The 72089-nt window shown below is 34.4% G+C and overlaps 2 protein-coding genes and 3 pseudogenes across 2 annotated transcripts; 3 read left to right on the top strand and 2 right to left on the bottom strand.

The window, feature by feature from the left end:
* The first annotated feature begins 4066 nt into the window (after positions 1–4066).
* Positions 4067–4998, top strand: LOC110199551 (olfactory receptor 5W2-like; annotated as a pseudogene).
* A 13603-nt stretch (positions 4999–18601) lies between these two features.
* On the bottom strand, positions 18602–19531 carry LOC110199672 (olfactory receptor 5W2-like). The gene has a single exon (XM_020974552.1). It carries the CDS (start codon positions 19529–19531, stop codon positions 18602–18604), a length of 930 nt encoding a protein of 309 aa, XP_020830211.1.
* An 18004-nt stretch (positions 19532–37535) lies between these two features.
* Positions 37536–38489, top strand: LOC110199550 (olfactory receptor 10AG1-like). The gene has a single exon (XM_020974425.1). The coding sequence runs from the start codon at positions 37545–37547 to the stop codon at positions 38487–38489; it is 945 nt and encodes a 314-aa protein (XP_020830084.1). The 5' UTR covers positions 37536–37544.
* Positions 38490–39614: 1125 nt separating this feature from the next.
* Positions 39615–54453, top strand: LOC110199549 (olfactory receptor 10AG1-like; annotated as a pseudogene).
* Positions 54454–64244: 9791 nt separating this feature from the next.
* Positions 64245–65169, bottom strand: LOC110199548 (olfactory receptor 10AG1-like; annotated as a pseudogene).
* Between the last annotated feature and the right edge of the window lie 6920 nt (positions 65170–72089).

Below are 72089 nucleotides of genomic sequence, written 5' to 3'. Positions count from 1 at the left end.
GCTTACTAAATTTTTGACCTTGAGAAAATCACTGAACTTCATTGGACTTCAGTTTCTTCCTCTGTAAAGTGACAATCTTGGTCTAGATATTTTTTCATAATCCCCTCCAATCCAAATCTGTGATCACATGACTCTATGATTTAACCTCTCTGAAACTCAATTTCTTCATCTGAAACTTATCTTCCTCATAGGATTGTTTTTAGAATTAAAGAAAATGTTATTTTCTAATAAATTTTAAAGCAGGTTACAAATATAAATTTCTTTTTCTTCTTTCTTCTTTTCCTTCTCCTCCTCTTCCTCCTCCTAGTCTTCCTCCTCCTCCTCCTTCTTTTCCTCTCCCTTTTTTCTTCTTATTTTCCACAATACAATGCCTTAATAAATATATATGAAGATCAACTCAGTTTTTGTATATGAAAATGCAAGTTTGGGGACACAATGGTTCAGAAGTAATTGAAGTATTTGGGGCCCTCATCACCATTCATCTTCTTTCTATGAATCCTTTTCTTGACACCTTCCATCACCAACACACAAAGACAATATAAACTGAGATTTCCATCCAGACGTTCACCCAATGTGAGGGAAAAAAAAACAACACTAGAGGATTAAAAGTTTAACTGTGTCCCCAGTTGTACTTCTTACTTTGGTCTGAGGTAATGTGTCATTCAAGGAAGAGAAGACAAATGGGTTTTCCCTTTGGGTTAATTAGTTAAGTGTTTACACGAGAATGTAGTGATAAATTAGAATGTTCTAAGCTTTAAGTTCCAAATTACCCTAAATAAAAACAAAATGATTTCCCTCCACTTGTGTCCATCAGATAAGACCCATGGCTGTTCTCTGGCCAGGTAGGTTTTAGAAACTTCAACAGTTGTTATTGTAGGACAGTGGTTTTAGAGGACAATCCCACTAGGGGACACATAGAAGAGAGCAGGGATTTGTGACTAATGTGCTTTGACTGAAGCCCTCTCTAAATGAAGAATGAACACACCTTCTTAGCTGTTGCTGGTTGAAGTGGGTTTTACCGAGGAATTTTCCTCTTTTGACATAATAAATATTAACTTTCTTATTATATCCAAAAGTAGTTGAGGAAACACCTTTAAAACTTAACACAAGTATAAGTTGACTTACATTTCACACATTTTTCTTCTCAGGTTAAAAATAAAAATTAAAAAATTACTTCTCCCCCTTCTCTATCTTTTACACACCTTCACACACTCACAAGTTTCCTGAGTGATTACATTTCCACTATATTTTCCTTTCCCCACACACTCTGTAAGTATATCCCCCATACATAAACAGCTCCAAATAGAGATTGGTACTCAATGACAACTATTATTCTTTTCAGTAGGTTACACAGGTTCCAATATATGTTATAGGGTGTTGCCCTATGAAAATTACATTTAAAAAATTGAAATGTTCTTAGGAGTTGTCATAGAAAAATAAAATTTAAGGAGTCTTCTGTACTTCTCTGAAAATACCATAGAAGCTGAAGAATTAAGGATCAATGAATTGCCACTAGAATTTTTGGGATTTCTGTGTTTATGGACAAGACTTGTGTGTAATTGTAGAAGGAATTTTCAGTGAGGAAACTCCCTGTATCATTGCAGATCAGAAGTTACCCTCCAAATTATTACGTAATGCAGATGTCTGAGATTTGTGAGCGAGTAAGTGATTTGCTCAGGATCACATCAACTAGTATGAACAACAGGTAGGACTTGACACCAGGTTTATTTAGCTCTGAGACCAGCAAAATATCCATTATGAAATGAAGGCATCTTGCCATGCACATACTAGCCTTTTGTAAATATTTATCAAATTGGATGAGTAGTAACAGATCTTACTAAAATTTGCAAAATACTTAACATGGATATTTTCTCTTGAGCCCAATGACAAGTCTCTGCTTAAAATATATATGTACTATTTTTCCCTTTTATGGTTGAGCGACTGAACCTCAGAAAGGTTCCTTAGATTATCGTTCATCATAGTCATTGTGAGGCAGAAGGAAGACTTAATGAAACTAAGGGTAGTTCTCTACGGCAGTTCTAAAGGTAGTTGTCTACCCATTATTGAACTGAGACTGACACTTTTGAGGCACTTGCACAAAACTGAAAGTAAATTAATCACTCCTGAGACTAGGAACAGGATTTTGTTGGGGAAATATTTTACATGTGCCTTGCTCTAGACTTCTGATCCTGCCATCTTTACTTTTGAGGGTACCACCATCTTTCCAGACATCAAGATTTGTGAGCAAGGGTGTCATCTTCATTCCTTCCCCTCTCTCTCTGTCTCTCTCTCTTTCTGTCTCTCTCTCCCTCTGTCTCTCTCTCACACACAAACACACAAACACACACACACACACACACACACACACACACACACACGCAATGTCCATTCACTTGCCGTGTTCTATCAATTTTACGTTTGCGACATATCTTCTTTACAACCCCTGGTCTCATTTGCAATTGTGAAAGCTATGGTGCAAGCACTCAGTAGCTCTAACCAGGATTTTTGCAATTGCCTCATTCAATCACTTCCAAATATAGTCCATCATTTGATCAGTTATCAGTTTATGCTTCCTAAAGAGTAGGTCTGACCATGTCACCAAACCACTTCTACTCAATAAATTCCAATGGCTTCTTATTACAACAATGGTCAAATGTAAAATCCCCTGCATAGTTTTAAAACCCTCCATGTCCTCATTCTTTTTTTTTTGACCTTTCCAGCCTATTTATACCACAGTCCTCTTTATTTGCTTAGAAACAGCTAGGTGGAAGAATGGGTACAGTAATGGACCTAGAGTCATGAAATCTGAGTTTTCATTTCACTTTAGACACTTAAAAGCTGTGTTATCTTGAGTAAATCACTTAACCTCTATCTGCCTCAGTAACTTCATATAAAAAGAGAGCCAAAAATAGCACACCTGTCTCTTAGACATTTTGAGAATAAAATAATAAAACATATTCAAAGCACTTTGCAAACCTGTAAAAATATAAATTTTAGTTATTCTTATTCTCATTATTAACTGTAAGTCCTAATTTATTTCCTTGCTGTTACTTACACAAGATTCAATATTTCTGATTGAATTTTTTGGCTTTCTCTCAACCCTGGATTTCTTTTTCTTCTCAACTTTGTCTCCCAAATTCTTGTCTTAAGTATAATCTTAGCTAATATCCCACATTATACAACAAGAACCAATCATTCCTCCTTAATTCATGTATTGCCCTTGAGAATATCATACATAAGCATATATATATATATATACATATATATATATATGCTAATATATGTTTGTTTGCATGTTGCCTCATTTGACTGTAATCTCCTTCAGAGCAGCAATTATTTATACCTTTATTTGTATCTCCAGGGATTATCACATTGCCTGGCATGCAGTAAGTCCTTACTACATTTATATTAAGACCCCCATTTTACCTTTGAGGAAACTGAAGCTCAGGAGTGTTAGGATATTTGAACATGTTCAACATCATTAATATTTGTCAGAAGAAGGATTCCAGTTCAAATCTTCCTGGATCCAAGTTTAATGATGTTTAAACATACATTAGTTCTATTATTTGGAGACTGCAATATCTGAGGTCATTTAGTTTTGGGAAGGAATGTTATGAAATAATACTGCTGATATTTCTCAGAATTACTATCAGGAGAACTTGTATGAAGATTTCCATCTAATACTCATTAATTTTGTGATCAAAGGAAAATTATCCAATAACCAGAAACTTTTTTCACAGAGGAAAATTGGAAATACCAATATTTGCAGTTCACATGTCATCAGTTTGTGCTAAGGAATTTTTTAAGCCTTAAAGCACTGTAAAATTGTGAGGCATCTTTGTGTGCTCAGATCTTTCTTTCTCTGTTTTGTGAATACCTTGTCTGCATAAGATGAAATTGTATAACTGCCTTTGGCATTAGTAAGTAATTTATAAGAACTATCTGTCTCCTTCTTACAGATGAGAAGCAATCCAAAAGTCCTGTGTTCATTATTTTCCAAAAGAGCAAAAACATAATTCCTCCATTTGCCTTTTTCCTGTTAACAGAAACAGAGAACAAAGTAGAAATGATGGAGAAGAATTACTCCATCCCAACTGAGTTCATCCTCTTGGGAATCACCAGTGCTCCAGAGCTAAAAGTCGTCCTTTTGTTCTCTTTCTCGTCATTTATTTGGTTACTCTTGTAGCAAATCTTGGGATGATCATCTTAATCAGGATAGACCCCCAACTCCATTTGCCCATGTACTTCTTCCTTAGTCACATGTCCTTCTGTGATCTCTGCTACTCCACAGCCATTGGCCCCAAAATGTTGGTAGACTTCTTTGCCAAAGACAAGTCCATTTCCTTCATTGGCTGTGCTCTACAATTCTATTTCTTCTGTAACTTTACAGATGCTGAGACTTTGTTGCTAGCAGTAATGGCCTTTGATCGCTACATGGCAATCAGTAACCCTTTGCTTTATACAGTAAACATGTCTAGCCGGGTCTGCTACTTATTGATTGCTAGTGTATATGTGGTGGGGGTGGTGGATGCTCTGATCCATACTATTTTCACTTTCACACTGAGTTTCTGCAGGTCCAATGAGATTAATCATTTCTTCTGTGACGTTCCTCCTCTTTTATTAATCTCTTGTTCTGATACCCATGTCAATGAGCTGATGATCTTCACTGTCTTTGGCTTTATTGAAATGCTCACCATTTCAGCAGTCCTTATCTCTTATTGTTACATAATCTTGTCTGTGCTTAGGATCCACTCCACTGAGGGCAGATACAAAACATTTTCAACCTGTATTTCTCACTTAACTGCTGTCACAATCTTCCAGGGTACCATGCTTTTTATGTACTTCAGGCCTAGTTCTGCCTATTCACTAGACCAAGACAAAATGACCTCCTTGTTTTATACTCTTATCATTCCCATGTTAAATCCCTTGATCTACAGTTTGAGAAACAAAGATGTGAAAGGGGCTCTGGGAAAACTGAAAAATAAAATGTGTTCTTAATATTAGTCAATTTCATCTCAATGAATTGGAACCTATTGTGGGAGATTGGGGACCTGTAAGCCAAATTCAATTCATTAAAGGTCTGCTAAGCATCTTGAGCTTGAAATGACAGCATTAACATGTCAATACACAAACACTGAATTTAAAGATGTGAAACACTGAATTTAAAGATGTGAAAGGAACCTCAGAGTTCACCTCATCCAATCTATACTTAAACTTGAATCCATTCTAAAACATTTCTGATAATTGTGTATATGTCAAATATTCATTAGAAAGTTAAATTTTCCAAATGATCTGTTTATATACATACAAATATATACATACATGCATATACTAATATATAAACACATGGCTATATGTACATATACACATAGGCATGGGAGTATTACTTTTGTTAGTTTTTATATATGAAAGAATATGAGTAATTTAGATTTTGGGAAAATATAAATATGAATAACAGATTTTTACCCGAGTGAGTTATCCATATAATGATGACCAATTTAAAAGGACAAAAGGTTTTACATTTGTCATTATCTCACATATCAACTTATCACTCTTTGCCATGCAGCATGTAACAAAATAACTGTGACTTTATTTTCTATATCATAGAACTACTGTTACTTGGGTGAGATGTCTGAGTTCATTTGTGTAAAAAGATCTTGGCAAGGAATTATGCCTTTTAGTAATTCAGATGACAGAGGAATTTCCCAGGGTCATACAGCCAAGTATGTGGCAAAGATGGTACTTCTACCCAGGTCTTCATCACCTAAAGGCCTGCCGTATATCCACTACATTTCTGTGTTTTGATTTTCAAATGATCTAATATATGTAGAGGGTTTTGCAAACTTTAAAGCTTCATTATAGCTTTCTATGATTATATTGTTTATCTGAATCATCCAAAATCTACCTTGGAGCTGCTAAAACAAATGAACATGAGTTAGAGGCATGCATTCTCTATCTCTGCCATCAACTCTTTCTATGATTATTAATTACATAATTATTAATAATGATATATTCAAAGAGAATGAGGACTGAATGAAGATAATTGTATTTGTCAGCAAAGAGATAACTAGTAACTTGGGTGGGAGCAGTGTCAGTGAAATGATGAGATCAGAAACGAGATTATAAGGAATCCAAAATATATGTTGGTAATAACTACGGTGTACATATAATACAATAAGATCAAATGCAGTGTCATAGATACTTCACACATGATGGGATTTTGACAAATGCAGTTCAATATATAAGATGAAACTAAATTTTAGTGAGATCATATTTTTAGCAGGGAAACAGGCAAGGTCATCTAGTCCAACCTTCTCTTTTTAAGACATGAGAAAATCAAAGAGATTGAGGCAAAGGTTTTGGAGCAACAAAATCAGGAGTATACTGTCACATTTAGTCAATATAGTGATTTTTTGGATAAATTATTTTACATCATTGATGTCCTCTCTTTGAATGTATTGCTACAAGACATGACATTATCCTTTGGGGGGATGGAAGAGGAGAGATTTATCTGGTAATAAATTAATAAGAAATAATGTATGGAAATATTTTGTAGGCATTAGGAAGTACAGTGGACTTAAAAATGAATGCTACATACAAAGGTACATATGTAGGAAATCAACAATAACTTCATCTAACCAGATGTATTGGAAATGACTGAGGTGTGTATTTGATGAAATTAGACCTTTGATATCAAGTCTTAAACCTATACAAATCATGACTCTATTCAGGCTCATAATTGGTTTCACATTTCTACAGTTAACAGAGTTGATCAAGTTTTAAAACGACTTCTTTGATTATAAATCTAGGTTTGTTTGCGTCTAGGGCCTTGTGACTCAAATATGCATGTATACATGCTTACACACATGCATAAATATGCATATACAGGGATAACAGGCATATATTTGTATGCATATGTGTGTAGTATACACAAGTGTGCATGTGTTCATATTATGATGAATTATATGATTAAGTTTAGGATTGAAAATGGAAAGTTAATGCATACTTGTACTATAAATTTTATTTGTACCTACATGAACAGCTTGTATTACATATATGTACTGATATGTTCATTATCTATGAATTATTTGCATATGGACATATATATTCACATATGCATATGTGAATATAATACACATATATTGAAATATACAATATAATAATACATGTGTAATTTTGTATACAGATATATGTATTATTCGTAATTTGGGAGTGTGTGTGTGTGTGTGTGTATGTTTATGTGATAAGAAGAAGAATTAAAGAAATTTGAAATTTGCCATTTGGGAAATTATCTTATCTAATTGCTATGAGTCTCTTTTGAAGGTACACAAAGCAGGAAACAAAGTGGAGGAGGCGTATGATTGGCTCTTCCTGAAGATCATAAACTTGGTGGAATAGAATGTTGATGGACATGAATATCTATGCAAATCACTGTTCAAAACAACTTTACTCTTTCTTATCCCATCTCCCCTCCTGTGTCTTCCACACATGCTTTCTGATAAAAAGTGGTCATACTTTGTAACTTCTTGATTTCATTAGTCTATTGTAAGACAGATTAGAAAGGTGGTTGGTGAAAAGGGAGATGCCATCTTTAGCCAAATTAGGATTTCATTGAGCTGACTCTCACGTATTGGTAGCAAATATACAATATGAATCAGGGGACACACCATAACACAGCACCTCCATCATACTTTGATATTTCCAACAGTGTTTTCCTCATTAAGAAACATGAGGCTATATTATCTTCCCTACTTTACAGATAAGGCAACAGAATCTCAGATATCTTAGCTGAAATAATGACAGGTAAAGAACTACTAATGATAGATCTAGAATCACAATCCATGTCTTTGGAAGGCAAACCAAACACTCTTTCCACTGCACTGCCCTGTCTCTCAATTGACATCAGATGCCAAAGACATGCTGTTCACTAAATTATCCATTCCAAATGAAGGGTCAATGTCTTCCTTTTTCTCTTCCTCTTAAGTTCCCTTCTTTTGTTCCCCCATTTGAGAGTGAAATAGTTTTAATTCCAAAATGAAATATGGTAAAAATCTTGGTATCATGTAAAAACTTGTTTAGCCTTTGTGTTCCAATCCCATCACCATTCCAAAGCTATCAAAACAGAAGATAATTCAATTGAAATGGAGTATTTTCATATTTGAATTTCCATGCTAATACTAGCAAGGTAACCCCATTTAATAAAGCAAGATAAAATTTATTCCAAGGTTATGACTTTTGTCACCATAGAAACCAATTATTTGTGCTATATTTTTGGTCCACAAATTTAGTACTATCCTTCAATCATCCATTTCACAACTCCTAGCCATTAAAGGTCAAGTGGTCAGTCTGGAAATACAGATGGCTCAGTATAAAGTATTTCTACTCCATAAAATATGATTCAAAGAACATATCCTAAAGATGTTGTCAGTCCACTGACTCTTGTATATAAAAAAATTATTTCTATACATCAATTGAACATCTTTCATAGGAGATAAGAAATTATTTTCATGGAATTAATAACACAACCTAGAATTCTTGGTAAGAGAGGGTTAGCTTGTATACCCTCCAAGGTCCCATCCAACATTGAATGTCTATTATTCCATGTACTTTGTATGAAGTACACATGGATAATCTGTCCATTAAAATTTGAATAAAATACAGCATTTTCTATATAGAAATTTCATTGTTGGAACACTAAATAAATAAGTGGGCTATTCATTAGTATTGGTGAATAGCCAAGGAGATAGACATACATGTTATTGTTTCCTTGGTGTGTCATTCACATATAAGATCACTAGTCAGTGTAAGAAATTTCAATACAGAGTGTAATTTTGGGTGGGACCCCAAGGAGTTGTTACTAACTTATCTGTGTTCTTGATTTTGAAATTAGATGATAATAGTAAGAAGTCAATTAAGCACAAAGCAAATAAACACTTATTCTGGCCAGGAAAAAAAAAACACCAGGAATGGATGGTATCTACTGATCCTGGTATAAGAATGACATTACATACAAATTTTTAGGTAAGCATTCATGAGCTAAATGATATTAAATACATATTTCATAAAACAAAGAAAAACAAGATGGCTATTCATAAAATAGATGTTTATACAAAAAAGATTACATACTTGGAGGAAAAATGTATACATATATACATATACATACATAAATACATGTATGCACACATATGTGTATGTGTGTATGTATGTTCTTAGTTATAGGGGATGGATAAGGAAGTTTTCAACTGAGTATAGCTGGTCTCATAATCAAAGAAATCTTCCCATTTCTCCAGACAGGGAGAAGTTTCCCAGAATACTAGAATTCTCCACCTTTAGCAGGAAAGAGGCAGAAGGGAGCTACTGAAAGACAGTAGCTATTGCAATCGTTATTTAAGTCAATAGTGATCATTTATAGCAAAAGGGTTGAAACAGAACAAAATGTACTCAGTTTGCCTTGAAGCAGGGCTATTTCTAAAGACAGGAGGGTTCATATGTAATATAAACACGTCAGGAAAATTCCTGGTGCAATACCACAGGGTTTGTTAAGAGTGATTAAGACAAAACATGTGAACAGGCTAACTGGAAGTTTCCAAACTCAAGAAACTTGCATAAGTCAGTCTATGGATTTTATGTAGGCAAGGAAATTTTGTTCAGTTTTCCACAGTGAAGACATGGTATGAAAGGAGCACATATATCCAGCAAGGGACATGACCTAGGCATGAAAGAAATCAAATACTTCCTCATCCAAATCCACCTTGCCCACTAGTTTTTCACCAATTCTCACTCTAGGTCAGGCCCAGCACTGTTCATTCAACACTAGTTCTGTTATTGACTCTGTCTCCTATTTCCACCACTTACCAACAAAAAGCGCGCACTGAATCATTCTTTATCCACCTTTTTGTTGTGGTGGTAGTTGTGTCCGACTCTTCATAACCATATTTAGGGTTTTCTTGGCAAAGATAATGGAGGTGTTTGATATTTCCTTCTTCATCTCATTTGGCAGATAAGAAATTTGAGGCAAACAGGGTTAAGTGACTTGCGCAGCATCACACAGCTAGTAAACATCTGAGGCAATATTTGAACTCAAGAAAATAAATCTTCCTGACTCCAAATATTTAAAAAATCTGGCATGTATAATACAAACAATAAAAATCAAACATTTAACTTTTGTTATAAATCAATTTCTCCAAGTTTTTTTTCAAATATTAAGAGCTCTTCATCCTTTTATATAAAAAATCACTTTATGCACCATTCTGTCTAGGGATTCCTCACTAATCAGAGGGAAGAAGGAGGGATTAGATGACAGAGGACAAAAGAGAAGAAGAAAAGTACAATGAAAGGGAATTTGGTAGCATGATAAAATAGTGGCATTCACATGAACACTTTAAGGTTAATCTCATTTGAGTTAAAACTCATCCCATTTGAGTCTTATGACTGAAGACAACCGTAGTAAATAAGAATTTTAAGCTAGATCTCTCTTTTCCAGAGGAGGAAGTTAATGTCTGGAAATGTTAAGCCTTGAGTTACACAGATAAATATCAGAGACATAATTTGAATTCATGCTTTCTCATCTCCAAATCAAACACGTAGAATGTATACCATGGTGAATCATAAAGGCATTCTTTTCTTCAGAGCTTTGCTTCTGGTAATGTAATGTGATCATTTGACAAAACTAAAACGATTAAATGATCATAGATCGGAACTTGGAAGGGACCTTGAAGGTCCTCATATCCAATACCTATGTTTTATTTTTTAAATATATTTTTTTCAAATTATATGCACAAACCATTTTTAAACTTCATTTTTAAAATTTTTAAGTTCCAAATTTTCTCCAAACTTTTCTCATCCCACACCTTTTTGAGAAGGAAGAAATTTGATATAGGTTATAATATGCAATCATGCTAAACATATTTCCATATTAGTCACAGTATAAAGAAAACACGCAGATAGGAAAAATAACACAACTTCAAAAGGTATGCTTCAATAAGCATTAAGATTCCATCAGGTTTTTGTTTTGTTTCGTTTTGTTTTGTTTTTTTTCCCTCAGTAGGTAGATAGCATTTTTCATCATAAGTCCTTCAGGATTGTCCTGTATCATTGTGTTGTTTACACAGTTTACAGTTGTGCACTACTGCTGTTACTGTGCATACTGGTTTCCTCTGCTTGCTCACTTCACTCTGCATCATTTCATGTGAGTGTTTCTAAGGGTTTTTTTTCCTCTTTTTTATTTATTTACTATTTTATTTTCCCCCAGTTATATGTAAAAACAGTTTTTAATGTTTGTTTTAAAAACTTTCAGTTCCAAATTCTCTCCTTTCCTCTTGCCTTAGTCCTCCTCATCGAGAAGGCATGCAATACAATATCAATTACACACATATAGTTCTGAAAAACAATTCTATATTAGTTATGTTGTGAAAGAAGATGTAGACCAAAAAAGAAAATCTCAAGAAAAATAAAGATTTTTTTTAAAAGTATGCTTCAATCTGTATTCAGATAGAATCAGTTCTTTGCCTGGGGATAATTAGCATTCTTCATCACAATTCCTTGAGAGATGTGTTGCATCATTGTGTTGCTGAAAATAGCTAAGGTATTCATAGCTGGTCATCTTACAATGTTGCAGTTACTTTGTATACAGTATATTTCACTTTGCATCAGCTCATCTAAGTCTCTCCAGGTTTTTCTATAAGCATCCTGCTTCTAATTTCTTAAAATTCCAGTACAATTACATTCCACAGCTTGTTCAGCCATTACTCTGTTGATGTTCATCCACTCAATTTCCAATTCTTTACCACCAGAAAAGAGATACTTTAAATATTTTTGTACACATAGGTCCTTTTCCTTTTTTTTAAATCTCTTTTGGGATACAGACGTAGTAGTGGTATTGTTCGGTAAAAGGGTATGCAGGTTTTTATAATCTTTTTGACATAGTTCCAAATTATTCTACAGAATGGTTGGATCAGTTCACTGCTACACTAACAGTGTATTAATATGTTATTTTCCCCACATGCCCTCCAACAATTCTCATTTACCTTTTCTGTCTTATTTGTTAATCTAATAGGTATGAGGTAATACCTAAGAATTGTTTTAATTTGTATTTCTGCAATGAATAGGAAGTTAAAGCATTTTTATTTTCATATGGCTACAGGTAGCTTTGATTTCTTCTTCTGAAAACTGCTCATATCTTTTGATCATTTATCAGCTGGGAAATGGCTATTATTTTTATAAATTTGAATTAGGACTCAAACTCCATACGTTTGAGAAATGAGGCCTTTGTCAGAGAAACTTGCTTCAAAATTTTTTCACAGTTATTGTTAACTATATTACCCTCCCTCCTATCCCACCGTTTGATTTGTTCTCCCTCTCCTTTCACTCTGTTGCTCTTCAAAAGTGCTTTAATTCTGACTGCTCCCCCCTCCAATCTGCTCTATCTTCTATCACGCCCCCTTCTCTTATCCCTTCCCCTTCCACTTTTCTGTAGGGTGCCGTGGATTTCTATACCAAATTGACTGTGCACATTATTCCCTCTTGAAACCAGTTCTGAAAAGAGTAAGGTTCATTCACTTCCTCTTACTTCCCCCCTCTTCCTCTGTACTGTAAAAGCTTTTTTCTTGCCTCGTTTATGTGAGATAGTTTACTGCATTCTATCTCACTTTCCCTTTCTCCCAGTACATTTTTCTATCACTGTTTAATTTTATTTCTAGATATCATCCATTCATATTTAACTAACTCCAGTACCCTCTGTCTGTATATTCTCCTTCTAACTACCCTAATAATGAGAAAGGTCTTATGAGTTATAAATATTATCTTCCCATGTGGGAATGTAAATAGTTAACTTTATTAAGCCTCTTATGATTTCCCTTTCCTGTTTATCTTTTTTATGGTTCTCTTGAGTCTTGTATTTGACAGTCAAATTTTCTATTCAGCTCTGTTGTTTTTTTTTCATCAAGAGTGTTTGAAAGCCCTCTATTTCACTGAATATATACTTTTTTCCTTTGAAGGATTATACTCACTTTTACTGAGCTGTAATGTTTTGGTTATAACCCTAGGTCTTTTGCCCTATAGAATATCATATTCCAAGCCCTCCAATTTGTAAATGTAGAAGATACTAAATCTCATGTTTTCTAATAGTTTTTTCTAATGTTTTCTATATTTTCTAGTGTTGTCTAATGTTGTCATGTTTTCTAATATAAGCCACTTTCAGGCTCACTGTCACCCAGTGGGGAAGCTATCTGCATAATCATTCGGATGAACATTTCCAGGATCCAAAGTGTTTAAGCACTGACATCAAAGATAAAACTTTAGTAACAATTTCCCAACTATTCTTAAGTTCAGGAAATAACAAAAAGTACCATTTTAAGATTTCAAGAAGGTCTATAGTACCACCATTAGATTTGGGCAAGATGTGTGTGTTTTCATGAGGGGAGAGATCATACATCATTTGTAAGTACTGCCCAAATCCTGTGACAGCCCCTCACATCCTAACCATTCAGAAGCTCTGTCCAACTGCTAAGATAAACTGCCAATTATTTTTGCTTCAGGACACTATTCACTAGCTGCAGCTTCTTCGAGCACCTATGACCCCAATCTGAAACTGACCATCTTCCCATCTGGTATTCATTTAGTAAAAATGAATTTTAGAACATGTTAAGTTGGATAAAGACAGTTTCACTGCCTTCTTTTTGATGAGAAGAGACAGTCTTAGAACCAGTGCAAAACACACAGAACTGGGCTTTGCCTAGAGCAGAAAGCAGTGGGGAATTTGTGTGGGAGATATGAGTGGTTAGAGGGAGGACATGTGCTAATTCTTCAGTTCCAGGTCCATGTTCCAAAAAGTCTCCTTTCATGATTTCCATCCTCTTGATATTGTAGCTTCTTGGAAAGTGCCCATTTAATTTAACCAAGATACTAGTCCACATTTTGTAGCTGCATATTGATGTTCATTACACCAGCCAGTCTTCTTATAAGTTTATTATCACCATTATTACCACAGGTAGGGAGCAATAGGATGTGGCTATATTCGACACTATTTGTGACCATTTAAGACCAACAAAATAATTATATATTTTGGGTCAACAATGTATTTTCTAGAAAAAAACAACTATTCAGAATGTTGAAAAGCACTTTGTCAATTTTTCTTCTTAAAACAAATATAGAATCAGAGAAATTCAATGCTGAGATTATGGATAATCCAGACCAACCATCTGTTTATCAAGAAGGCCATAATTCATGATGAATCATTAACTCCTAATGGTATATATTTCTTGTCCAAAATATGGGAGGAATATTGAATATTAAAGATCACTGGAATAAACCATCATCAACAAAGCATTCTAAATCATATTTTGAAGAATGGAGATTGATTCCACTGAACATTATATACATTCAGGAGTTGGCCCCAGTGCCATTCATGGTATAGAAGTAGGAAATGGATAATTTAATGAGAGAGGTGAATTTGTGACTAGAATATATTGGAAATCTGTCTACTTACAATGGAAATGAAAGCCATAATACTGGAATAAATTTTACCTTGGTGTAATACAATGGTCCAACCAGCAAGGGGAAGAATGGAAATAAAAAACTTTTTAATGACTGAAGCATAATAGCAGCACACACACAAGAAAATTAATATGAAAACACTACACTGTCAGTGAATTTTTCTGCTTAGACAGCTCTGGAATACTGATGGGGTTGGAGCACAAAGGCTACAGTCTTCACATATGATACCCAATCATTTTCCTGATCTCACTTTGGAATTAAAATTGTTTTGCTCTTTATTGGGGAAAGAAGGTATGGGAATATGAAGGAAATGTTGAAAGGAAAAAATGGACCATTTATTTGGAATAGTCAATTTAGAGAATACTGTGATTTCTCGAGGATTTGGCATTGTTTGAGAGGAAGTACTGGGAATCAGAAAGAATACAATGCTTTCGATTCAAGAGAGATGGATTTGAATTCTGGTCCCAATATCATTAGCTCTTTAAACACCTTTTTTCAATGAAGATCTCTGAACACTTTTTTCATTATTTGTAAAATGAAGCTGGTACTACACTGTAAATTTCTTAATGAGAAAAGTGCTTCCTGAAATATCAAAGAACTCTTTAAGTGCTCCCATGAGGTAATGTCTCCTCTGCTGAATCTCATTCCATCTTCTCCACCTCTATTTGAGAAGCACTTCACCGAAATAGCCTATTTGCATGACCTGATATTTACCTTGCCAACAACCTCCTTTTTAACTTGTGTTAAAATGGAAATAAATTGATTAGTTGCATAATAAGATCAATTGTTATCAGAAAGTATATGGGGAAGATATACTGGAAGGGATAAGGTAGGAAATCTACATTTCATGATGAGACACATACACACATTCAGATATATTCACACCGTATTCTTCCCAGTTTAGAATCTTTAGAGAGAACCGGTCTCCTCCCCAATACACACACACGCACACACACGCACACACTCCTAGCATGCTTAGTAGAGCCCCACAACAATTAGATGAGATAATATCCCAAATGGCAATTTTATATACATATAGTATTAGAAAACATGAGATTTAGTATCTTCTACATTTACAAATTGGAGGGCTTGGAATATGATATTCCGTAGGGCAAAAGACCTAGGGTTATAACCATGTGTGTATATACACACACACACACACACACACACATATATATATACATATATATATACACACACATATATGTATATATGTATATAATGTTGATGTATATATGTACACATATTTATTCTATTTCTAGCATCCCTTTGAGGAATGATTTCCCAGATCTGACTCATTTGGTCCCCAGTCTATCATCAATACTGATATTATTATTATTAGAGTCACTGTTGAATGTTTGTTCAAGCTCAGCTCCGAATTTTACTTTGAGGTTCTAGCTAGGCAGCTGGAATGGTGTTTGTTTCTCAATGCCATTTGTGTCAGACTGGAGAAGTAGTAGCAATCCATTGCAGATTAATGCATTCAGTCTTCAGTTCTTCCAGTGTAGGAGTCAGGGTAGTGAGTTGTAAATTTATAAGAAGAATTTTTCAAGAGAGTTAGCTGGGCAACAGGAGGAATGACTAGTATCAGTGTAGTGTCTGAAGATCTTTATTGCTATGTGTTAAGTTCTCTACCATCTTTTAAATAGGGTAGTACATCCTTTTTTCTCACTGAACTAAGTGTGTCCCATAGGTTTGGATATGGACATAAACAGCTGTTGAAACACACAGGTAGATTAAGAAACTTGTTCAAGACTATACAGACAGAATGATACAGAATTTAAACTAAAACTTAAGTTCTCAGAATCCAAAATAGTGCTGCTTAGCACCTTTTATACCATAATGTTAAATACTATCCTATAAGGTTCTAGAAACTTCTACCGCTCCCATACTATAAGAAACGAGTATTGGCAACAGAGGAGGAAGGCTTTAAAGCTTGGTTCTTCCACTTGCTATCTTCACAAACCTGAGTAGGTCATTTGACTTCTCTTGGTTTTGGTTTCCTTATATATAAAACAGAATCCCCCTGCTAAAATATGATCTCACTATATTTGGCAGCATTCCACATACCCTTTTAAATTTATCTCCTAATATTCATCCATGTGAGAAATATCTGATTCAGCCTATCTAATCTATCAAATATATCTCAAAGTCACTGCCAACACATCTATTCAAATTATTGTTGTTTTCCCAAATATACAACCAATGTAGGTGATAGTCCCTTTACCTCTACTACCTTTAATACTTTGATTATACAATATTTTATTTTCTATACATTATTTTGTTTTAATTAGAATTCAATATTTTATATTTCTATCACTTTCAATTTCACATAAAACCATACACTCTCCTCTCCTCAAAGATTCATTCCCTGAATCAATGTATTAAAAAAGAGAGAAAATTACAGCAATAAAAAGGTTAGCAAAACCAATCAGTACAAAGATTGAATGTGATCGCATAGTATTCCACACCCACAGTCTCTAAACTCTTCACAAAAAAAAAGAAAATGGTGCGTTTGCTCAAATATCCATTGAAGCAAAACTTGCACCCACACAAATCTTCACTCCTTTCTACCTCATAGCAAGGTTCATGTACTCTATGAAGCATTCTCTGAACTTCTCAGGTCACAATATCTGTCTGTCTGTCTGTCTGTCTCTCTCTCTCCTCTCTCTCTCTCTCTCTCTATATATATATATATATATATATATATATATATATATATATATATATATATATATGTACACACATATATACACACATATGTATATGAATGTATACATATACATACATTATGTATGTTATATATGTATATGTATATATGTGTATATGTGTGTGTTTTGTGTGTGTGTGTGTGTGTGTATATATATGTTTCTTCCCATGTTGAATCTCAATCCTTTCCTTTTTTAATCCATGTGCACAAACCTGGATCATGCTTTATTTTCCTAAAAAATATGGTATAACTAATTCTTGATCTCAGGAAAAATCTTGTTTTACATAATAACCAATTTTAATGTTCTTCGTCATAAAAGAGGAACAGACATTAAGCTAATGTCAGAATTGCTAACCATTTATACTACAAATGAAAGATGGTGAAAGAGTTGGAATGCTACAAATAAAAAAAAAGTATATCTGTTAGTGCTTTTTGATTTTGAAACTCTAAGGGAGGAGAGCTTTTAGATAACTAGAAATTATAAGAATAAAATTATTTCTCAAACTTCATTTCTTGCTCACAATTACTAAAGAAAATGTATTATAAAACAGTCCCACTTTATCTCTAATAAGTGATTTGACAATGAGGATTTAAATAGAGTTTTAATGTTTTCAAAATGTAGACGTTTAAGAATTTGAGCATTAAAATAAATTGAAAATTGGGTGGAGAATTGATCTCTAGGTGATGTGTTCAATTCCACCTTTGAAACATAAATGACTGTTACTCCGGGTGAATTAGAATTTCTCATCTAAATCAGCAGAGGGAATAATTCATTAACTGAATCTTCCTGCATACAAGAAATCATAGGTCTGTTCAAAACAATAGCCCCATGGCATGAATATTATAGGGACAATTATGCTGATTTTATAACCTCGGAAAATGGAATTTAGAAAAGTTAAGGGTCGTTTCCTTAGTCATACAGTTAGTGTCAGTGACGACTTTTGTATCCATATCAGCTTGTTTCCAATATCTTCCACAGGATGATGGGTCATTATGAATTATGAGCAAAATGTTTTCTCACGACAGAATGCGCACTATCACATAGATAAGTCACAGAGGAAAAGATACAATCTAGAAATCATCATTTGCCTTTCCTAATTGTTAATTATCTGCATTATCTTTTAATAAATTGATTCCCTTAGAAAAAATCACTCTTTAAATAATATTTGTTGATAGAGGCAACTGACAGAATAGTTGCAGAGAGGATTCCTGTTCAGGTAGATGTTGGAAAAGGTAAATCCTGAGGTCATTTTACCTCTCTGAAGCTCTGTGACCACGTGTATGTTACACAACATTTGAAGGGACTCAATACCTCAGTACTTTTGATGATTTCATTAGATCCTCAGATTCCCAGTCTTACCTCATGGTCTCCAAGCCAGTGAGGTAAAAACATTAAATTTACAAACATATTTTGTTTCTCAGCTTTCCCAGGGCCTTCTTCACATCTTTGTTTCTCAAACTGTAAATCAAGGGGTTTAACATGGGTATGACAAGAGTATAAAACAAGGATGCCATTTTGTCTTGGTCTAGTGAATAGGCAGAGCTAGGCCTGAAATACATAAAAAGGAGAGTACCCTGAAAGACAGCAACAGTTGTTAAGTGGGAGACACAAGTTGAAAAGGCTTTGTATCTGCCTTCAGCTGAGTGGATCTTCAACACAGACAAGATAATGTAACAGTAAGAGATGAGGACTCCTGAAATGGTGAGCATTTCAATGAAGCCAAAAACGGTGAAGAGCACCAGCTCATTGACATTAGTATCAGAACAAGAGATTGATAAAAGAGGAGGCATATCACAGAAGAAATGATTAATCTCATTAGACCTGCAGAAATCCAATGTGAAGGTTAAAGTAGTATGGATCAGAGCATCCATCAAACCCACCATGTAGACACCAGCTATTAATAAGGAGCACACCTGGCTAGACATATTTATTGTATAAAGCAAAGGGTTGCTTATTGCCATGTAACGATCAAAAGCCATTACTGCTAGGAGTAGGCACTCAGAATCTGCAAAGGAACAGAAAAAATAGAATTGCAGAGCACAACCAGTGAAGGAAATAGATTTCTCTTTTGCGTAGAAGTCCACCAGCATCTTGGGGCCAATGGCTGTGGAGTTGCAGAGATCACAGAAGGACATGTGGCTAAGGAAGAAATACATGGGCAAATGGAGTTGGGGGTCTATCCTGATTAAAATGATCATCCCAAGATTTGATACAAGAATAATCAAATAAATGATGAGAAAGAGAACAAAAATGACCATTTTTACCTCTGGAGCACTGGTGATTCCCAAGAGGATGAACTCAGTTGGGATGGAGTAATTCATCTCCATGATCCCTGCTTTTTTCTCTTCTTTGTTGTTTTGAAAATGAATCCAGACAAAGGAAGAACTGGGTGTTTACTCTTCTGTAAAGCTGATGGGCATAGAACTTTCAGAAGGCTTCTCATCTGCAACATGGCAAAAGACAGTTCCTGTCCATTAGCTACTGAATGTCAAATAAAGATATAAAATTTTACCTTCTCTAGACAAAGATTCTCAAAAGAGGGTGAAAGAACAGAAGGCATATTGAAAATTTCCAATTGAATAGTGCTTTTAGCTTTTAAAATGTACTTTAATTTGTATCATCCCCATGAGTTGTGTACTTCAAAGAATATTTTTTTAATAGCTTAGAACACTGAAGCTCATGGAGGTTGGATGATTTGTCTCTGGTTACAAAGTTAGTAAGTATTATAAACACATCTTAAACCAAGGTTTTTTGGAAATAATTCTGGGATATTTCTGCAATGTCATTTCAATAACAATAGTAATGATGAAAGTGTTAATTATAATAATCCATTGAAGAAAAGAGATTACAGGTTCTGAAGTCTCCAATCTAAAACACTAAGTTCAGTATTATTGTTATTTTATTCTACTTTAGTCAGATGATCTGATGATTCTATCTCCAAAATAAAGAGATCAAGTCAATTTAATTCTTCTTTATTGGATAAGTTGCAGGATGTGAATGGAAAAATGTGTCTGAGGTGACAAGCTTCCCTAGAGTATTATTAGCTGTTACCTTGGTCAAATCTACAAACATTACTGATTATAAATACATGTATATACGCATATATACACACATGTCTGTATACATACAATCACATACATACAGGTACACACACGTAGTACATGACTAGCTTACCCATTAGAACTTGAATTCCTGGAACATGGACTATTTTGTACTTTTCTTTTTATCCCCAGTGCTATTCATACATATAATCATATTATTGATATGATAATGTTGAAATATCATCTTTCTTAATCTTATACTATATAATATTGATATAATAATATATAAGATGTATCATATTATTATATCCAAATATATCACATACACTATCTAAAATAATATATAAATATCACAAATATATGTGTATGAGTGTGTGTATGTGCATGTTAAATTGGAGATAATTAAGAGAAACAAGGTATAGAAATTAAAGAGAATTTTGAAAAGTTTCTTTGGAGAATATAGGGTATAGCTGAGACTCCAAGGGTGCCTGAGAAGACAGGAGGTAGAGATGAAGGGGTAGATTATTCCAGGGATAGGAAGATGCCAATGAAATTGCCCATAATATGGAGATGGAGTTTCTTGTTTGAGGAAGAGCATTAGGACAGTGGTATTGGACAATAGTATAACAACAACAATAGCATTTATATAATATTTTAAGGTTTGCAAAATGTTCATTTCATCCTCATAATCATGCTGGGAGATGTGTGTTATTTTTATCTCAATTTTACCTATGGAGTAACTGGAGCAGGCAGAAATTTTGTGATTTAAACAAGGTTATATAACTTGTAAGTGTATGAGGTTAAATTTGAACTCAAGTCTTCCTAAGTTAACATCCAACATACAGTCTTCTATGCCACTCAGCTGCCTGTGAGCAAGCAAATGGAAGTGAGGTATGAAAAGACCCTGAATGATAGGCATGAATGAGGTTGTAAAGGACTTTAAAAGCCCAGGAGATAATTTTATATTTGATCTTTAGGTTACTGGGTGAGGGGAGAAGGTGACATGATCAAAAATTCTCTTTAGGGAGAGCAATTTGACAGCTTATTGAAAGATAGACTGGATTGCCTAGTGCCTTGAAGCAAACAGAACAGTAGAAAACAAGTTGCCAGAGTTCAGCACAAAGGTGCCAAGGACTCCTAACAAAGTGATGGCAGTTTCAGAGAAGAGAAATGAGAGTGGAGGAGAGATGCACCAAAGGTATAATCAGTAGGACTTTGCAAGTGAATAGACATGGGGGTATGAAGGAGAGTAGGGATTTGAGGATGATATTCTAGGGAAGACACTGATATCTCACAAGTAATAAAATAGGGGGCAGATAGGTGGCTCAGTGGATAGAGCACTGCCCTTGAAATTAGGAGGACCTGAGTTCAAATCCAGACTCAGACCAAATACTTGACACTGATTAGCTGTGTGACCCTGGGCAAGTCATTTAGCCCCAATTGCCTAACCAAAAAAAAAAAGTAATAAGGTACGAGGCACACAGTACTTGGAGAGAGAAAATGCATTTAGACTCTTCCAAAATAGCTTATTATCAGTCTTAAAAGAGATTATTCAGTTTCAACTTTGTGAAAGTGCTGAACAAGTCTCAGTTAACAGCACTTCAACTTCATAACGTTCTCTTAAATGTTTGCTATGCATACAGTAAGTGACCATATCTTATATTGGGTAGAAAAGTGCTCTCAGTCACGAACTTTCCTGCAATACATTGGCTCTATGGAAATGTACAATACAAGGAAATCTTCTGAGTCTCATTTTGTTCAATCTTAAAAAAAATTGGCAGGGTAATGATGAGATGATTCATGTTAAGCTTTGGGAACATATTAATGAGCTATCTGTTACATTCAATCAATTTAAAAAATATTTCTAAAACGCCTAACATATGTTTGACAAGAAGCCTTAGTTTCTTAGTGAATGTGGCACTGGTCTGAGAATTGCATAAATCTGGGAACAAATCCAGCCTTTGGAATATACTGGCTGTATCTTACTGAGCATATCACTTACCCATTCAGAAACCCCAAGCAATTCCATGATATAATAAATTGCAAAGCAGAATCTAATATGAAGTAGTAAGAATTTTCTCAGCGAAAGTTCTCTCCACTCTTACAGCAAATGTGGTAGTGGCCATTTTCAAGAATTATGTCAATTTGTTCATCTTTTACTCTTCATTTTCCTTAATGCTTTCAGATAATTCTAGAACATAACTCATATTATTTTAGTTTCTCTAACAATTCATGACTACTTTTCCATCTTTTTTTGTTAATTCTCCATGGTGTGTGATTCTAATCATAAGGTTTCTCAGTTCTGAGATGTGGATATGAAGGAGTATATGTGAGTGGACTTTTAATAACCAAGCAAAGGAAACCTAGGAAATATATGAAAAAAGTATAACCCATACAATGGAAGAAGAGGCATTCACTGAGTCCTAGCATTTATATTTGGGTCTGTTTATGTTTAGAGAAACTTTATTTGGGGGTGGGAGATAGAAGAAAGCATAGAGAAAATAGCACACATTTTCAGGAAGGGGTGTGTGTGTGTGTGTGTGTGGTGTGTGTGTGTGTGTGTGTGTATTATTGCTAGAACTGAAATTGGGGATGTGAATTGCTTACAGTGAATAGACAAATATGGGAGAGAAGCAACCTGTTCTTATCTTTTATATGAACAAAATATGTGATATATAAAAGGGGCTTTGAAGGTGGAACACATTAAAACATATTTTCTCAATATCTTTTGGGACAAGTAGGATGTACATGTAAAACCAATAAAACTAACTAACATTTTTAAATCAAAAAGGTTTCATGAGATCCTACTAAAGATGAAGTAAGAAGTTATATTCACTCCTCATTTAGAGTGACTAAATTCTGACTCTTAGGTACAAACGCCCTCCCTATTCTTTGTCATCTGTTTCTCTCAGTCACAATTATCAAGCTTCAGTCAAAAAACCTTATTCATAACCCTCTAGAACTCACATCCATAGGTCCCTTTGTGTCATTGTCCTTTAATACTGCTGTCTTGCAAACATCTCTGAAAAATGTTTGAACTTACCTGACAAAAGATTATGTATTCTTCACAGAACTCAGGTGGAAGGATGTCATTTTTATTTAGTGACATTTGGGACCTAACACAGGAAGCCGCTACACTATCACACGTGACTAATTTGCCAAAGTTACTCCAAAATGGAAATCACTTTTGTCTTCTACTCTTTGGATGATGCAATGACTCTAATTAAGGTAGGGAGTGCAATTGGGAATATCTTTTAGCTTTTAATTTATTTCCTTAAATTGGATTAATGTTTGAATAGAACATGTTGGCATTTTGTGTCATTGATGAAAGATATTAATCAAAGATTTCAAAAAAGTGAGAGAGGTGGTGGTGATAGCCAACATTCTTTCAACTTGTAATATCTGATGAAATAATTCAATTGAATTTAAGACAGACTTTTTTTAAGCAGTCACTATGCGCAATGCATTCAGTATAGTTGCTGACATATCATTCTTTAAGGTTAATCTAGCACTTCATAATTATGATCATCATCATCATCATCATCATCATTTTGATTTCATATAATAATCCTGAGAGGGAGATAAGAAAGATTTTATTATTATTTCCATTTTACAGATGAGGAAACTGACTCTCAAAAACAGTGAATCAAAGAATCATATATCACAGATCTAGAGTTGAATGGACCTCAGAATGCACTTGGTCCAACCTTTTCATCTTCCAGATGATCTGAGTTCAGATACTACCTCAGATACTTACCTGCATGATCTTAGGCAAGACCTTCTCTTTTCCAGTGCCTACTTTTCTGGGTTGTGATGAGGATGAAATAGGAATGCATATGTAAAACATTTTCAAACACAAAGCAATACATGAAAGACAGTATTATAAATATTATGACTTATGTTTTATAATTATCCTAGTATGAAGTCTTTCTATTTGTATAAATGACATAAAGCCTAGCACTGCTTAATAGAAAAAGGACAAGACAGTGTTCTGGCCTGAAAATCCTTTTGTAAAGGCCAATCCAGTTTTGAAGTCAAAGATCAGGGAAGCACTCTGATTAAGACAGAATTGACAAGATGACCAGGTAAGTGCAGAAGCCACTTGCAATAAATACTTTAACTGTGGTTCTTTTTCCCTGAGCACATGTCAGATTGAATGGTTCAGAAGAAAACAGCATTTTAAGTTATTGTTTCTTTAAATAGATCAATGGTCATTAAATCCTCAACCCTTTCTTAATCTTGACTAGGGGATTTTGTCTTTGTTTCCAAATACTCTAAAGTAATATGAAGACCTTTCTTAGGAAGAGATATAAACATTTTTTATTTTAAAATTTTAATTAAAAAAATAAAAAAAGATTTAAATAAAAAGAGTACTCCACTCTTTGACCTTTTCCAAACATCACTTTATAAACATGAAATAACTCAGATAGATAACACTAATAACATAGAGCATTATTTTTCCCTCCTGTGCAGCTATGAGAGATTTGATTTACCCCTCACTTCTCTAACTCCAGAGCTAGGAATCTTTCTAATGCCCTCTGATACATTAATAGTAATACAATAGGGAATGCATGTGTATGTACGTGTAAGTCTCAAGATGAAATTTGCCTTAGACACTTATTAGGTGTGTAATCCTAGGCAAGTCACTTAAGCTCTCTTAGTGTCATTTTCCTTTAATATAAAGTTGGAATAATAATAGCACTTATATGATATAATAATTTTACAGAAATATGAAATAACATATTTAATACTTTGTAAATGTTAACGTGCCATATACATGCTACCTCTTACGTTCATATGTACCTGTTCCTACCTCCTAACACCATTTTCTCCCTTCTACTCTACTAAAAGAGAGTCAGAATTTAATTGACTGATCAATCATGATTTAATTGATTAATTGTTGGGTAGTGGTGAATATAAACCGAACCTTATGATTCATACCTCTTGGGGTGGCCGTCAATAAGTCAAAGGAAATTATGAAGAAAAAACTTGTAGATTGAGTTTGAGGATCCTCATGTATGACCATGCATTTTGACGCTGCATTGTAATATTTTCTAGGACTTACCTCCTTCACTAATTCTATAGATTTTAGACTCCTGTTCATGGACATTTACCTGCTGATGTCATGGTACCCTAAACCTTGTCATCTCTCCTAATGTTAATTTTTATGAGTTTTTTCCCAATTAGAGCATGAACTGATGAGCAAGGGCTGTAATTTGTTATTGTTGTTTTTGTTGGTGCTGTTGTGGTTGTTCGGGTGAGTAGCACAATTTTTAGAACATTGCAAATACCTGACATTATTGTTTTCTTCACTATCTAATTCAATTGTCCAGCTCTCAGTTACATTGATAAACCCAGCAGTCTTTTTTTCCCCCTAAACTAAAGTCATGGCAACTGGTTCCATCAGTTCCTGGCAAACAGAGGAAGAAAAAATGGAAGGATTGTCACATTGAATACTCATAGGCTCAAAGATCACTGCAGATAGTGATTGCAGCCATGGAATTAAAAGATGCTTGCTCCTTAGAAGGAGAGCTATGGAAAATCTAAACAGCATACTAAAATCAGAGACATGAAGTTACCAACAAATTTCACTCATCAAAGCTGTATTCCCACTGCCCCCAATTAAAAGCAATGTATGGCTGTGAGAGTCAGACTGGAAGGAAAACTGAGGGCCATGAAATCAGCACTTTTGAATTGTGGTGCTGGCAAAGTCTTTTGAGTATTCCTTGGACATTAAGGAAATCAAATCAATCAATACTTGAATAAATTAAGTAAGACTATTCATTAGAAAGAAAATTACTGAAGCTGATACTTAACACTTTGGATACATAATGAGAAGGCAGGACTATATTTCTCAACTATATTTTGTCAATTAATATTAATATTTTTAAGCATGTAGCATATGTTTACCTCTGTGGTAGGTGCTAGAATAGAAAAAAAAGGAAGCAAAATATTACCAGATGTCTCATGTGGGAAGACAGCATGTGCATATCCATGAATATTTGTAATGAATGTGTTTATTTCTGCCACTGTGAAGTAGAACTTAATAGTTATTTTAATTTGTATTTTTTTATTTTTAGAAAAGTTGAACATGTTTTCATATGATTATAAAAATGTGTTTTCTATATTTAAAATTAAATATGCTTATAAATAAACACATACCAATGTGCATAGATAGGCACATATGTGCATATATAAAACATGTGTACATATAAAATATATTATATATGTGCATACATAATATTATATATGTACACATATATAATATATGCCCACACATACATACATATACACATATCCTTTTTTCACTTCTATGATACGGACTGAATGACACCACTACTATTTTAAGCAATTTCATAAGAATTTTATGAAGTATTTACATGTAACATAGTATATAGATATTATATTTTTTTTCTTAATTTGTATATAAATTTATTTTAATTGGGAAGTGTTATTTTTGTTCCATTGTAATCAAAACAAATATTGTATCCATAATTATTGCTTCTATTTAAACATAAAAATAAAATTGTCTACATCTATCCATTTAAGAGTAGTCTGTCATTAACTACAATCATTTCTTAAGTGCCTACTCTGTGACAGTCACTGTACTAAGCTCTGGGGAGTCAAATATAAATATGAAAAAGAAAGAGTCCCTGGCCTTAAGGAATTTACAATATGAGGTGGGAGAGAAGAAATATACAAAGATGCTGAAAAGCAGTGTGGGAAGTGCGAAGGAAGGAACTACCTGGTAAGAGGGAAGGACAGAGAATCCTAAATAAATTTAAGTGTAGCCACATGTGAAATGAAGAGATGAGTCTCCTGGGCCTCATTCCTTAAATAAAGGCTTTGAAGTTAATGGTTACCACCTTCAGATTACCAGGGAACAAGGGATTGATGAGATATGAATACCATGGTTGATTGGATCTTGCTGGATAATAAGATCTCCCAAAGGTGAGGCTGATGGGATGTGTGATGGAAAAGCTTATTCTATTATCTTATGCCATTTATAGTCTGGTTTGTTTATATATCACTTAATAAATTAAGTGACTAATAGATCTCACATTCCAGATTCCTATGCAAAATGTGAAATTGATCTTTAAGGTCAGACTTTCCTTTTGTCACCAAATACATCCATAGCTGACCTTCCTTTTTTCTGTGTCACAGTTGCTTCATTAGTACTGGACCTACTTGTAGTTATTCTCTGTTCTTCCCCAACAGCTTGTTGTATTCCTCCCAACCGAGAGGTTGATTTTCCAGTGTCTTAGCTTTTATCATTTCAATAGTGCTCATAGTGCTTTCTTGCAAAATATATGAGAGTGATTTGCCATTTCATTCTCCAATGAATCACCTTTTGTCAAAACTCTCCACTATGGCCTGTCTGTCTTAGATAACGCCACATGGCATAGCTCATAAATTCACTGAACTACACAAGCCCTTCCACCACAACAAGGAAGTGATTCAGGAAGAGTTTCTTTTTCTCAATTACATGGAGACAAAAAATTTTTACCATTCATTTTTTTTAAATTTTAAGCTCTGAATTCTCTCTCACCCTCACACCTCAGTCCTTAAAAAGGCAAGCAATGTGATATAGATTACCTAAGTGCAGTGATGCAAAACATATCCATATTGGCCATGTTGCAAAAGAAAATGCAAACAGGGGGAAAAAAAAGAATAAAGAAAGTTTAAAAAAGTATGCTTCAATCAGAATTCAGATTCCATCAGTTCTTCCTTTGCAGGTAGATAGAATTTTTGAACATAAATTCTTCACAATGATCTTCGATCATTGTACTGTTGAGATTAGCTAAGTTATTCACATTTTATCATTGTACAACATTGTTGTTACTGTGTATGTTTTCCTGCTTTTGATGATTTCTCTCTTTCCTTTCACACTATCCCTCTTCAAAAGTACTTTGTTTCTGACCACCCACAATCTGCTCTCCCTTATATCAGCTATTCTTTCTCTTATACCTCTCCGTCAACCTATACATTAAGATAAATGTCTATACCCGACTGGGTTTGCATGTTATTTCTTCTTTGATCTAATTCTGATGAGAGTAAGGTTCAAGCTTTGCCCATCATCCCCAAATTTCACCATCCAATGCAAAACCTTTTTTGCAACTCTTTTATGTGAGATAATTTACCTCGTTCTAACTCTCCCTTCCTCCTTCTCCCAGTGCATTCCTCTTTATCACTCTTTAATTTTATTTTTTAATGTCATCCCAACACGGTCAACTCATAGTCACGTATGTATGTATTATATATTCCTTCTATCTGACCTAATGATAATAAAGCTCTTAGGAGTTGCAAATATAATTTTTACATGTAGGAAAGCAAATAGGTAAAAATTTTGAATCTCTTCTAATTTCTCTTTCCTATTTGTCATTTTATGCTTCTCTTGATTTTTATACTTGAAAGTCAGATTTTCTATTCAGCACTGCTCTTTTCATCTGGAATGCCTGAACATCTTCAGTTTCATTAAATTTCAATTTTCCCCCTGCAGCATTATATTTGGTTTTATTGGGTATGTTATTCTTGGTTGTAATCCCAGCTCTTTTACCTTCCGTAGTATAATATTCTGAGCCCTCCACTACTTTAATGTGGTAACCAATAAATCTTGTGTTATCCTGACCATGGCTTCATTATATTTGAGTGATTTCTTTCTGGCTGCTTTCAGTGTTTTTCTCCTCTACCTGGGAGCTCTGGAATTTGACTATAAGATTCCTGGTAGTTTTTATATTGGAATCTCTTTCAGGGGATGATAAGTGGATTCTTTCTATTTCTATTTTCCCATGTGGCTCTAAGATATCTGGGCAGTTTTCCTCGATAATTTCTTGAAATGTGATGTCTAAGCTCTTTTCTGACAATGGCTTTTAGGTAGTCTATTAATTCATAAATTATATCTCCTCCAACTATTCTCAAGATCTGTTGATTATTTTTTTCCAGCGGGCTATTTCATATTTCCAATTTTTTCTTTGACTTCTTATTGTTTCTTGTTGCCCCATGATATCATTAGCTTCCACTTATCAATCACAATTTTTAAGGAATTATTTGCTCCAGTGAGTTTTTGTACCTTCTTTTCCATATGCTCAATTCTGGTTTTTAATAATAATTATCTTCAGTAGTTTTTGTGCCTCTTTTACCATTTGGCCTATTTTGTTTTTTAAAGTGTTATTTTCTTCAGTAATTTTTATACCTCCTGTACCAAAATGTCAATATTTGTGTGTGTGTGTGTGTGTGTGTGTGATTTTCTTGCATCACTCTAGTTTTTTTTTTCCTAATGTTTCTTCTATCTCTTCTGTTAGGCTTTTAAAATACATTTAAACTCTTCTGGAATTTATTTTTGGTCCTGGGACCTATTTATATTTTTCTTTGAGGTTCAATATGTAGCTGCTTTGATTTCAGTTTCTTCTTCTGAGTTTGTGCTTTGATCTTTCCTGTCACCATAGTAATGTTCTATGTTTAAGTACTTTTGTTGTTTGCTTATGTTTTTAACCAATTCTTAAATTTTAACTCTATTTTAAATTAGGCTCTTATCCCAGTGTTTAGAGGGCACTGTTCTAAGTTTCAGATTTTCCACACTGTTGCTTTCAGAACTAAATCTAAAGGTATCTATAAGTTTTCAGTTCCTCTAAGGTGATATGATCTAACAAAGTGTGGTTAGTACTCTCCTAGCCTGTGTGCCGATCTGTGAGCAATGATAAGCCCTCTTTTCTGCCCTGGAACTGTGACATAGTCCTGCTTCCTGGTAGCTTCAAATGAACCTACACCCAGCAGCAGCTAAGAGTGTTCTTGAATCTTTCAGGCCAGTTGTCCAACCCCCTTACCATCATTCAGCTGAGAGCTCTGGAAGCCCCAAAACATTGAGTACTTCCTAGGCCTGCTACTGACTTGGCAAGGAATGGCCTGGGCTGACAGCGCCTCTGCTGCACTGTGCTCCACTCACAGGCCAGTAAGATAGACCTTAGCTGCAGATCTTGGAAGTTGTTTTTGGCTGGGAAATTGTTTCACCCTACCTTCTGTTGTTTCTAGAGGTCTTTTTTTATGGGTGAAGGAATTGGGGTTAAGTGACTTGCCCAGGGTCACACAGCTAGTGAGTGTTATGTTTCTGAGGCTGGATTTGAACTCAGGTCTTCCTGAATCCAGGTCCTGCACTCTATGCAATTCACCACTTAGCTGTCCCTTCTAGCATTCATTCTGAGGCATAATTTTAAAGTTTTTGGAGAGGAATTTGTAATAACTCAGGCAAATCCTTGCAATTACTCTGCCATCTTGGCCTCACCCACCGAAATAATTTATTTAATAACTTTCTATCTATCCACACATACACACACACATACACACAGGTACACACATGCATGTATACACATAGTATGTATACATACACACATGCATATATATATCTTGATAAGTATGGCACTGAAAAAGTAAATTTATTTTGGTAGAACAGTCATTTTTTCCCCCACTTAATAGTATTTGATTTTTTCCCCAATTACATGTAAAGTTAGTTTTCAATATTTATTTTTGTAAGATTTTAAGTTCCAAATTTTTCTCCCTCTCTTCATTTCCACCACCACCTCAAGATACCAAACAGTCTGTTATAGGTTATACATGTACAATCCTATTAAACATATTTCAACAGTAGTCATGCTGTGAAAGAAGAATTGGAACAAAATGGAAAAAACACGAGAAAGAGAAAAACAAAAACAGAAACAAAAGCCAAAACAAAAAAAATGAAAATAGTACACTACAATCAGCCTTCAGACTCCATAGTTCTTTCTTTGGAAGTGAATAGCACCTTTTATCATGAGTTTTTTTGAATTATCTTGAATCACTATTTTCCTGAGAAGAGCTAAGTGTATCAAAGTCACTCATTACATAATGTTACTATTACTTTTCTCTTGCTTCTTCTCACTTCGTGCAGCATCAATTCATGTAACTTTTTCTGGGTTTTTCTGAAATCTGCCGGCTTATCAATTCTTACAGAACAGTAGTATTGTATTTATTCATATACCATAATTTCTTCAGCCCTTCCCCAAATGATGAGCATCATCCTCCAATTTTTAATTCTTTACCACCACAAAAAGAGCTGCTATAAGCGTTTTTGTACATATGGGCCCTTTTCCCCTTTTTCATAATCTTTTTGGGATAATATCCTAATGGTGGTATTGCTGGATCAAAGAGTATGCACAGTTTTATAACCTTCTTTGCATAGTTCCAAATTCCTCTCCAGAATGGTTAGAGCACTTCACAACTCCACAAACAATTCATTAGTGTTCCAATTTTCCCACATTTTCTCCAACATTTATCATTTTCCATTTCTGTCATGTTAGCTAATGTGATAGGCATGAGGTGGTACCTCAGAGTTTTTTTAATTTGAATTTCTCTAATCAATAAGGATTTAGCACATTTTTATATGATTGTAGATAGCTTTGGTTTTTTTTCATATTGACCCAATATTGTGATGTCATCTTGGTCCTTTAGGAGAACAAAGGACAACCCCCAACCAACCAGTGATAGCAAGTGCAGCATTTTCTTTTTTGTGTGTGTGTGAGGCAATCAGTGTTAAGTGATTTGCCCAGCATCACACAGCTAGTAAGTGTCAACTGTGTGATGCCAGATTTGAACTCAGGTCTTCCTAATCCCAGGGCCAGTGCTCTATCCAATGCACCACTAGCTGCCCCAGCATAATTTAGTCTTGAGGTTGGCAAAGAATTGTAAATATGTTCTCACATTTGATCCTTATTCCAACCTTTTGAGGCAGATGCTATTATTTAATTTATTTTGCAGATGAGGAAACTGAGTCTAAGATGAGTTAAATACTTAGAGTTAAATAATGCTTAGAAAGTAAGAGTATGTGAGGAAATATTCAAACTGAAATCTTCCTCAATTCTATTTATTTGGACACCCAATATTGCCAAATTTCAGAGCAAATGAGCTGTAGCAGTCACATCCTCTGACTTTTAATCCAGGTTTCCTGTCACTACCTCATGATTCTTTGCTACGTTCAATTCTGAACTATTTATTTCTACAGCTAAGCTCCTTGCCCTAAGATCTCAGGGTCAAACATTTTCTTCTACAAAGATGTTACCCAGAAGAAAACAGTATGGATCTTTTGGCTTATTATTTCCATCTTTTCCTAAGAAAACTGTGAGACTGGGAGTACAAACATTATTAGTCCCATTTTGAACACAGAAAAAAGTAACTCTCAGTGCTGGAAATGAATTGCCAAATATCACACCATGAACAAATGGCCTAAACATGACAGGAGCTAAATCCCCAGATTCTCTTCTGAGAGCTCTATACATTAGCTCATTAATTGGTACAGAGCTCACTGGACTTGGTTTCTGAAGATCTCATTAAAAAATGAAAAATAAACTGGAAGAAAAGATGCTCCCACAGAGCAGAACAGGGCAGGAAAGCAATCTATTTAAGGAGCTCCTCCAAATGCTTTGAAAACAAGAATTAAAAAGTGGTTGACAACTGAATTCTTTCTCATGACATTTTTTGTTTGGGAGATGAATGGGATAAATTGAAAAATCATATCTATTTTTATATATCTACATCCTCTATCTCTGTATCTCTCTATAATTCCAATATATTCATCATAGAAAGAAGATGCAGAGTATGACTTCATTCCATTTGAAAAAGGTAACTGTTTTCTCATCTTAGCTTCTATTTCCCTAATTCTATTAATATTTTGGACTGGACATTCTCTAAACTCCCAGCAAACTCTAAATCCAAGGTCCCTTACTTACAAATTCCTACAATTATAATTGGGATCTCCAGTGCATGAGAAGAAACAGCCATAGCAATCTGGCAGATGGAATTTTTAGTTTTGTATCGTTAGTAAATTAAACAAATTAAAGACTAAAATACTTTGAAGACATAAACTGCAATGACAATGCAGAAAAGTGGCTGTGTTATTAGTCAAGTAAAAGTTGTACTTAATAACTACAAGCCATTCAACAGGTCTTAAACAATAATTGACAGACATGAGGGACAGATATTGCTCTAACCCCATTTGTGTTCCTGAACCTATAGAAATTCTGCCACTTGAAAAATCACTGAATAACGTTAACATTCTTCATGCATTCTGGACTGCCAGGCATAATGTCTTCTTCAATCTTATCAATTCCTTGTTAAGGACATGAAAGCGCCAGTTCTTTTCTAGGTGGCTTTTAGGGCCCCTGTGGGGAAAAAAATCCAATAATTACTATTTCAACTGGCTGTGGCCACATAAAACAGAAGTCAAGTCCCAGGATCCTCACTCAGATTTGACATTGATAGAAGGGGGAAAAAATGAAAATAAAAACTAAAGCTTTATTTATAGGCTTTATTATGGAATTAATTCTGCTTACTGGTCTAGTTCCCATTGTTTCTGCAGCTATCCTTACCATTTAAGGTTTTAAAAAATTACTGAGGAAAGGATTGGTAAGGATCCCATAGGAATGCTTCTGCCCATCAGGACAACAGAAATAAGATAAATTCTGAAAAATCCCCAGGTGTTATGAAAAGCATGATATGATGATCTTTTATTTATTGCCTGGCAACTTGCTTCTGTGGATTTAATCAGTCATAATGATGACAAATGCTTGAATATTATGCGTTTATCAGAATAATAGGATGTCGAATATTTAAAGGACTTTAGAAAAATATAGTCTTATCCCTTCTTTTACAGGTAAGAAAGATGAAAATCATAGGTCAGAAAAGAGGAAGAATTTATTTAAGGTTGAGATAGGTAGTACTTGAGATGATTTTTAAATTAGTATTATTATTAAACATTTATATACTACTTTAAGGTTTATACTGGTCTGTAATAAGGATATGCAAGTTTTGTATGATCATTATCATAATTTTCCTTTTTAACATGTTCCACAGAGCTTCTACATGTAATGTTTCATTTAGTGGGAAGTAGTCATTAAGTACATTATTGTATATTTTCTATAGAGAAATAACCTAAATTATATTCATGTTATTAAAGTTATCTAGGTCACTGACCCATTATTATGATCATGCCACTGTCTAAAATTCCATATTCCTAATTGTGTCCACTTCTTTGTTTTAGCTAACATTTATGTCCTTTGAGGTTTACAAAGAGGTTTGTGTAAAATTTGAGTTGGTAGGTTCCTCAGTGGATATCTAGTTCAAGCAGTGCATGAATGGAATTCTCATCAAGGCCCCCCAACAGTAGTCATCCTGCCTCTGCTTGAAGGTTCTCAAGGACTGGGAACCTATAACCTTTTCAGACATCAAATTCCACCTTTAATAAGCTTCAATTGTTGAAAAGTTGTATGATCATTTTTCCTTTCAATTTATTTTATTTTTCAGTTATTCAATCTACATTCATTCATTCATTCATTTATTCATTTAATTATATGCACCCATTGCTCCTATTCCAAGTTGTGGTCTCTGGGGCTAAATAGAAAAAGCTAATCTCTGCTCCACATCTTAGCCCTTCAAATACTTGAACAGAATGATCTTATCCTGTCACTCTGAATCTTCCTTTCTCCAAATTAAATAACACTTTCTTCAGTCCTCATCTTAGATGGACTCTAGGCCTTTTTCCTTCTTGTTTGCTTTCTGGGCTACCTACAGTTTATGAATGTCTTTCTTAAAATGCCATGCCCAGATAGGATTGTAATATTTGAGATGTGGTCTGATAATGAATGCATATACTGGTAATATCTCTCCTGAGAAGCTACAATTATATTAAAGTAGCCTGAAATGATATAAAATGTATTTTAGCTGACACATAATAAGTCTACTTAATATTAGGATTACAGTGCACCCAGATCTAATTTGATCTTTCTAATCCTTCTGGGTGATATTATTATAATCATTTTAGTTCTGCAGAAACTAAGGCTAAAGCTTGGTAATTGTTTTGCCCATAGTCTCATAACTCACTTATGAAAAAGCCAGGACTGGAACTGGATATTTGGTGCTGCCACCAAAAAATGGCCCTGCACTGTGTCTTACAAGAGTCCAAGAAATGCAAGATGTGGATGAGGGGAAAGGAAAGAGTGAGCAGTGGCTGCAAAGAGGGTGGAAATTCTGGAGTCATGGAGTATAAGCAGTCCTGAATGGAAACAGAGATTCTTGGGAGCAAAGGTAGAGTTTTAGAAATTGCAGTTTGGACATAATCATTTCTACTTCCTTTATATTTCATTCTTTAAATCATCTCCTTTTATCCCATTCCTATACTCCGAAGACTTCCTGAGGAAGCTAGATAATGGAATGGATAGAGCCCTTTGGCAGGAGTCAGGAAGATCCTAGGTTCAAATCTGGCCTAAGACACTTTCTAACTGTGTGACCCTGGGCAAGTCACTTAACCTTGTTTGCCTCACTTCCCTTATCTGTAAAATTGGCTGCAGAAGGAAATAGCAAACTACTCCAATATCTTTGCCAAGAAAACACCCAAATGGTGTCACAAAGAGTCAGACACGATTGAAGCAATTGAGTAAAAACAACAAAAGATTTACTGTTCCCTTGTTACTCAGTAAAAAAAACACAACACAATAGATTGAGAGTGTAAACCTTTAATATTATCCTATGCAGCTATCTCATTTCAAAGGAGGAACAGATTTCTTAAGGTCATGTAGATAGCCAGTTCCTGAATCAGAAACTGATTCCAGGGTCTGTGATTCTAAATCTAGTACAGCAACATGTTGCCTTCCTGAGTGTACAATGCCTCTGTCAGGAGAGATTCCCTAAGGTCTGGCTTCCTTTGCCTAGTGACCTAGTTCTGGCCCTCTCTGTTACCTTTTGTCGTTTTGTGACTATTCAGTCATTTTGCAGTCATCTCCAACTCTTCATGACCTTATGTGGGGTTTTATTGGTGAAGATATTGGAGCGCTTTGTTATATCCTTCTCCAGCTCATTTTATAGATGAGGAAACTAAGGCAAACAGGGTTAAGTGATTTGCCCTGAGTCAAGCAAATAATTAATATTTAAGTCCAGATTTGTACTCAGAAGGAGGATGAGTCTTCTTGACTCCCTACGCTTTATCCACTGAACAATCTAGCTTTGCCTTCTGTTATAATTAAGATACTTATATATTACATTCTCTCACGGAGCTCTTACACTACAAATGATCTGGAAATAAAAGAATTATCATTGACTATTGCTTAATGTGTTACCACTTCTAAAATGCATTAAAAGAATAAATTTAATTACGCACAATTTTTATTTTAATTAATTTATTTTCAACATTCACTTCTACAATATTTTTAAGTCCAATTTTTTTCCCTATCTCTCCCTTTCCTCCACCCCAAAAAGTCACGCATTCTCAATACTCCTTCCCCTAATCTGCCATCCCTTCTATCACCCTAATTATCCACTAATTAATAGCTAATGTCAGATTTTCAAACATTAGTTAATCAGGGAGATATTGTGATTAAAAAACCATGTCCTTAAGTATTTAAGATATGCCATTGAGTCAATTTGATTCACCTAATTATTATAAAGAAATACTGATTTATCCCCTATTATACACAAATTACACACTTACATATGGCAAGGTAGACAAACATGTCAAGTAATGGAAATAGCATCTAAATTGTATTATAAAAAATGTATGGAATTTTGATGAGCTGAAAAACAGTTTGACAGTAATTCATAAATAAATTTTTTCCCATAACAAAAGCAGATAATTTTTAAGGTCAAAAATGATTGAGAAAAGTAATTTTATTTCTTTGCTTTTTTTCCCTTCCATAAGCAGTTAAATATAAGTGGACCTAAATCTCAAAAGCTTCCATGCTGTTGGAACAGATCCTAAGGAATTTTATATTTTAGTTGATAAGGTAGAGAATCATTTAATATCTTTTAGTCTAAGTTGAACTTTTCCCTAAAGATTTTCTTGTTTGAAATCCTGTGATTACTTGATATAAAGCAAAATTGTGTCATGTGGTAATAATTTTATTTTTTAAATATTTAACATCAATTTTAAACTAGAGCAAAAATCTTAGTTCCGCACACAATCCAAATATTGGAAAATCACAGATTCCTATATCTGAGACAAAACTGATGATAGAATACATCTTTAATAATAGAATTGGCAGTAATTTTTGACTTGCCATAGGAACATGACATTTTTGTGTTGGATTAAAAAACAGACATTAAATAAATGTGCATTGAAACTCTGAAGACGCAATTTTAAATGGCATAGCAATAGTTAAAATAAAAAAAAATAATGTCTTCCAAATCTCATACTCTACAGGTAAGAAAATTAAATATCAGGAAGGAGAAGTGACTTCCCCATCCTTAGTTCACAATTTCCACAGATAGAATATACAAGAAAAAAATGGCAGCAGAAAATCTCACTGTTGTGGTGGAGTTCATTCTGCTTGGATTTTCTGACCAGCCCAAGCTCCAAGGGTTTCTGTTTGGAATATTTTTGGTCATCTACTTGAGTATTCTGATAGGAAATGGTCTCATCATTGTTATAACTAAAGTGGATCCAGCCCTTCAAACCCCCATGTATTTTTTTCTTGGAAACTTTTCTTTCTTAGAAATATGTTATACATCAGTCACCCTACCCAGAATGCTGATAAATATTTGGACAAAGAAGAGAAATATATCTTTTGTGACTTGTGCTATACAACTTGGATTTTTCCTTATCCTGGGAAACCCTGAATGCTTACTCCTTGGTGTAATGGCATATGACCATTATGTGGCCATTTGTAAGCCTCTTTATTACCCACTAATCATGAACCATAACTTATGTGTCCAGTTAGTGGCTGGCTCCTGGAGCATTGGGATCCCAGTCCAGATAGCACAGACATACCAGATTTTCTCTTTACCATTCTATGGTTCTAACAAACTCGACCATGTTTTCTGTGATCCCCGTCCATTACTGAGGGTGGCCTGTAAGGATACCTTTGTCAATGAACTTTCTATCTATGCCAGTGCTATGCTGTTTGTCATGATTCCGTTTCTGCTGATACTCTGGTCTTACATAAAAATCATGCCTGTCATCCTAAAGCTCCCATCAATCACAGGAAGGTACAAAGCCTTCTCTACATGTTCTTCTCATGTCATGGTTGTTGGATTATTCTTTGGGTCTATAATTATTACATATTTACAGCCTAAGTCTAGCCACTCTGTAAAAAATGAAAAAATCTTCTCTCTCTTCTATACAATTTTGACTCCTATGTTTAACCCTCTAATATATACTCTAAGGAACAAAGATGTTATTGTTGCGCTGAAAAAGTTACTACCTAAATGTGGAGGGACAAAGAATAGATAATCTTATAGTCCTTTGTTGCCTTTTAATTTGTCTCATCATTCCTATCGAAAGGTAGCTAGGTGGCACAGTGGATAGAGTGCCAGGCCTGGAGTCAACGGGACCTGAGTTCAAATCTAGCCTCAGATGCTTACTAGTTGTCTGACTCTGGGTAAGTCCCCTAACCTTTTTCCCTCAGTTCCTTCATCTGTACAATGAAGTAGAGAAAGAAATTGCAAACTAGTCCAGTACGTTTGCTAAGAAAATCTACAAATGGAGTCAAAAAGAATCACACACAAATGAGATCATTGAACAATAATTCCTATTGAATTAAAAATCTCAATGTCTCTCCTACATGCTCTTGAAATTGTTTTATTCAAAGGTCATTCTTTCTTTCTCTCACATTTTAAGCATTATGTAAACTCTTTCTCTGTTGTATCAAAATGCAAAGTTACATTCTAACAATGACATCTCATACTTCTGAAATAAATGGAGTGGTGAACTAAGGTAATCACCGACATAATCTAGTGCTTGACAGATATATTTCAATATTTAACATTTAGAAAAATGATAATGCCTCATGAATTCTGCTCCAAATGATGTTAATAAGTAACTAATTTTAAAAAGACAACTGATTTATGATACTTCAAAAACAATGGTATCAAACAATCATAGAAATGAGGGCCCCTAAACTGTAGTTATGAATTCCTGTAGGCTTCCTTTTGAATTAGTTTTAAAATGCAAGGCCACTTATGTTTTATTTTGTATGACCCATTTTAATTTGGTTCAGATTGCATTCAGTTTCATAATGTTTCTTAAGTTTCAGGCCTTGTATTGCACAGATCTCTTCAAGGCATTTTTACCATAGACTACTCTACTTCTTCTTCTTCTTCTTCTACTCTAGAATGTAGCTACAAAAGAAGGGATTGAGTCAGTAAACAAATAGAAATTGAAAATAACTATTTGATGCTTTGTAAATATTTGCCTTTACTTTGAGATTATAACATCAGTTGGCTATTATAAACTAATCCACTGGTAGAGAATCATGAACTACTCCAAGTGCATCATTTGTGGTTCCATTTTTCTCAGTATTTTTCTAACCACAAAAGTTCTTCTTAAGCCATCCCGAAGAAATAACATATAGACCACATGTCTCCACCCTATTCTCAGCCACCAGAAATGGCTAACCATCGTATATTCCAAGGGATATCAGTCATTGTTGTCATAGGATGTTTGCCTACCTCAAGAGTTTTCAGAGGATATTATTCAGGGGATATTAGACCACCTAGTGAAGAAATGATGTAAGTGGGCACCAACCAATCAGAAGTGAGACATCTCTGTTTAAAAATAATAACTATGCAAATTCCATAAAAAGAGTTGCTTTGCCTGTCAATGCATTTCCTGTCCACTGAGGAAAGTAGAATCCCATTTATTGGAAACGGCAAATCTTGCTAATAAATTGATCATGCTCAAAACTCTGTGCCTCACTTTCTCTTTATCATGACATCTGTTTCCCTTCATCCACTGGAGAAGGAAATAGCAAATTATTCCAGTATCTTTGCAAAGAAAACCTCACAGACAGTATGGTCCATGGGGTCATGAAGAGTTGGACGTGACTGAATGACTCAACAACCACAATCTGATTCTGATTCCATTCTTTTCATTGTACTATTGTACTAACATATGTGAAAGAATCACACACAATAAAGGTAATAAGGGATATCAACAAACATGTGAAATACTGAAATGAATGCTACATCACAGACAGAGATGTTTCCTCTAATTATTAAGATCACTATTTAAGGTTGTGTGAATAACTCTTGTAATTCTTGGGAGTGTCCTTCCAGAAGCTGTTCCAGGGTCTATAATCAACTTATGCCATTGACCTTGCTTACTATTTATCTTCAGCTTCTTCATGGTCGTTCTTTTGTCATCCTTCACTCCTGCTATATGATCAGCATATCATCATCATCATTGGCAACACCACCACCACCACCACCATAAACATCACCATCAACATCACTACCATCACCATCACCACCACCGCTATCATCATCATCACCATCATCATCACCATCATCATCACCACCATCACCATCACCATCACCATCATCTTTTGCTATTTTCTCTTCCTCCTCTTGTTTTTGTTCTCCATGTTTTTCTTCTTATTCTTGTTGCTCTTCTTGTCCTTGTTCTTGTTGTTCTTCTCCCACTCCTCTTTATACAAAACAGTCACAAAAGTTAAGAAGGCATTGATAGATGGTTTGTGATCAAAACCATCGTACAGAGTAAAAGTATTGACACAATCACAGATAAATTGAAATAATAAAGACTTTATGGAACACCTCCCTTATGTCTGTGTAAAACCATTCTGTTGTAATTCGTATTTATATTTGGAATAAATAAATCAAATGCTCTTCTTTGTAATATAAGCTTCATTAGTTATTTGATTATTACTTATTTGATTCTAACAATATAAAATGCTGATGATGTAAATAGTGCAATAAGAAATACATATTCTCTGCCAATATGAAGGGTGAAAATATAACAAACAATTTTTTTGGTTATACTAAAAGGACAATGATGAGATTTTATAGACAGTTTATGGAATAGCTATCATCTTATTATTCATTTCCTTTTATGTCTGATTTCTTATGCAGGATGAAAAACAACAACAAAAAAGTGACAATAATATAATGAGAGATAGAGAAAACAAAGTCTTAGGTAGGAATACTAAACTCTTTACTCTACCAAGGCATCTCTATCATTGTACCCGTAAGTACATTTCACTAACATTTAAGTATTAGGTAAAATCCTCAGAAAACTATTTAGGAATGATCCACGGAGATATATGTTATATTAATTAAACCTTAAAAAACAGAAAATAAGGATAAAATTTATTATCATCTGTTTTGTGAAGCCAATGACAAAACAAGTAAAATAAACATATTGTAAGTTATTTAGTATCAAGTAGGCAAAAAGAATGTGTGTCATTCTATCAGTTATGCCAAGAAATAAGGAAAGTCAGGTAAGTTGCTAATATTAAATGGAGGGTTTTCTTTCTCAAAATTGTATTCAAACCAGGAATGCAGTTAAAGAATCTTTATTTTAACCGACCCATGTTCCCTACTTGTCCTGTGTATTACAACACAGCCATCATCACTTAACAAATACCACTTACCACTCACCTCCAGCATAGGTCGCAAAAAGCATAAGGTAAGAAGTCAAAAAGATAAGTTCCAAAACAATTTTGGGGCACCAGGGTAGTAGCAAGTGGGTATGAATATAGGGATGAAAATAGAGCTTTGTATAAGGAGATAACCAAATTGAATTTTAGGGAACCTAAAAATTACCTTAGGTATAAATGAATAGAGAGGGTGATCAGTTCAAGCATGGAAAATAGGCTGGGCAAGTGATAGCAGAATCCCTGTGTGCGTGGAACAACAGACAGGCCAGCTTTGATGGAAGGGAAAGTGCATGAAGAAGAATGACACACAACTTCAAAGAGGAAGAGTGGCATGAAATACTTACAACTTAAAAAAAAAAGGAGTTTTAATTTTATCCTACAAAGAAGAGTAAGCCACTGAAGCTTCTTTTTCAAAGGGATGATCAGTTCAGATGTGTATTTTAGGACAAAAAAATCACTTTAATTACTTCATGGGAAAAAGATTATTGAGTAAGAATAATTGAAGAATGGAAACCAGTTGGGAGTCTATTACAATAATTAAATCAGCAGCGATAAGGGTTTGAACTAAAGTAATGGCTGTGCATATAGAGCAAGGGGATACTTGTGAGCTAGATTTTGGAACTTAAGTCAGATTTGACAACTGATTTGTGATGATATATACATTAGAGTGAACAATGGCTTTGAATATTATAGTATTGGGGGCATCATATGACTGGAAAGATGGTGGCAACCCCTGCACAATCCAAAAAGGAAGGTTAAAGGGAGTTGATGTCTAGGTTTAGGAAAAAAAATGCTGAGTATTATTTTGGAGTTTATTTTTAAATCCTTATGAGAAATCCAATTCAAAACAATAATTGTTAGTATAAGTATAGTGTTTAATCTATGCAAAGTACTTTACAAATATTATTTCATTTCACTCACAACAGTCACAGAGCTGCGCTACTATTATCCTAATTTCACAGATGAAGAAATGGGTAGACAGAGGCTCAGTGACTTGCCCGTGGCAAAAGAGCTGAAGGATGAGTACAGATTTGAGTCTGGTTTTCTGACTTCAAGTCTAGTGCTCTATCCATTGTGATGCATAGCTGCCTGTAGAAAAAATGACAAATATGTTATCAAGTATGCAATAAAGGACTCAAGTAGAGATACTCAAGGTAAACATGTGAGTTTTGGAGTTGCTTTCATAATTTAATCAATAAACACTTACTAAATTTCTGTTATGTGTTCCCTCAAACCTACCATAATGCAAAGTTGGTAAAATAGAAAATTGAAAATATTTCAGGAGCTATATATAGCAATAAAGAAATATTAATGTACTATTTATGAAGCTGTGAATTTGTCCAGCCATTCTAAACAGTAATTTGGAACTTTGCCCCAAAACTTACTAAATTGTGTATTCTCTTTTATCTAGAAATGCCAGCACTAAGTCTATAGGCCCTTGAGATTAAAAAGAAAAAGAGGAAAAGCCCCATGCATATTTTTACTGGCATTCTTTTTGAGTGTTTGGGAGGTGGGTGGAGTAGAACTGGTATATATGGATATTACCAACATCTGTATGGTTCCTGAAGAAATTAAGGTACATGAAATTAATGGAGTAATGTTGTGTTCTAAGCACTGAAGTAAGTAGTTTCAGAGAGCAGGAAGATTTTTATGAAACAATACTTAGTGAAGTAAACAGAACCAGGAGGTATTTTTCTTTTAAACAGTAGCATTGTGAGCAAAAGCATCTTTGAAGTATATAAGAAAAATAAAATGACTAGCCAAGTGTCCAGGGGACTCTTAAGGAAATATTACCCACTTCCTGACTGACAGGTGATGGTGTCAGCGTACAGACTGAGACATGTATGTGTGTGTGTGCATGTATGTATATGTATATATATATACATATATATATGTGCATGTGTGTGCATGTATATGTGTATGTGTATATATATATATATATATAAATGTGTATATGTGTGTATATATATGTATGTGTGTGTATTAACATGGAAAATACAGGAATATTTATTACAAGGTTCTTTTTCTGTTATTTTTTTTAAACAAGGGGAGAAGAATTTTTTTTTTTGTTCATTGAAAAGATATTTAAAATAAATAATTTTTTAAAATGAATGTTATTATGAGGGTAGGTAAAGGCATAAACAAATACACAAATATATTGATATATTTATTTAAAATGAAGAAATTGATGTAGACATAGAGAGCTTTCCAACCCAATTTTTAAATATCATGTAAAAGTAAAGATAAGTAAGAAACATGAATGCAAAACCACCACATAGTATTTAACAGGGATATCATTAGTGCTGTAACTCATAATGAGTTGAGGTAGGTGAAGATAACTAAAGACAACAACAAAATTGATTTATTTGATTTAAAATTTTAGCTATATTATTTTTAACAAGTACAAAGAAGAGTTAATAGCATTGTTTAACGTGAGTAGAATTTTGATAGCAAATGAAAAATTCTACTCAATTATTATATTGTTTCAGTTTTCTTTGCCAAGAAAAATGACCTCAGGCAGGGAATAGATGGATAGATTTGTTTGATAATTCATTATTGGTTAGAGAAATGCAAATCAAAACAACTCTGAGGTACCATATCATACCTATCAGATTGGCTAACATGAAAAAACAGGAAAATGATAAATGCTGGAGAAGATGTGGGAAAATTGGAACACTAATGCATTGTTGGTGGAGCTGTTAAATGATCCAACCATTTTGGAGAACAATTTGGAACTGCACCCAAAGGGCTACAAAAATGTGCATACCCTTTGATCTAGCAATAGCACTTCTAGGGTTATATCCCAAAAAGATCATACAAATGGGAAAAAGGACCCACATGTACAGAAATATTCATAGCAGCTCTTTTTCTGGTGGCAAAGAATTGGAAATTGAGAGGATGCCCATCAATTGGGGAATGGCTGAGCAAGTTGTGGTATATGAATGTAATGGAATACTATTGTGGCATAAGAAATGATGAACAGGCTGACTTCAGAAAAACCTGGAAAGACTTATATGGTCTGATGCTGAGTGAAGTGAGCAGAACCAAGAGGACTTTGTACACAATAAAGCTACGTTATGAGATGACAAATATTGTTAAACTGAACCCTTCTCAGCATTACAAGGATCTAAGACATCTCCAAAGGTCTCAGGATGGAAAATGCCATCCACATCCAAAGAAAGAACTATGGAAGTTGAATTGCTATCACTTATTTTTACCTTCTGTTGAGTTTTGTTTCATCTTTCTGATGGTTCCTCCTATTGGTTTTAATTTTTACTTACAACTTCACTAATGTGAAAATGTTTAATAGGAATGTAAATGTAAAGCCTATATCAGATTGTGCGCCATCTTGGGAAGGGGGGGGAGCAAGGGGGAGAAAAATGTTCAACTCAAAAGCATATGAAAGTGATTGTTGATAAATCAAAATAAATTAATAAAATTTTAAAAAACTGTGCAGATTAATATTTATTGGCTGATGCCAGTATTAGTTAGTGAAACTGGTATCTGGACCCAAGTCTTAGAATTCAAAGGTCATTCTCTTTTTTTTAAATTTTATTTTGACATTTTATTTTCCTTTTTTTAATGAGCAAGTGTTTTTTTTCTCTATCTGACCTTTCATTAGGAAAAAAATATATGTAACCAATATGAATAATCAAAGATTGATCTCATTCTTTCCCCTAAGTCCATCCAAGAGATATATCATATGTTCTCTGGAATCACGTTGTTTTTTTTTTCTCACAATATTGATCAGCTCTCTTAAATAAGTCTCTTTCTGTCATCACCCAGAAGATATTTTTGTCACTCTATTTTATGTGCGATTTGTGTACATGCAGCCAAGGTTATCCCAAGATTTGGTCATTTTGAACATATTCTCACTGGAACTATAACCACTGTAATCCTAGAATATAATTAGGGAAGTGAGAGGACACGTTTGATCCTAGGACACCCTGGTATGTACATCTTATCTTCTAATACTTGCAACTTACAATGACTACCATTGAGCGAGAAGGGGCATTCCTGTAACTTCACCACAGCATGGCAGTCAGCCTCATATCCTCTTTAAAATTATTCCATATCTGTGTCTGTTCTTCGTTCTTGTTGATTTAGCAATCCCCATTGGCATTTTCTCTTATATCTTGATGCTTCTCTGCCTATCTCCACTCCTAGCGTCCTCCCACAGGTATCTTCCTCTTCTCATCTCCACTACTTTGCTAGATCATGCTTTGGCATTTCATAGTATTGAAAATATTTTAAATATTATAGAGATTTAAATTTTGTGAGGTGGTTTCTTACAATACCAATTCACATTATCCAGGAAGAATTTTAAACAACTTAGTGATTGCTTAAACCAAGGAAAAATTTGAAATACATTTGTGACAGTAGTATTGGAAGAAAAGCTTCCTGAGTTATTAAAGGCCTCTGTTCTCACATTGCAGCTACACACTCTCTTTGACATTTTTTTTTCCGGAGCTATTTCTGACAGTATCCAGAGGTATAGTTAAAGATATTCCCTACAGTGTGATCTTTAAGATATTCACAGGTCTCTGTGATTAGGCTAGGGATAAGGATATAGTGGCTCAGACCTTTAATCCAGGTACAAAATTAAGAGACATACAGAATCATTATACTGCCAACCATAATCCACTGGCTACCTGCTCTCTTCTGATTGTCAAGTTCCCTCTGATATTAATAGCTAGCCTGGATATAATGTTGCAAGATTGCAAAAGCTTTAATAAAATTTATCTTTTTTTGCCTCGCAACAACCCTGAGAGACAGATGTTATTATTATCCCCATTTTACAGATGAGAACACTGAGGAAATCAGAGATTAATTGACTTGTTTTCAATCACAGATGTAATGAATGTCTAAGGTCAGTTTGAACTTAGATCTATCCTTATTTCAGGTCCAATTCCCTATCCACTATTTTATATAGCTACCTCATAGTTATGATATTCTTGTAATGGTATGATAGAATTTTCATTAAGAAAGGAACCAAATAAGTCATTAAGTCCAATGCTTTTATTTTAGAGAGTGAGCTGAATTCTGTAGAGGGAAAGTAACTTATCCCAGGTCTCTTGGTAGTAAGTATAGAGCTTGTATGCAAATCCAGGACCTCTGTCTCTCATTCCAGTTTTCTAGTCACAACATCCAACAGTCTCTCAATATTCAAATACATTGGTTCATCCTCCCAAGGCCTAAAGGGAGATTTAATTTAATGGTGCCGTTCACAAAAAAGCTACAGAGAAGAGAAGAGATAGTTTAATAAGTTCCTGCTTGTTGTTCTAAATGTTTATTAAAACTGCTTCATAAATAAGAAGTAGAAATATCAGTCGGCATCGAGGTGGCTCAGTAGATAGAGGACTGGGCTCAAGAAGAACTGAGTTTGAATCTTGCCTGAGACATTTACTGGCTTATGTCATCCTGGACAAGTCATTTAAATCCCCTCAGCTTCAGTTTCCTAACCTGTAAAATTGGGATAACAAGATAGCATGCATTTCTCAGGGTTTCTGAGGATAAAATTAATTGAATATATGTAAAGTGCTTTGCAAACTATTTCGTATTATATTTCTCCCATTTTACAGATGAGAAAATTGAGGCAGAAATTGACTTTGCAAGAGTCTTTCCATGAGGTAGAGAAATAAAACACTGTCCTCTATCCCCAGAGCTTTTTATATTATATCACTCTACCTAATTAATGCATGTAAATGTCCTGGACTTAGGATCATTAGAACTTAAGTCTCATTAAACATTAGAAATTGACATGGGAGAGGAGCTATCCCTGCAGAACTGAGAAGAGACGGAGTCCTACTAAAAAAGCTCTGAGTTGAACAAAGCATATTTTTTTTAGAAAGGGGAAATGATACCTCTCATAAAATTTAGTGGTTATGGGAGGTTTAATGTTAACAGAGAAATGCTAGGATTTGGAAGCAAATGTGTTGAACCTGGATTCAAAAGACACTGGTTTCAATTCCAACTTGTACATTTATTAGTTGTGAGCTTGGGCAAATCCTTTAACTTCACTGAACTTATTCTGGACCTCAACAAGCCAATCAGTCCAACAATATCTGAAAAAAAGAACCTGTGTCCTGACCCAGCTGACAATCAAGGCCCTGGTTCAAGACTTCCAAAGAGGACAAACCCAGTACAAACCAAGCTTAGTCATTCCAGTGTTAGCCCTTTTGGTCATTACTTCCACTCCCTGCATATGCACACATATACAGAAATACTGACATCCAAACATTACCTTTTTGTCCATTTTACTTCTTGCTCCTAGCTCCACACTAGGAGACAAATAGAAATAGATTATAATCGTTCCTCCTTACAACAACCCAAATTTTTACATTTTTTTTCTCATCTGCAGAATGAAAATAATAGCTATTGTGGCAAATACTTTACTGGGTGCTTATGGGCTTAACATCAGATATTGTATATAAAGAATTTGGAAACCTTGAAGTGCTATATGCATGGCATTTTATGTTTCTAGTTTAACAATATATCCATCATAAAAAGATAAAACTGAATATGAGTTTATTCCATCTGGGCAAGGTATGCGTGAGATTTATTATTGTCTTGGCTTCAGCATCTCTATCAAAGGTATTGCATTATCACAGATGATCTATAGGCTACCTGAGGTCCCTAAATCCTACGATTCTAATCAGGAATCAGGATTCAATCAAAAAATAGAATTCCTTATGACATTTTGGATGGAAATCTCTTGAATAACATGATCTTGTTTCAGAGGTCATTTTTATTTCCTTGAAATTATTATTGGCTCAAACAAAATGGATAGAAGATCACATCAAAATGTATGAAGTTTTTTTTTATTATTATAAGGGATTAGGAGAGTCTTACTTTTATTGATGAAAAGTAAATAATGTCTAGCAATAAAACAAAGTATAAAAATGGGTAACATGTAAAAGACAAGTTTTATTTAATGCTTCTATGCTTTATGAAGGTGGGGGGAACATTGTGGTTGAAAATTAAGTGAAATGGCATCTATTCTTTGTTTATTTTCGAAATCTAAGCACTTACATTTCTTTAACTTTTCACTAAATTAAGAAGATAAGGGATGGTAGTGGAGCATATGGCCCATGTGGTCCCCTCTAGTTATAGATTTATAATCTTCAGATGCTTTCAACTTATTGGACAATAAGATTAAGATGCACATTATTTTCCTCAGGCTTTTTAATTTCATTCATTCATACATTAATTCATTCATGCATTCATTTTCCTCCACATATTCCACACCAAATTTAGTGGGACTAATGTCTGGCAAAGTGTAAATACTTAATAAATAGTTACTTAATAATTGGGTAAGTGATAATTGTTATTTGAATTGACTAACTTGTTATAGGTAAATAGGTAAGTAACATCAGAGAATTAAAACCTAATCCACAAAATCCAGACCAGTTTTAAATTGATATTACAGAATTCTAAAACAGGAATATTTAACTTAAAAAATAATTATCCATCCCTTTGGCTATCTGGTGATTTTTTTTCATCATATATTATTTTCAGGCATAAAATGAAAGAAAAAACATAGTATTATGAATAACACCAATTAAAGCAAAAATATTATTTTTCTCATCTATGTTCATGAAACTTCTAATAATCAAAGTTTGAGACAAGCAGTTCCCTGTGAATCAAATTATCTAGATCATTACTTCCCAAATCAAATTCCATTGGATTGTAAAGCAGTTAAGGATACAGGAGGATAAAATGGAAAGCATGGTGGATTTATCATCAGAAGATGTGCTTTTATTGAACTGTGGGCCAACTTTCCTCAAATGTAAAATCATGGGGTTGAGATAGATGAACTCAAAGGTCTCTTCAGTTTAAAATCTACAATTCTGTTTCCTAAATGTGTCCTGATACATAAGAACCCAAGTTTCATATCATTGACATATGGATTAAGCTCCTTTCCTACAATATCAACAGCAAACACATAAAACTTCCCTACTATAGGCAACATAGACATTCAATGATCTTCACATTGTATACTTCATAGGGGTTTCATTTGTCATTATTGCTTTCATTTTATTAGTGCTTTTTGGGTTTGCTATATACTCCCCGATACATCCTCCCTAGGGAAAGGCTTAAAATGGTCATTTCTTTCAGTCTGAGATCAATTGCTATTTAGCAATGTCGTATTTAAATTTCTTTTTGCCAATGTGGCTGTGGTTTCTTTGATTCTTTCTGTATTCTACCTTTGTTCATTAAAGATTTTTCACATTTGTCTGTATTCCTCAAGTTGCATGATAGAATTACATCACATCCTGATAGCACAATGTATTCCATCATTTATCAGTTGAAGAGCACCTGCCTTATTTCCAGATTTTTCTTATGCCACAAAAGTGCTGCTACAACTGTTTTAAAACACTGCTGAATTCCATATCCTGTGAGTTCCAGTAGTGACTCCACAGACAAAACTTTTCAAGAGTTCTCATGAATTGTGTACCTCCCTCCCACAATTCCAAACTGTTTTACAAAACTGTTGGCCTAATTAAGTTTGTTTCACCAACTATATTTTAGTACATTTTTTTTGTTCCCAAGCCATCATCAACATTAAGTGTTTCTGCATTTTATTATCTTTACAAATCTAATGGTCATAAGATTAATCCTTAATGTTGTACTTCTTTTTATTATACCTAATATTAGTGTTTTGGAATATTTTAAGTGATGGTTATTGACTGTGTTTCTTCTTTCAAAATATTGATACAACTTGATAACTTATCCATTAGTGAATGATAATTAAAGTGGGTACCTTATGTACATTGGAATTCAGATTTTCTTATCAAAGAAATGTGATGAAAATATTTTCTAATTTCATAGTTTCTATTAAAATTGCAGCTTCTTCTTTTATTCATTTGGAAGTTTCAATATCTTATATAGTTAAAATATTTTTTTAAAAAAGGTGTTTTCCCTTCCTTCCCTTAAAAAAAAATCTCCCCTTAACTGCAGGTATTAAAAAAAGTCTCTCTCTCTCTCTCTCTCTCTCTCTCTCTCTCTCTCTCTCTCTCTCTCTCTCTCCCTTTTTTCTGTCTCTCTGTCTCTCTCTCTGTCTCCATCTATCTTTCTATCTGTCTATTCATCTATCTACCTATCTATCTCCCTTGGCATTTTGACATAGCTGAGAAAATACTAGTCTTGAGATGAAATAAATCTTGGTTTAAACTTGGCCTCTGACAAGTCATTCAAAACTAGGCAATTCAGTTAAGTTGTATGTCCCTGAGGCAACCCACTGGCATTTAGCAACTAAAATATAGGCAATTTATATTTGCCTTTCATGGAGAAAGCTCCTACATAATGAATACCCTTATGTGGGCACTATAGAACCTTTAGTGAAATTTTATAAGTCACTTATCCAATTGTTACTTTACATTTATTTAATTAGTCATAAGATCATCTTCAGAAGCTTTTGGGGGAGGTGGTATTATTTTTAACTTTAAAATTGAATCCCGCTATTACTGAGCCAATCAGCTACATCAAGGAGTCCCTCTGACCATCATTTAATATAAGCAAGTGCTTACTAAAATCATAGTACTCAAAAGGCCCTTAGTTATCAAGAAGTATACACTTACTCATGGATTTTGCTAGAAAGATTAAACCAGGAAAAACAGGTGATAGCTACCCACCTCTTATTTATCTTAAGTTTTCTTTTATAAGGAAGAAAAACTTCATTATGAAAAAGAAACAAAATGGCTATTGGGTAATAGACGTACAAAATATGTTGGGAGTCAGAGGTATGAACTACTTTCCAGGGTACTGAAAGTTCTAAAGGATGATTGAACTTTGAAAGACCAAGAAAAAAAAAAAAAAGAAATCAGGCAAGAATGGAGAAGTGTTTGTACTGTCTCTTTTGAGTTTGATTCGTGGCAAAATGATAAGAACTCTAACAAAAGGTGAATTATTGATGAACATTTTTATAAATAACTAAAACATCAGGCTAAATCAATTGCCAGCCTAACCTCATATCCATTTCCAGAAGTTAATAACATAGGAAATCTGTTGAGTGATTTAATTATATGCCTACCTCTCAGTAAGCATTTGGTTAAGTAACTAATGCTATTGCTATGGAAAATATGTAAAGATGTAAATTATGCAAAAATTTTATTCCTAAACTAAGTATCTTCATTGAGACCCATGAAATTTGAGGCATTTAGAGAAGAAATGACTGCCTTAGTTCCCCAGATGAGCAAGTGAAGGAAAACACAGAGAAATTAAGTGACTTGCCCAAGATCTCACAGACTAGTGTGAGAACATAGGTTACATTCAAATCCATTTCAATGTTCTTTCTAACACACGATACTGAACCATCTCTTCTACTTAAGAAATACAATGAAGAAAGACTCTGTGATGAGCTAGATTATAGACACAAATGCAGAAATGAGTCATTTGCTGGGATTACTAAGCCTACTAACCATTTTGCAATGGGAAAATATTGGTAATAGTTGTGATCTTTAGTATCACCAAGAACATGCATTGTTTCTTGTCTAAATCTCATCTCTTTATGTGTCCATAGCACTCTCATCAGTAACTTCCAAATTTTCTACGGACATTTCATCTATTACTCTCTGACTTTCCTTGAGCAGAAGCATAAACCTTGGCCAATCTTTCTTTAGTATACAACGTCAAGCAGTAAGTCACTCCCAATTAGCTATCACATAAGAAAGGATATGATAAAGATTACAAAGTAAAGAATTATTGACTGAGAGTGGCTCAAAGTGACTCATCTGCTAGAAAGTCTTGAAGGTGAACAATTTCTTAACCCAAATAAATGAGCCTTTACTAGTGGAGTTTGAAGCATCAAGCAGATACTTTGTGGTATCTAATCCTTCTATTGTCTCTGAAACGATGTGTTTCCCATAATGCACTACTCTTACCTACAGGAGAGAGTGCAAGTCTAAGGAAGAGATACGGAACAGGATCCCTGCCATTGAAGATAATTACACTGAAGACATTGAATGTATAAATATAGTAAAATAACTCAAGGAAAGAGGTAGAATATAACATAGGGTGTCCAAAAGGCTTAGTGTGCCTTTTAAGCTATTGAATCTTAAAACCACACTAAACCTTTTGTGATGCCCTGCAAATGGCAATTATAAAAAGTAGACAACAATCTTAAGACTTCAAGGAAGGTAGGATTATTTTGAGATTCAGCGGTCTGGGAAGGCTTGAGAGAAAAAAATATATACAATTCAATTTGGTCTAGAAATGACAGAAAGATTCCGATAAGTAGTGAACAAGAGTAAATATCCTAGGTATAAATAAAAGCATAAGTAAAGTTAGAAAAGTACTTGATTCAATTCCAATTATAGTATGGAAGTCACTATAGTTCCTTAACGATTCTCTCCTCAAACCCTTACCCACCATAGATCATATGATTCATTTAGAAGTTTATATTCTATGAAAATATAAATATTTGATGTGTGCTGGTACTCTTATTAGTAATATCGTGATTTAGTATGATTTATGATTTTTACTGAATGCTAATTGCTGGTTCTACATTCATTCCAAATCTTCTAGATTTACAAAGTAATTGAATTTTGAGCTAAAAGCAACTTTGTAACAGAAAGATATAATTTTATCATTTGTAAAGAATCTCCTGATGTAGAATATATAATGCAATAGTTTCTGGATAGGGGTTTAAAATACAGAACAAGCCATATTAGATCTGAAAAGGATTTTAGATAATAAGATATGGACTGTCACAATTATAACAAAGCTAAAAACATAGAATACCAGGCCTAGAAAGAACATTATTGGTCATATAATCAATATCACTCATTTTACAGAAGAGGGAACTGAAGCTTTGAATGGGAAAATGACTTGCCAGTTCTGAATCATGATTACCACAGATTGAATACATAAAGAAACAATAGCAGTTACAAATCTCACTGATACGGTGGAATTCATTCTCCTTGGATTTTCTGATCTTCCCAATCTCCGAAGGATTCTGTTTGGGATTTTTTAGTCATCTATGAGAGTGTCTTGATAGGAAATGGCCTAATCCTTCTCATAACCAAGGTTGATCCAGCTGTCCAGACTCCCATGTATTTTTTTCTTGGCAATTTTTCCTTCTTGGAAATCTGTTATACATCAGTCACTCTCCCCAGCATGCTGATGAACCCTTGGACTCAGAAAAGAAATATTTCTTTATTGGCCTGTGCTGTACAACTTGGCTTCCTTCTCTTTTTGGGAGGCACTGAGTGCCTACTCCTGGGTGTAACGGCCTATGACCGTTATGTGGCCATTTGCAAGCCTCTGAATTATCCTATAATCATGAACCACAACTTATGTGTTCAGCTGGTGGTTGCCTCTTGAGTCACTGGAGTACCAGTTCAAATTGGACAGACCTACCAGATTTTCTCTCTGCCCTTCTGTGGTACTAACAAACTCAATCATGTTTTCTGTGATATTCATCCTTTATTTAAGGTGGCATGTGGAGACATCTCTCTGAATGAATTCTCTGTCTATGCAGATACTGTACTCTTTGCCATGGCTCCTTTTCTGTTGATACTTGGATCCTATGTTAAAATCATCTCCACCATCTTGAAGCTGCAATCAGCCACTGGGAGATCCAAAGCCTTCTCCACATGCTCCTCTCATCTCATAGTTGTGGCTTTGTTTTTTGGGTCTGCTATTATTATGAATTTATGATCAAAATCTACTCACACAGAAGGAACAGACAAAATACTTGCTTTTTTCTATACCATTGTCACACCTGTGTTTAACCCCCTAATATACAGCATGAGGAACAAGGATGTGATTGCTGCAATGAAAAAATTATTTCAAACTTGAGTAATATAATGAACCAAATAGTGGAATTTTCAGAGGCCTGTTGTCAGTGTACTTATCATGCAATGAATATAGAAACTTCCCATCACACTTCTTTTCTTTCAATAATTTATCATTCCCAGTTAATAATCTCAAGTGTTTTAGGAAAAAAAAAATACCCATTTAGTCTTGCTGTCACTTGTGTTAATGGGTCATCAAAAAGGAACATTAATATTTTAATGCTCTATTATTGATTTTGTCTTCTCTCTTGAAATGAAAAGGCAAACTAATCATCTAAACATTAAACACTAATATGCAATATTTTTAGAAAATATATGTCACCAAAACCATTTCACTCAGGGTAGAGGAAAAATGCCTGCATTTTTACTTCATATTTCTAAGCCTAGACTGTTTCTTTGCTCAGCATTCTTCCTCTTTCCTCTTTTGATTCCCATAAGATATCCATCATTCAGGGTATATATTTCTTCTTAAATTAGAATTCTCAGATTTCCATCTTCCTCTAAGACCACCTTTTCCATTAAGCATTCTTTGATACCCCAGTATTTAAGGTTCTCCCCTTCCTTATTCAACTACTTAGTAATTCAAGTACTACGTCCTCACTGAACAATACGAAGTCCCTGAATCAAATCACTTTGCATCTACCCAGTAGTGCAAACACTGTGACATCAGAGAGCAATGTTGGTTCCCTGAAGCCTGAGAAATTTTACTTTTTTTACCCTAAAGTCTAATGTAGTTTGCTGCACTAAGTTCATATTTGCGTAATTAAATTGGATTATGCCAATTTCCAATTTTCATGTAAGCTGAATTTCAGTTCTGAAACCTTTACATTCTAGAGTACAGATTAAGCTCCCTCTGAACGTTGTTCCTTCCTTAGCTCTTATATAACCTAGTGCTCTGCCAACAATATACTATATTTTCCTGATTTTTTGTTTCTTATTTGAGTCGATGAGGAGATTGATTGGATGATTAGAGAGAGATAGTGCTACAAAAGATTGAAAGTCATCAAGTTTGTGCCATAATGATGCATCATTCTACTGTTAAGATGCATGGATACTAGTAATAGGGCTAGAATGACTAAAATAGACAAAATATCATCAAATTCCCTCAAAATGAAACACGTAGGGACAATGGGAACAATAACCATGTAGCACGATCCATGCAACAATATTAAAGAGATTTTTTCCCATCAACATTTTTTAAAAATGTGGAAATAAGCAAAATACATGTAATACTCTTCAGCAGAAAAATTTGAAAGTAATTAAGGAATCAGTATATGTCAGAATTGAAAGATATTGCAGAGATCATCAAGTACACTGACACTTTAATAATAAGTGTTACACATCCAGCAGGTGACTGCCCATACTTTGCCTGGAGACATACAATAAGGGTGAATTGACCAATCATTCAGTTAGTATCTATTACGCTTCTAATATGTGTCTTATTGTGTTTGGCACTGGGGATACAAATATAAAAAAGGAACAATTTCTACTGCTAAGGAGCTTATATTCTGTTGGTGGAAACATCATACATATATGTAAGTATATTTATATGAAATAAAGATAAAATGAAGCCAAGGTGTCTAGTAAAGGAGGACATTAGGAAAGGCTACGCAGGAAAGAGACTATCGGATGGAATTTAAAAGGGGATATCTATGAGCTAGAAGGGAGGAGAGAATATAATGGAAGCATGGGGTTGCTGCACTGACTACATACTTCTTGCGTGGAGGTACAGAAGGGCAGTCTGTTCATCTGGTAAACAAAAGATTGGACTCCTTTCAGAGGAAATCTTTTAGCCATAGAAAAAGAAATGACAATATTTATGATGTTTCTCACTATAAAAAAAAATTGACTCCCTCATTTTCATACATACAGTGAACTCTGTCTGAATTCATTAGAACAATTGTTTGATTTTTCCTCATATACTATAATATACTATATGAGACCCAATTGCTGTCCCATTGTGACCATTTTGTACCATCTTGTAGAACATTACGTGTTCTACAGGATGCAATTACTGAGCTCATTCCCACACAAAGAACTTAATTTCATTTAAAAATGAATGCTATAGGTTAATTTAATAAGCCTTCAACTTAGATCAAATTCACAATTATATATCTGACCTCATCCTGTCAGAAGCATAAGCTCTTTGACACCCATAATCATGTGGTTTGGAGCTTAATAATAATAATAATAATAATAATAATAATAATAATAATAATAATTTTTTATATATATATATATTGCTGCTACAAGTGGATCTTGTTGACTTTCTGTTCCCATTATTCCTAAATATTGATACTCCATGAACAATAATACTGTAATAAAGATCACCCTGGGACCTTGAAGTCTATGCCAATAGAATGCAATCTCCCTATACTAAATTACCTCCACTAACTCTTAGTACTTCTAGGATCCAATATAAATTTGTCTGTCACTTTAAAATATCCACAAGCAAGCATATTGTTATCCTTCTATCTCTTAATTCCTTACTCCCTTTGAAAGGTCATATGTACATTTTGGAATAGTCAATGAATGTATCAGAATGTCATACCATCCTGTCTTCACATCCCTCTTGCTTTCCTCCTCCACTCTTTGCATAGGCTCACCTACACGTCCAAAAGGCTTTCTTCTCTAAGGCTACATTCCACCTACTCGATATCTATCTTGTAAATACTCATATATATGCCTGTGGTACTCCATCTTACAATGGAAGCTCTGTAAGGGCAGGGAATGTCTTTATTTTCCTTTTCTTCCCCAACCCTTAATACAGTGCCTGGTACATAGTAACCCTTACAAATGCTTACTGATATTGATACAAAAAAATAGAACAATCCCAGCAATAGATTGTGATTATTTTCTCAGGACCAGTTTTTTTCTATGTATTGAGAAGGATAGGTCATCATGAACACACTGGACACTTGGAGATAAATTATTTGACTATGGCAATCTATGATCCAAAGAGAAAATGCAAAATGGTCTTCAGTCCTTTGAAACTTCCTTCTGTCTCTCTGGGGAGGTTTATAGAATGATAAAATAGGAAACAGAAGGTTTTGTTAAAATATCATCTATGAACATTGCTGAACTGGGCAGGTGATTGGAGGAATTGAATTGCATCAGTCTTGACATAGACTTACAGCAAAACACTGAGATAAAAGGAAATTTTAGCTAAATGGGAGGATTAATAAAACAATGGGATTTATTAAATGATGACTTTCCTACTAGGTATTAGGTCACAGATCCTCTGAGAAGCAAATAAAAGAGACTGAAGAAGTAATAGTTTCATCATGCATCTGAAGATATCAAGAAACATCATTATATCGGATATTTGGTCATTTCATTTTTCAGTATTCATTATGAAAATTTGAAAAGTCCCAATGAAATGATCACAGTGCACACACACTCGCACACACACACAAACACACACACATATAATTATATTTTACCACCTCCCATGAATTCAACTATAATCTTTAAATAGATGATTCTTATATTTATCTGTCTAACACTCACTTCCCTCCTGACATTGACTATTGCATTTCTAACTACCTATTGGGCCTTTTGAAATGGACATTTTTTGGACACGTTAAATTCATATCCAAAACTGAATTCACTATCTCTCCCCCAAAACCTTTCCATTTTCACAATGTCTCTATTACTATCCAGTGTACCACCAGCCTGCCAGGCATCCATGCTCACAACCTCAGTGTCATCCCCAATTCCCAACCTCTCTGATACCCTTCACATACATCCAATCTGTTGTCAAGTCCTGCTGATCCCATCTTGTCGGTGTCCTTACTATTGCTCATGCATGATACTCTATCTCCTGATTTCAAATATTTTTACTGACTGTACCCCACACTTACAATTCTCTCCACATCATTGTCAATTCCTACCTTACCTTGCTTCCATCAAATCTTTGCTGGTCCAACTTTCTACAAAACACTTTTCCCCAGTTCTCTTTCATCTTAATATCTTCTCTCTAAGATTTTTTTGCCCCATTTTATCCTGTATATAGTTTGTTTGAACACAGTTGTTTATACACTTCTCGTTTATTAGAATGTGAACTCCTTGAGATTAGGGGCTGTCACCCTTCCTTTTCTTTGTATCCTCATATTTTGCACAGTGTCTTTTATATCTTAGCCACTCGATAAATGCTTCTTGACTTGAAATGACAAATTTTAGAGGAAATTACCAGATAAATTCTATAAAGAATAGAATAAATCATCCAGATAAGTGAATAGATATTTTTATCCTCTGGGACAGGAATACAAAGATAATGAAGAGGAAGAAAAACAATACATATGTCAGGGAAAAAATCTGTAATAAGAAAGAAAAGAGGAAAAAGAGTATTACTTTGAAGACATTTGACATATATCATGAACACTTTCTATTTAAAAAAGTTTCTGAAAATGAAGAATATGAGAGAGCTTAAAAATAAAGCTGATTGTTTTGTCATATAGGAAAAAGAAAAAAAAACTCCTAGCTAAAGTGGTAGTCATTTCGTAATCAACTCTGTCTGGAACCAGATCAATGACTAGTTAGAAGAAAGATTTAAAAAAGAAATGCTAAATTAGAAGACAGAATTAAAATAATAAAATGACTTGTATTTGACATATTTTCTTATCTTTTAATTATCATGAATGAAAAATAAATAGTGGGTGAAATAAAAGAAAATAATACCAATTACAATACTTGATGAAGAGATTTAACTGATCCATATCACTTGGCTTAATTTGGAGTTCAAAAGAAGCTACTACTTCAGTCTTAAAACATTTCACTTTGTTGTGGTTCTTCAACTACATCTAATTCCTCATGATCCTACTTGGAGTTTTCTTGCAAAGATACTGGAATGCTTTGCAATTTCCTTCTTTAGTTCATTTTACACATGAGAAAACTGTGGCAAACAGGGTTAAGTGACTTGCCTCCATTCACATGAATAGTATGTGTCTAAGCTCAGGTTTTCCCAACTCCAGGCCTGGCACTCTATCTATTGCATTACCTAGCTGCAGTGAAAAGTAAGCTATTTACTTTCAGAGTAAATAGAATTATTAGGAGTAATGTGGAAACCAATTCAACAACAGAATTAATTTTCTGATTATTAATATCTGGCCAGGTATAAAACAAGGATATACATGGGTGTCATTGGTGCTCTATAAGTTCAAGTTTATAGGTGACAGAATTCTAAATTTTTAAAGTTTTAAAAGGGTTCTCCATCGCTAGTCAATAAAAATTATACTTGGAAGGAATCCGTCATAAAATGTAACATATAAATGTAATTCAGAAACTATTTGAATACCTCCAAGCAGGAGAAACCTAACACCTTTCTTCTACTTTCTGCCAACCATAAGTATAGAAACTCATGTTGTCATGAATCTCTCCCCTCCCTATGACACTGATTCTGATATTGCCTTTGTATATGTTGCTCCCAGTTCTACTATGTGAGGTAAAACAGAAAAGTTTAATGTCTGCTCTGTATGACAGCCCTTCAAATACTTAAACACAGTTTTCATACTACACTTCTTCCTGAGTTTTTTTTCCTTTCTTAAGGAAAAAACTTGCACAATTCCTTCATTTTGTCTTCATAAGACATTGAATGGAAGCCCGTCACCATCTTAATTTCACTACTCTAGCCATTCTCTACCTTAGCTGTGTCCTTCTTAAACCATTACATCCATAAGTGCATATAATTTTCCAGGTAGAGTCTAACAACGGCAGAACATAGTTAAATTATCTGCGACTGATTCTTATGAAAATGTGTTGAAACCACAATGCTCTAAAACATTCTCAAGTAATCAGAATGAGATTCATAATCTCTGAGAAAGATTCAGTTGAACTATCCCCAATGTATAACTAAACATTTGAAGAATGCCTACTGTCAAGAGCATATTTTTTAAAGATGTCCAGTGAAATAGATCATATGTTCTATTCAGAAATGAACAGGAAGAGGAAAGGCTACATTGCCTTTAGCAAACTTTGTGCTAATTTTAAAGATTTCAGTTACTCTCTGAAACAAAGGCTATCTTTTTAATACCAATGGTTTTCTGATGTTGGTTGGTGATGGGCTGTGTGTCATAGAAGACTACACTATTCTAAAAACTGAAATCGAAAATCATCTGTTTTTCAGAATATTTTTGTGACTGTGGGACAGAAATGAAGATGAGAAGTAGGCCCTGAGAGGAAAAGAAACTTTGTCCTTAAAATGGCCTTAAGGGGCAGCTAGGTGGCACAGTGGATAGAGCACTGGCCCTGAAGTCAGGAGGACCTGAATTCAAATCCGGCCTCAGACTAAACACTTGACATGTACTAGCAGTGTGACCTTGGGAAAGTCACTTAATCCTGATTGCCTCATAAAAAAAAATGGCCTTATGCTAAACTTAATCTAGAAAGAATATAGTTAGGTTTAATTCTATGAAGTAGTTTCATTCCAGGTGAAAATTATCTAAAGATTAATTATTATTAATTATACATTATATATCAATATAAAATTATCTGAGATACAGTAATTGCTTCATGAAATATACTTTGCAAATGTGCACCACGCAAGCACTTCATAGAATTTATCAATCGCACTAATTGGAATCTACCTGTAGTCTGCCCTCACTACAGTACCTCAGTTGTACTCTACAGTAATGCATACATGTTACTCATACATTTAAATATGCTTGTGGTATCACAATTGATAATCCACAAGAAAATTAGCAATTAAAAAGCTCGACAATAATCACATGAATTTGCTGCTATAACAGAGGAGAAAGGTAGACTATAGACTGGCAGGCAACATTTATTTAGCTCTTTCTACATGTTATACTATTCTAAATGCTAGGGATTTAAAAAAAAAGAAGGCAAAGAAAGAAAAAATAATAATAAGCAAAAACATGTATAACACCTGCCCACAATTAGCTTACATTCTGTTGGGATCAGACAACACGTAAAAGGGAGATGGAAAGTTGGGGAAGAATGGTGTAAGAGGTACCTATGTGAGGACATCATTGCAAAGTCATTACAGTCTGAAGCAGAGCTGAGACAGGAATGAAGCATAACTATTCCAGGCCAGTCCCCAAAATTGAGGTTCTGAAAGGAACTGACATTAGAGAAGGGAGGTGCAAGGGATATTATAGACTGAGAAGAACATAATTGTGAGTAACGGCATCAAAATTCTTTGAGTGAAAATTATATTCAAAAGAGGAATAAAAATATGACTATACTGGGCCTATCACTAAAACTGAGGCATCCAAAGGAAATCAGGAAATAGAGAATGGGGTCGATATGGCAGAGGGATATTGGAGAATTATAACACACTCATGCTCTCTGAGTAATGATGGGAAATGAAACATGGCCAACCTAGCCATCCTTCTCCTCTTCATCTTTATCATCTTTATCATTAGCATTTAGCAAGTATTTTTTTCTTTTTTTTTTCCAGCAATTGGGAAGTTAAGTGACTTGCCCAGGGTCACACAGCTAGTAAGTGTCAAGTGTTTGGTCTGAGGTCAGATTTGAACTCAGGTCCTCCTGATTTTGGGGCTGGTACTCTATCCACCTAGCTGCTTACCTTAACAAGTGTTTTAAGGTGTTCAAAGTACTTTACATATGCTATCTCATTTAATTCTCATAATTAGCCTGGAAATAGACGATATTATCATCTTAATTTTACAGATGAGGAAAGTAAGGCTGAGGTGAGTGATTTCCCTAGGTTATACATTTAGCAAGTTTATGAGGCAAGATACAAACTCAAGAATTCCGAACTCCAAGGACAACACTATCCACCGCACTGCCTAGCTGCTTCATAAAATGTAGGCCCCCAAGGGAACCTGACAATTGGAGATGATGGCTGGCATTGCGAAGGGATATTGTAGAGGGAAAAGGCCTCAGTCAGTTATTCTGGTCATGATGGCAACATTCTTAGGTTCAGGAACACAGAGAGAAGGGGAATAAAACTTGGCCAGCCCCCATCCATTAAAAAAAAGGGACCCTAAACAGAATTCACAAAAGGTAGAATGTGGCCACCACGAGAGAGGAATAGTGCAGTGGGAGAAGATGTCATGTACAATTGAGCCATGAAGGAAAAAGTCCTTTGGGACAGAATTAGAGGGTGGAATCGCAAATGGCCGGCTTTGGCTGGTCTCCAGATGGACACACTGAACGGCATACACCAACGGCATAAAGGGGTGCAGGGGAGCTTGACAGAGGAATATTACAAAGCTTTGAATCTGTTTTAGATTCTAACATATTGGTAACATGTGAAAAACATAATAATTTGCTATATGAAAGAAACACCTAAAATATGCAGAATCAAGTAGAGTTATACTGATGGTAGTGTAGAATATAGCATACCTCAGAAGAATACAGTAAATAAAATGTAACAATCATGATCTCAGCCAAAGAAAAAGGGGAAACTGATATTTTGCTTAAAGGTACTAAAAATAGTGTGGCAATATAAATTTAAATTGCATCTATAAAATCTGTAGCAAATAAAGGGAAAAAATAAGTAAAATAAAAGGAAGAATTATATGGAAAGATAATTATATGTCATTGTCTAGTCATTTTTCAGTCATGTCTGACTCTTTGTGACCTCTTTTGGGGTTTTCTTGGAAAAAATATTAGAATACTTTGCAATTTCCTTCTCCAGCTCATTTGATAGACAAGAAAACTGAGTCAAACAGGATTAAGAGGCTTGACCATCCTTTCCGCATGTTTCTTATAAATTCAAGATGGGATTAGAATGCTAGGCTGATTTATTGATTGATTCAAAGAAGATATCTGAGCTCTCTGTGTTCATTTGGGGTGAGATGAATCTCAGAAATACACATTTCCTACATTAGATTTATTTCTTCTTCCTGTTACCTTTGTAGTAATAATAATAATGACAACAACAACAAAAAATGATTATGGGCATGCAAATTTGGAATGCATGGGACAATCTTATCTCAGTTCTATCTCCCTCCAACCTGAACCACAATCATTTTTATCTTGTTTATCTTTTATTCCTTTTATAATCACTCATTATTTGTTTTAACGATTGAAGCAATCCCCTTCCAGATTTTACTCAAACTTTGAAATTCTGTTATTCTCCCTCTCTTTTTGAGTCTTCTACTTAATTTAATATACTTTTAGCATTAAGATTTTTTCCCTTTAGACTTGAAGAGACTGCATAAATAAAAGATTAAACAAGAGAAATTGTATAATATTTAAGAAATGTGTTTTTAAAATTATAGCTCAGTTGTATGGTAAAAGTAAGTGATAAATTATAGAAAGATCTGCAATGAATTTTGATTGTTGTGAATTTGAAGGTACTTAAGGAAAGTACCCTGTACATTGTGTGGACCTTCAGTGGAAAACAAAAGGATCTGGAAGAAAACAGCATAGAAAGGAGTAAAATCTGTATTGCTGGAAGCAGTACACATTTCGATATCACTGAATAATTGGTCTAGTGAAGTCATTTATCTTCAGGTCTAATCTTTCACTGGCCTCAGTCTTCTCTGTGTTGCATATAATGCATTATCTCAATCTTTCTTATTCAAGCAACTATCTCAGCTTGTACTTTCAACTTTAAGATTGTAAAAAACAAACAAAAAAAGAGTCTTAACAATAGAATTTTTAAAGTAGACTTCACTTGTCTTCAGATTGTACATGGACTCAGTTGACATAATTCTGGAAATGGGAAGAAGTTTCTGAAGGACTTGAAAGTTTTCAAACGCAGGTAGGAGACAGGAAAAGAGTTTTATTTCCATAGGGTTATAGAATAAGGCAAGGGAAATACGCTTCCATTAGTTCATTTTTTTTTCTTCTTGATGTTACTCATTTAGTCAGTAAATTTCTTAGCGCAGTGATGACATCTTTGTTCCTTAGGCTACATATTAAAGGGTTAAATACTGGGGTCACAATGGTGTAGAAAAGGGAGGACACTTTGTTCCTGCTGAGTAGCTGGACTTGGGTCTTAAATACATAATAATACCAGACCCATAGAATAAGCCTACAACAATGAGATGGGATGAACAAGTGGAGAAAGCTTTGTATCTCCCTGTGACTGATGGGAGCTTTAGGATAGTGGTGATGATTATGACATAGGACCCAACTATCAAAAAAAAAGGGAATCATGGCAAATAACACAGCATCAGCATAGAGAGAAAATTCATTCTTGGAGGTGTCCCCACATGCCAGCTTCAGTAATGGGGGAATGTCACAAAAAACATGGTTGAATTTATTAGAACCACAGAAGGGCAAAGGAAAGATTTGGTATGTCAACGCTATCTCTGAATGGGGATCCCAGTAATCCAGGAGCCAATCAGCAGCTGAAGACACATTCTTTGGTTCATAACAACAGCATAATATAGAGGCTTACAAATGGCCACATATCGGTCATATGCCATCACCCCCAAGAGGAAACATTCACGATTCCCCAAAAATGAGGAGAAAGCACAGTTGTATGCTACAGGAGAGGAAAGAAATGTTTCTTTTTGGGGGTCCAAAGATTTGTCAGCATTGTGGGAACAGTGACTGATGTGTAGCAGATTTCTAAGAAGGAAAAGTTCCCAAGGAAAAAATACATAGGAGTTTGGAGACCTGCATCCACCCTGGTTATTATAATGATGAGACTATTTCCTGTCAGGATACTCATGTAGGTTACTAAGAAAATCCCCAACAGAAATCCTTGAAGGTTGGGAAGGTCAGAAAATCCTAGGAGAATGAATTCCATCATAATAGTCAGATTTCCTCCTGCCATTTTTCTCCCTGTGTATTCCATTTCTGGAAATATTGACTTTAGGGTGCTCGAATCATATCAACTTTCTAGTCCTTGGTGTCTGTCTCTGTAAAATTAGGAAATTAGATTATATGTTTTGTCAGGTTACTTATAATTTTTATTTTATAACTTTTATATTTTAAGGCTACTACCAGGTCCTTATATATAACACTTAAACTCTTGATTCTATTCCTTTAAAATGTCTATTTCCCATGCCTAGAATATTCTCCCTTCTCCTCTCCACCTCTTGGCTTCCTTGAGGTCTTAATTCAAATTTCACCTTTTTATAATATATCTTTCTGTGCGCCCTGGTTAGTACCTCTTAAATTGCTTCCAAATTTCCCTACATGTATTTTGCGGGTATGTGATTCTTTACATTTTTCTATCATCAGAATATGATCTCTAGAAGGAAGGAATAACTATTTTTTTAATTGTTTGTTTTTATTTGTGAGATATGTCTGTGTGTGTGTGTGTGTCTGTATACATGGTTATGTGTGTACAGGAACACCTGTTATATATTCATGACTATGCATAAATACATACATAATTGCATATATAATATATGCATATACTTGAGTGTATACGTGTATATGTGCACATATGCATGTGTACACACAAACATACATATATACCATTATGATTATATTTCCTGCTGGCATTATATAAAAAGTAATGTTTAATTCTTCCTCTCCTACTTTCTTTGTGCTGTTTTCCCTGCCTCAAATGTTTTCCCAGTATTCTCTTTTTATCAGAATCCTTCGCCTTTATTCAACATGTCCTATCACTGTCCTTTTTGTAGTTTTTACTACCCCGAACTACAGTACTCTCTTTTCCTTGAATTCCTACAACACATTGCCTCTGCCACATCACTCTCTGTCTCTCTCACTTTGTCTCTGTTTCTGTCTGCCTGTCTGTCTCTCTCTCTCTCTCTCTCTCTCTCTCTCTCTCTCTCTCTCTCACACACACACACACACACACACACACACACATTCATATATCTTTTTATTAATCCTTAACCTTTATCCCTATAATTTTTGTTTATTTGTTTGTTTTAGTCTTTAGGTTATATGAATCTCACATACAGGAAACGTGTCTTACAGGACTTGGTCTGCTTTAAAGTTAATCCTGAAAGTAGCAGAACTTCATTAATCGTTTAATAGTAGGTTGTGTTTGAACATTGCTTCATACAATTCATATACTTTATCATTTATATACCTATATCTACATCTACTCATCTATCTTCTTTCTCTCTCTCCTTCTTTCTTTCCATCTATGCTTTAGAATCCAATATTTAACAGTTCAGATTAGAGATTTGCTCTCTTTACTTAAGAAAATGTATCTTAAGTAAATTTTTGGAAGGAAATATATTAAGCCATTATTTGCCCAAAATTTCTTATGAGTTCTGTAAAATCAACTTGCCCATGTACCAGCTGCTTGAAAGTGAGTTGCTGAAAAAATTAGTTGGGTAAGTAAGAGGTTTTTGTTTGTGTTTAATAGGAAGCAGATAATGGTTCAAATTTGATATGGAACACAGCTTATTGAAAATTACCTTACATATGAACCCATGTAGGTATCCAGAAGAAGTCAGGAAGTAGCATAAAAATCCTAAATTCTATGGGGAAAGTATCAAAAGGAGAGAAAATGAAGAGGTGGACCTTTAATATTTAATGTAATGGAGTGTCTATCACCAACATGATTATTCTACAGTTAAGATGGTGTGCTCAGTACCAAATTAATTTGTGTAAGTTTTACAGAAAATATTTTTTCCATACATTTCCAAAGCTTGTATGCACATAGCTTTAAAATTATTTTCACAATCACTTTTGGGATAGATATGAATCATATTATTGTTTCCATTTTGCAGATGGACAAACAAGGCCACGTGAAGATTCAGTGACGATCTAGTTCTCACAGATAACTATATCACTCTTTCTGTCATAAATTAGCTGTGAAAACTGGATTTTTATGTGGCCTTGTTTGTCTGCAAAATTGAAAGAATACCATCAGTCTTATCAATCCCAAAAGTGATTGTGAATATCATTTTAAAAATATGTGTATATGATCTTTGAAATGTTTAGAATATTATTTGAATGCAAGGTATAATTATTATGGTTTTTAGTAATATCTGGGCATTTGATTTCATTTGTGTGGGGAACTTCTAGTGAGGAAAGCTTCTATCAATGTAGATGGATCTCTTTTCTACCAGTTATAGTCTTAAACAGTTGCCTAAGGCATTGTGAGGATAAGTGACTTATTATGTATGACAAAAAGCAGATATACAAGATAAGACTTTCACCCAGGTATCCCTGACTTCCAGACTATTTCTCCATTAATTATTTTTATTAAAAGTACCATGTGAAGCCTACCTATCAAATATCAATTCAAATCTTATCCACTGAAAACAATTTTTTGTTCCTTTTCTAAACTCTGGGCCCCAGTTTCCTTATCTACAAAATTAGGTTTAGGACTGAATGTACTTGAAGATAACTACCAGTGTCAAATTATTTAAAACTTTCTGGTTAGAAAGCACATTTGACACTTCATTCTTAGTATTTAATTGTCTTATATATTCATGTTAATTCCCACTGTGATTATGCTCTTGGGAAGAGAGAGGGTGTTATAGATTTTTTATTTTTGAGTGGAAGTCTAGCATCAATATTCAATTCCTAGGAAGTGAATAAATCAAGTGATCTATCTAGTTTAATAAAATTCAAAGAGTGGAAGTGTTAAAAATCACTAGACAAAAGTTCATACACGAGGCTTAGGCTTTACAGGCTGTGCAAACTTGAATAAATGATTTCCCCTCTGATGGAGTAATAAAATATATTACAAGACATAGAACCTAATAAAGTTTCCTGGGATAGTCCATTAGATCTTCCTTTCTAAGTTGGCATTAAAACTTTCATGAATTCTTTTCTCTTTCTTTTCCTCCAAAATTTCAAAATCTACCAAAAATTGTCCAGCCCACAACTTTCTAACTTTCCCATAAGGTGAAAATTGTTTTGACAGCTTCCTTATTGAACTCTGGATGAACTATATAGAATTTGCTTAATATAGTCTTTTTATTTTTTATTTTTTCAGTTTATAGATTTTCTGCTTCTTTACCAAGTTGTCCATAGCACAGCCTGGCACAAACTCTTTCTGATGCAGCCATGCTATTTCTTTTTTATCAAAACTTTATCTTTAACTGAGTTGAAATGAGTTGGTGAAAAGATCAAAAATGAGGAAAAGCACAGCAGTCTTAATCTTTACCAGGAAGCTACAACATTAACTTCCACAGCAAAGTCAAATTGTGTATTTCTTTTTCAGTTTCAACTAAAAAGCTAAAGAACAGTCATAGTAAAGAAAAACTGCTTAAAGAATGAATGTTCTTTTCATTCCTCACCTCTTATGTTACCTTGCTAAATTCTTGTGATGATCAACCATTCAGTCTTAGTAACGAACATATTAACCCCTTCTTTCTCAGCTTTGACAAATGATGTTATGTTCTTTTCTAAACAGGGTCTTATTTCAACATAAAACCAAAAAGACCCTCCCTCCTTGCCTCAGACTGGGACCCTGGTGGCACAGATGCCTCTCATTCACCCTTAAGTGCCCTCTGTCCATCTCTGCTCAGGAACCAGGTAGGCTGTGAAGCCTCCTAGGGGGTGTGGGGATGCCCTAGCTCACCTCCTCTCAACCCTTCCTTGCCTCTCTAGATGCATGTCCTGAGCCATATCCCAGACTTACCAAGGGTGGAGAGAATGTAGTTGGCATAGGGAGCCCAGTTTCTCCTGGCAGACCCCAGATGCCAAGGCCAGGATGGCAGTGGGGGACAGGAGTAACTCAGCCTCCCAGTTCCTTCTGCTTGCCAGGTGCGGGGCAGCAAGGAAAGAGAATGGAGGGTAACCCCCGGTCTGGGGCAGAAGCCATGGGGAACATAAGTATGTATAATTTAGATTGATTGTCTAAAAATATAATCCACGCTGAACACTACAAAATGAATGATCTAAAGCCAATAAAGATGTTTCTTACCACCAAAAATAGATAGATAGATAGATAGATAGATAGATAGATAGATAGATAGATAAAATGAACGGGGTCTTATTTAATTTTTAATATTTCAAATGCAAAAGTTGCTGCTGCCTTTTGAGACAGGATTATTTTTTTTTGTTTGGCTTTTCTTGTCATGGTTTTATAAGAATATCACCATTCTCTATACTTAATCTTATTCTCTAAGTAGGAACATAATACTGTCATGGGAGTTTAGCTAAAACCAATTCCAATCACCCCTCAAAGCAGAGACTCTTAATGCAAAGTTTTACCATAGTAATACTTACCTTTCTTAGATAGGATAAAGTTATTTTCACCTGCTGCTTTCTTTGGTGGGCGTATTAAAAATAGTATGGATATACATAATAAATGGAATTTGTAAAATGATGCAAGGTTTGTGAAGTTCTGTAATGAATTATCTAATTTGATCTTCACAACAACCCTGGTAGGGAGGTATTAGCATTATTCTCTCTTTTTTTTTTTTCCTGAGAAGAAAAGTTACCAAAAAAGTAAGATGACTTGTTTATATTTGCACATCTGTTATGTGAGAATTGAGATCAGAACCCATGTTCTCGACATTAAGTTCAATGCTGTCAACTTATATTGACACTAAGTTATGCTTTAAAGACTGTTGCCATGTCTACCACATGCATTAAATACCTGACTGCCTTCAAAAAATATTATTTTGTGGTTACACCCATAGTTGTCCTTTAAATAGAAAGGCTTCCTGTCTCTGTTCAGTGGAGACAGGTTCTCTACCTGGTCACTTTTTTTGCCTTTTAATTAGAGGCCAGGACTTCAGACTCCAAGATTATGGCTCTAAAAATATTTTAATGAGGCAGTACAATGGAATGAAAAAAAAAAGTTTTGGCCTTGAACACTGAGACCAGAGTGTACATAATTTACTTTTACTTTTCCTAGGTGCAGAGTTGTTCACAAGTAGCTAGTCCTCTCTAAAACTTAATTTCCCCAGCTGTAAAATCGGGAAGATAATATTTAAACTCTCTTCTTCACATAACTATCATAAGAAAAGCAATCAGCAGACAGCAAAGTGTTATATCCGTGCAAATTTCAAGGAATGAAAATAGAAATAATAAATTATTGTATTAGTTTATTGAAACAAAGAAAACTCAAATATTTTATTTACCATAATTGCTCTTCTTCTCTATAGCATGTCAGTGTGGAAGGCAAAAATTAGTCTGTTTTTCTTTCTAAATTTTGAGATTCATTTATAGCATAATAAGGCAGTGAGTTGTAGGTAGAAGAACTGAGAACATGGGGCATTAACAGGAAGCCCAGCTATGGCACTTACAGCCTTTGTGCCCTTTCTGTTCCTTGATTTGCTATTTTCTTAGACACTGAAGTTTATCTAAATAATCTTTTGCAGTCCAAGTGATTTAAATGATTTTTTTTTCCAGCTCAAAAATAATAGTGAATTGCCGGGGGGGGGGAAGACTTATAAAATAGTAGTTATAGTGAGAATAGAATAATTTCAGAAAATGAAAGGGCTTCTGTAGTATTGCTAGATTTTAAACTCACCTGAGGGGTTGATTTCTCAAATCTTTATCACAGGCTACATGAAGGAGTCTAGTTCTGAAGTTTAATAGATATGAGTTAAATTAAATATAATTGGATTGAATTGGAGAGGATGGCTATAGCATTGGCTATGAAACAGAAAACAATACATGTAACTATACTCTGACAAGATGGGCTTTCAAAAAGTCATAAGGTCTCTTTCTTTCAGGCACCCAAGTAACAATGAATGCTGGAAAATTATCTGCGCATTCCCAGCATTTAACAGAATGCCTTTCATACAATGGAGAACACATTTTTTTAAATGTTGAATGAATACAATCTTAGTTTAAAATTCAAAAAATTGTGAATTAACCGCAAAGTATTCAAACTATATCTAGATACCTAGATATACCTATATCTAGAAATATACAAATATATCAATATATTTATTACATAGAGATCTCTATATAGATATACATAGAGATAAAACATGTTTAGATAGATAGATATACTGATTGACATATAGATCTGTTCTATCTTCTCTACCAAGTGGCCACAGAAGTCTAAGATTGCATAAACTCAGTCTTCTCACTGATATGTATGAATTGTAAGGCTGAGGAGATTGATGGAAAGAAAAATGGAGCATCAGGTACTGTTTTTTTTTTCCTGAACTAAAACGTGTATGCAGCTAAGTCATAATTTTTAAATATTTCAAGAAATAATATGAACTACATTATTTTAGTTATGAAGGTTAAAAAGAATAAGTATTGTTATAATGGAGAATAAGTAGAGAAACTGAATTATATTAACCTTTATTCATTTATCAAAAAAAAAATTAAGGGAGTACTATATGTAAATTACTTTCTGTATTGAAAGCAGTAATAGTGTGAATAGGAGTAGTAGTGATTTTGCCCACAGATTAGAACATTCATTTTCCTAATCCTTAATGTAAAATAATTCTGAGAAATGAGGAAAATTCTGATGTTAGAAGCAAAAGTATTCAAAGGGAATTCAGAGGTCTAAAATGGTCCACTTTTTCTTTCTACTTAAAAAGTCTCTCCCCAACTTATTCCCCTGATTCTTATTCCTTGGATGAGTCTTGACTTCTGGTAACCAATAGCTCCTTTCCAGTCTCAGCTCATGAGCCACTTTCTCCATGAGACACTCCTTGATTCTTCAATTTCATAGGATTCTTCTCCATCACTTAAAATTTCTTCGTAATTGCTTTGTTTACATTTTGTATTTAAGTATCTGTAAGTATGTTTTTTTCATTTGTTTTCTCATCAATAAACTTCTGTTATTATCTTGCAGGTTAGTTCTGTTTCATGTCTACCCTTGAATCCACAGCCTCTTAC

The sequence above is a fragment of the Phascolarctos cinereus genome, unplaced genomic scaffold (genome assembly GCF_003287225.1).
Source record: "Phascolarctos cinereus isolate Bilbo 61053 unplaced genomic scaffold, phaCin_HiC Scaffold_9;HRSCAF=440, whole genome shotgun sequence".
In the NCBI taxonomy this organism is placed as follows: domain Eukaryota; kingdom Metazoa; phylum Chordata; class Mammalia; order Diprotodontia; family Phascolarctidae; genus Phascolarctos; species Phascolarctos cinereus.
Note: the sequence above shows the minus strand (reverse complement) of the source record. Positions and strands in the feature narration are given on the sequence as shown.

Coding starts and splice junctions, on each gene's coding strand:
- LOC110199550 (XM_020974425.1), top strand. CDS start 37,545: ATGGCAGCAGAAAATCTCACTGTTGTGGTGGAGTTCATTCTGCTTGGA.
- LOC110199672 (XM_020974552.1), bottom strand. CDS start 19,531: ATGGAGATGAATTACTCCATCCCAACTGAGTTCATCCTCTTGGGAATC.